This window comes from Emydura macquarii, unplaced genomic scaffold (genome assembly GCF_026122565.2).
Source record: "Emydura macquarii macquarii isolate MOO-44397 ecotype Brisbane River unplaced genomic scaffold, CSIRO-AGI_Emac_v2 contig_3220, whole genome shotgun sequence".
NCBI classification, from domain to species: domain Eukaryota; kingdom Metazoa; phylum Chordata; order Testudines; family Chelidae; genus Emydura; species Emydura macquarii.
In genome coordinates this window covers 5125983-5196471 of record NW_027133357.1, presented here as the reverse complement: position 1 = coordinate 5196471, position 70489 = coordinate 5125983, and the positions used below count along the sequence as shown (strand labels likewise).

Here is a 70489-nt window from a genome sequence, read left to right as displayed (position 1 = left end):
ACTGGTGTTGGCACACCACACATAGGTGAATTTCAGCCATGAGGACTAACCCCTTGGTCTGATGTGTCCGTTTCCTGAGCTGGCATGAAGTTGTCTCTGCTTCTCTTACTCCTAAGGCTCATTGTAGCTCTGGTCTGGCCTTGCAACCGGAGTGCTCTTGAGAAAGAATAACTAACTGCTCTGCAGCTTGTGACAAGAACCTGCTTTTTATCTGCTCACCTGACAGATGAAATCTCACCTGTTGCTAGCTTGTGGGAGATTCAATATGGGCTTTTGCAGCCTGATTCTCATCTCATTTCCAGCAGTGCAGATGAGGAGCGATTCCACTCTTGACCATGGATTTATGTTTGGCATAGAGCTGTTGCAAATGAGAGGAGAATTAAGCCCTTATTTTCCTGTCTCCTGAAATGCCAGGCAGTGAGTAATCTGACCTGTGGACAGATGGAGACATGAACAAAGAACACATGCCATCAGTCCACTCCAATGGGAAATAAGAGGCACCAGCCACACAGACCTCGTCTTTCCTCTCCCACAGCAGGTGGAAGTTTTCTGTCCAGCTCAGCGAGGGTTTTAGTTCTTTTTTCATTTGATTCTTCTGCACGTTCTTTCCTGATCCTTTTAAGATCCGCGCCTTGCTTGCTGTCCAGCCCAGTTGGGCTTTTGCCTCATATTCCCTTTTATATTCCGAACCCATGTTTAAGATCTGAGCCCGCAGACTTATTGAAGGGATTCACAGCCAATCCGGGATGCTCCGCACCACAGCAATGTGAGATAGAGCCTTCTGCTCCAGAAACACCCCAGATGCTACTGTGGTCCACTCAAACATTGCTGCTAAGATTATCTTGGTTTCTCACTCTGACTCTGTGTCGTTTGGAACTGCTGGGGGGCTCAGTGGCTCTAGCTCCCCCAGCCAGTTCACATTGGAGAAGCTCAGGCTGCCTCTGTTTTTAAATAATTATTTTTTCAATCGGTGTATTTGGTGCTTGAGCCTGGTAGTAAAGCTCCTGAGAGTTTAGTGACGGGCACTAGATAATGAAGGCCTGATTCTCAGTTTCTCCTCGTCCTGGGGCAGGCATGGGAGGGTGCAGAGTAGGGGGTAGTAAAGGTGGTTCAAAGCTACCTTTACACTTGCCTTACTGTGAGGCCATTTAGTATGTCTACACTGCCACAAAAAAACCCCACAGCCCTGAGTCTCAGAGCCAGCGTCAGCTGCCATGCTGGGGGTCTTTTCTTACAGGAGACGTACCATTACGGTGCATCTACACAGCAAGCAGAAACGCGCAGCAGCGAGTCTCAGAGACCGAGTTTACAGACTGGGGCTCACGGGGCTCAGACTCCACCGCTAAAAATAGACGTGTAGACATTTGGGCTTGGGATCTGACACCCACCCTCCTTCCTAGGCTTCAGAGCCCGAGCTCCACACAGCTGGATGTCTACACAATGCAGACATACCCACAGAGGCCTAGCCACCCTGCTGGGTAAGTCAGAGCAGCCTGAGGGGAGAATTCAGGTGCTCTGCCTCACGGCTGGCTCTTATTTAAGCCTTCTCCAGCCTCCGTCTTGTCTTCAGCCTCCCCAGCTCGGCATCCCGCAACGCCCTGGGTCTCTCTTCTGCTCTGGTCCGCAGAGCTGCTTCTGTCAAAGAAGCACGCAAACGATTACACTTCCTGCTGGTAGCAGCCAGTCCAGAACTGCCTTAGGCCAGAGTTTTACCCTGCAAACGTAGGTGCTGAGTGACGTCAGGCACCTACTGGGTTCAGCAGAAGTTTGGTATAGCCTTCTCTTGAAGCCTTAGGGTAGGGGAAGATGTTGCATTGGCTAAGTGGATGGACAGGCTTGAAAACTGACTCTCGCCCATGTGGGATCTCTGTCCTGGTCCTCTGTTCTTAGTGCCCAGGCATTACAGTAGACGAGGACTTCTGCAGTACCTGCCTGGCACGGGGCACAGCCTCGCTGGATTTTTCCTCTGATTTCCTTCCACTTCCCTCTAGGTGGCAACCATGCAGTTTGGGAGAATCTTCTCCTCCCCCTCTTTCATGCTTCTCTCCCCTGGTGGGAGAAGACCCCACTGTCTTGTTACTCCCCCAGAGAGGGGGCTGTCTGGGAGTGAGCTGAAGGGGGTGGCATAGAAAACGCCCACCTTAGGAAGATAGTTGAGCCACAGCATCATCATGTCTCTAGCTGGGGACAGGGAGGGAGTCCTGCATGATCCCAGATGCTGCTTCGGCTTTGCATTGCATTGCTTCCCCCAGGTTGCCGGCTCAGACTGGGAGTACCCCAGACGTGTTACCCTCAGGTGGCTGCGTGGGTGCCTGAGACGAAACAAGTTGATGCTCCTTATAACAGGGCAATTTGCCCTTTGTGGGCCAGGAGGCCTGTCGCACACGAGCCCTGTTCAATCAGTTCCGCCGATGCCATAATTCGCTGCCTCCCAGCCTAGGGGACCCGGCTAACTGGGGTGAGGGACAGCCTGATACACACCTGGGCCTCAGCAAAGCAGCAAGCTCATTTTGAAGGAGGAAGCAGAGGGAACAAGCTTGGTTCCTGGGAAGGCCCTGAAGTCGGATCGAGAAGGACTCCAGGGTTAACGGCCGGGGAGCTGGGGCTCCAGCCCAGAGCAGAGAGACTTGAAGGTATCATAGAAGGGCTGTGAACTGCGGGGAGGCTGAGCTAAGCTGAGGAGGGGCTCAAGCCGGGAGGAAGAACCTTTTTGTGTGTTTGGACCGTGGTTAGCGTGGAAAGGGTCAGAACTCTGAGAGTGACCCAGGCAGAGGGCTGGGCTGCGTGAATCGCTGGCGGAAGCGGAAAAATGTGGGTGAAGGGAAACTGAGGCAAGGAGCACCTCCAGGAGTGAGTTTGGCCAGCGGGGGGGGGGGGGGGGGGGTGCGCTACAGCAAGGAGTGGAATCGCTTACACTCCCAGTCCAGTTTCTAGTGGATGCGTTGCAAAGCCACCCAGTCCTGAGCTGGGCTGTCATAGCAGAGAGGCCAAGGGCTGAATGAGCCCCGGAGACTGAGCTGCTCTCACGTTTCTGGAGGTGGGTCGCTCCAGGCACAGATGGAGGAAGCTGCATCAGCTCTGCCTGTACTGTTGATAGAGAACTTCAGCGTCCAGGTCTACAGTCTTTCCCCTCATGCCATCCCTAGGCTAGAATGAGTGACCCGTCTCTGTCCTCTAGTGATGGCTGGGCCACAGTTGCACACAATGTGCACCATACATGGGGGTGGGAGAGTCGTTAAAGTCCCTCCCAGACCTGATTATTCCCCCTGAACTCCTAGTCCCAGCTCTTAGCCACCGGGCAAGGAGAGTCCTGATCGGATCGGCTGGTGCACAGAGGAGTCGTGCCGGCTGAGAAGCCTGCCGGGTTTCCTTATGCACTGTGAGCAGAGGGCCCGTGTGCGGCCTCTTCTGTGGATGGATTTAGGTCTTGTTCCAAAAACCCCACTAGACTCAAGCGGCGTCTTTCTGCTGATCACGATGGGCTTGGCATCTGCCCCTTACGCCCCAGCTCTGTCAGTCCAGCACTAAATACACTTAAAATGTGCTCGCCTCCAGCTGACTTAAAGGGTATATACAAGGAATGCAGAAAGGCCTAGGAAAAAAGCCTGCCCCAGCCTTCTGGCTCCCCAGCTTGCACTCGGGAGAGACCTAGAATTTGCACTCCTTGCTTTGAAGCATTGTCCTCGGTCCCTGCTTTCTCCCCTGTTCTCCGTACCTTCCTTACTGCATTATTCCTGGCCTCTTCGGCTCAGGTGACTTGCCAGCCTGATGACCAGAAAGCTGGGCTTATCACTGATCTCCCTTTCCCGGCGGCCCCTCTGCTATCATGTTCTCTGACCCTCGTCGCAAGCTGCTTGTAAAATACCCCATCATTAAAATCCTGTTTCCACCTAATAGCTTTGTCCTTTTGGCTGCCGCCGCCTGTAATTCACAGCTGAGCTGTAGGTTTCACGGCGGAACTCCCTGCTGGAGGGATCAATTCTGCTTTCATTTGTCAGAATCAAAAAAACCACATGGATCCCTTGCTCCTTCGTTTCACCTTTAGCAAGGCAGGAGCGCGAGCCTGTGTTGCTGGGACTTAGTGTGGAGGCTGATTAAGGCCAAGGCCGGAGCATCTGTTCAGTGTCTGGCATGGAAATCATCTCTCTCTGAGCACGGTCCTCACAGCTGCTGTATCGCCAGAATAATAACACAGGTCAACATGCCAGCGCTTTAATAATTCACTTTCCCTACCACCCCCGGCTTGTGACAGGGCATCACGGGCAGACAACGAGGGCGTGCGGGGAGAGGGCCTTGAGCCTTGTTCCTGTTAACTGCTCTGCCCCTGGGAGGCCTCTTCATTTTCAATGGTGTCTCCCGCTGGGCAGGATGCCCACGGGCCCATCTGCTCTGTTGGGGTTAGCGTGATGCCCTTTGGAGAGGCCGGGGAGAGAGCCCAGCAGGAGGATTCAGTCTGGAGATTCATACGGTGGCCCCAGCAGAGTGGTAGCCTCCAAAAAGGCACCACAAGCAAGATGGGCTGGAGAACGGTTTGAGCACCTCTGCCGTACATCCATGGGGACAGTCTGGGTCTGGAAGACGGCCCTGGGCAATGAACGGGCTCACGACACACAGCCACTGAGCAGGAACAGTGCGTGCTGGAGGGACTGCCACCAGGCTCTGGGGGCAATGGCGGGCTGTTACATAGGGCTGGGCAGATCCCCAGTTTCACAGGGGATGGGCAGGTGGGATGGGGTGGTGTAGACCCTTTTGGGAGAGGAGAATAGCTGGAAAAGTGGTGGATTTCCTGCTGGGGGTTGTGTCTTCTGGAAGGTGGAGGTTGCTGGAGGGGACGCCTGTCTCGGGAAATCAGAGTATGGGCAGGGTCATTCTTCCAGTCACAGTCCAACACTGAGGCAGACTTGTCCCAGTCTCCCTTCAATCCAAGACATCTGTGTTAGCAATGAAAGCAGAGGTGTCCCTGCCAGGCGGGCATCCTTCCACACATGGTATCCCCCCTTCAGCGCACAGCAGGTGAGAGGAGATTCCTTGGCTTTGAATTAAGATCCAGGCAAGCTGTCTCGTAATAATGATCTATTTTGTTTTTGTTTCCTTTTGTAAAATGGTCAGTTTAAGAGCTGGCCTGGCTGCCTGTATAAACGCGACAAAACCGGATGGCTCGGCAACTCTCCTTGTTTCTGTTTGAAATTAAGTCTTCATGGTAGAATTAACAGTGAGAGAAATGATCGTGAAAACTGCACCCTATTCACACTGGGCAAATAGGGAAGAGAAGTCCCAACCAGAGACGCTGAAATCTTAGCATAGGCTTTGGATTTAGGTTTTGTTTAAAAAAATGGAAGGCAGGGAAAGGGTGTTGTACTAAAATTCCGGTAGCACTGACTCACCATCAGACCTTGGGCAAATCATTTAACTTCTTTATACCTCTGCTCACACAACACTAGATGGAAGAACATAGCTACTTTTGTGAGGTGCATTGATCTCTTCTGATGGTAGATACTATGGAAGCATAACTGCTATTAAGGAATCACTCCCTTCTCACGCTCCCACAATTTCCTTCAGCTGAATTTCCAGTATATTGCAAGAGCCAACTAATTGTGTCAAAACTTGGATGAGCAGACACCCAAGCATACGAGCAACTAAATGTCCTGAGCTACTTTACTGCCAAGGTACTGGCAATGTGGTTAGATAGCGCCTGTTTAAGCCAATTGTCAATCGTTAGACATCCATGTTCTCTGTAGCAATCTATTTCCCTCTGCTGATTATTAGACCCTTGCTGGATGCTAATAAATGCAATAGCCTTTTGGGACACAACCACCTTCTCTCTTGCCCTTGGGTAAAAATCTCTTCCTAATAGGAAACAGATTCTTTTGATCCTGATGGCAAACTGCCATTCAGGAGGGATTTTCTTTCAGGGATGAAGTACAGGCTTTAAACAGGACTTGTTTCAGTTGCACTCAGAAAGGGGGCCTGAAACTCTCCCGAACAACTAAGCTGCCTTCCTGAGGCACCGAATTGTTGATTGCAGATGTTGAAAATGGTACCTAGACAGTCAGTCCATAATTCTGCCCCAGATCCAAGGGGGTTGACCCTCAACTTTGGGCGTTATCTGCAAATCTGACTGTCCAATAGCCCACGCTGAGACACTCAGGTCAGAAGGGACCACTGCGGTCCTCGAGTCTGTGTTGTTGTATAACGCAGGCCATAGAGAACCTCAGCCAGCAGCCTCTCGCAGTACAGACCTCGATGCCTCTTGCTTTAGGAGACCACTTAAAAGGCCTCCTTAGTCTTTTGATGCCCTGCACGTGTCTTTAAAAAGTCATCCCACTGCATGCACACCACAGCAAGAACAAAATTCACCCCTCTGCAGAGGGCCACCACATGGATATTTAAGGCTTTTTTGTTTGTTTGTTTGTTTGTTTGTTTTTATTTTGGGGGGGGTTGTTAATTTCATATTGGGGGGTTGTTATTAGTCATTTTTTAATTCTATGTAGAGGTCCAAAAATGGGTGTTTTCCAGGGCTTTCTCTTTGGATACACACATAGCACTGTTTCAAAAAGCACTAAGTTAAAGGACACCAGGGAACATATAATGCACACAAGCAAAGTCTGCACAGACCAATTAATGCACAAGACAGTGCACTTTAGATATATCACTCCCCTAGTGCGCATAACTGCTCTGGGTAGACAAGCCCTTAGATACAAGTCAGGAAGCAGGGATGCACCGGTATAAACATTGGGAAAGGGTGCCGTCAACATGAATTTAGTACCTTTTCGGGTGTTGATTGGATACACCCCCCCGCAAAAATGAAGCCGGTGTTTATCAGGCATGTTTTATTGGTGTTGATCAGTTAAAACCTAATCAGAAGCCCTAACTATATGCCACGTCAGTCCTGCTTAAGTGGGACTGTGTTTGCTGTTCCACAGAAGCAATGCAACTGTCAGGAGGCTCACTAGCGCAGGAGACAGAGCTCTCTCAGGAGCCAGACCTAGGGCCGGGAACTCACTCCTGTAAGAGAGAAAAGACCATGAGACTTGCCATGCTCAAAACTAACTGCAAATCTCAGCTCCTTTGCTTTCCCTCCTTGCACACCCGGTTGCCAACGAGCTCTGTAGCAATCAGGGTGAAAGATGGGTGCCACTGGCAAACGCTGACAACCTGGCGTGAGTCACTGACTATGGTAGACGAAACTACAGAATCTCGCTAAAATGACGTTGTAGGCACTAGCAAAGCGGGTTTTTTGTTTTGCTTGGAACCCATTCATCTCTCTCCCCCTCTTGCTTGAAGTCACTTAACATTATATTCTTTGTTAATGAACTGATTCTTTGTTTTCCTACAAACCGTCCCTGTGGTGTGTCGGAAGGTGGGTTACAGAACCCCAGGGGAGCTAACGCTGTGGTCTGCCCTGGTTCTTTGGAGGCAGTGAATGTGGTGTTTCAGTGAGTGTCCAGTGCCAGGGACTGGCCACTGCACGGGAGACAGTTTTGGGGAGACTCTGGACTGGAAGTGTTGTTGGGATCACCCTGCAAGGAGGAACTCAGCTGGTGGAAAACGGGGTGAGACAACAGCGCTGTGAGCCGGCTGCTGGTGTCGGGGTTCTGAACCAAAGCTGCGCAGCGCAGGCACCCGGGGTTACAGAGCAGGCTGTGATGGTCTAGAGCATAGACTGGTCAAAAGCATGGACTCCTAGAGCCACAGGGTTAGAAGGGACCACAAGCATCATCTAGTCTAACCCCCTGCCAAGATGCAGGAGTTGTTATGTCTGAAGCATCCAAGACAGACAGCTATCCTGCTGAAAACCTTCAGTGAAGGAGCTTCCACAACTTCCCTAGTCAAGTTTTTTTCTCCTGCAGGCTGGGCAGGAAGAGAAAGAGAGGAACACCATTGGGAAATGCTCAGTTACCAAACAGGGGTGTGTGTGTGTGTGTGTGTGTGTGTGTGAAGGGGACGCACAGCCTTGATCCATCAAAGCACTTCGACAGGTGCTCAAGTCTTACTGACTTTCATGGGATTACTCATGTGCTTTAAGTCAAGTATGTTCTAAGGGCTTTGCTGGATCAGGCCCGAATTGCTCAGCTGCTTGCAGTTTTGAGTGTCCTTGCAATGCCTGGAGAGCTGGGTAGGTAGCCGCCCCATCGCCTGTCAGTGAGAGCATCTTTGCCTGAGAGCAATAATTAATTTGCAGCCTCATAAGCAAAACTTTCCAAAGGAGAAGTTTAATTTCCCAATAATTACTTGTTACGTCTTGCTCTGTGTTGTCAAGTGTTTCAGATACAATCACCAGGCTTTCCACCCTGGTTTCTCCAGGCTTCCTTTTGGATTTAAAAAAAAAAATGACAGGCAGAGGAAATGGCTCTTTAATTAATGCCAGGAAAATGCTGAAGTGCTAGCAATTTTTAATGAGGTAGGGGAGTGGTTGGTGGCAGAAATCCAACTCCAGATTTTCTGGATTCATTTTCTTTGCCGCCATCTCATCAGATTTTACCAGCTAAGCAGGGTTGGGCTTGCTCAGTACTCGAACAGGAGACCATCACAGAAACCTAAGGTGCTGTGAATAATAATAATAATACCTAGCTCTTATATAGCACTTCTCATCAGTAGATCTCAAAGTGATTTAGAAAGGAGGTCAGTAGCATTATCCCTGTTTTACAGATGGGGAAAATGAGGTAAAGGTGGGGGAAGTGATTTACCCAAGATTACTCAGCATGCTAGTGGCGAACCAAGCCTAGAATCCAGATCTTGAGTCCTAATCCAGTGCTCTATCCACTAGGTCACACTGCCTCTGGTGGTTTACTACTGCTGTTGTTCTGTGTTACTCCAGGACTTTTTGTCTCCATGTAGTGCAACAGGGTTCTATGATGTTGTAGGTACCGGCTTGGTTTTCCATAGGCCTGCATCTCATGATGCCATTTACATCTCTGCAAAGTGGGTATAGACCATCACTGTTTGGAACTGGTAGCAGTTTACATGCCGTTTGCGCTGGTGCCAATGACTGAACAAAGAGCAAGGCTGGGGAGTGGAGAATCTGGCTCAATGGGAGTTGAAGGAGATCAGCACCTTTTATCAGGTGTTCAGCACATTGCAGGATTTATCCCAGACTGAGTCATTGACAGGGGCAGGACTAGATCCCAGTTCTCCTGCTGCAACCACTAGACTCTGCTGCTTGACCTGCTTCTCATGTGCATACATAGAAGCAAAAAAGCCTTTTCTTTGTAAAGCTGGACAAGAGGATTTAGGGTTGTTTGTGGGCTTTTTTTCTTCTTCTCCCCCTTCCCTGACTCAGAACAGCTGGATGGGATTTCCTTCCAACTTCCCAAAATGATAATTACTAGCAATGATTCCTAACCGTTCCCATCTCGACTCAGACTGATCTCCCAAAGGAGAAGCTTTGAGTGGATGAAAATTGTGGGGTGAGAAGAGGTGCTGCATGCAGCACTAGCCATGGTGTTTATCACGGTGACTGCTGGTTACATGCATGCCCATGCATACGCACGCTGACAGAAACATACGCTGGGCCAGATCTTGCTACAGTGAATGCTAACTATGGAGACGCACAAACACACACCAAGCCAGATCATGCGACAGTGAATGCTGATTATAGACACACACACACCACATATCTTGCGACAGTGAATGCTAATTACACACACACACATGGTGACACAGTGAATGCTTCTTATACATACACACCTGTTTGTATATGCATGTGTGAGTACAACTGGTAAATTATATATTTTATATTAAGTGCTAACTTCCCTGTGGGGGCGGCAGAGCTGCTTCTAGCACAGGGGGGGCCGTAAGCAGGAATGCTCTCCTTCCTCCCCCATCGTCCCAATACTAAAGCTCTTCTAATAAAAGGTGAATAGGGAACCCCTTCAGCTGCGTGAGGCTCTAAGCAATTGCTCAGTCAGCTTATGCCTAGCGCCGGCTCTGCCTCACCTGGTGTAAATTAACTTCAATGGGAATATGCCAATTTATACCCGCCAAGGATGCGTCCTATATCTTCGACCAGCTGAACCAACAGAGGAACGATGCCCCGGCCCATGGCTTTATTAGAACAGCCGGGTGAACGGGCAATCTGTGAAGAGGGAACTCCAGGTGATTGCCTCTGATGTTCTAGCAACTGCCATGTCTGCACGTCAGTCACCGGGATTTCTGCGGTGCCCGGGTGGCGCGAGTGCCTCTTACCCTTTGAAGCGCTGCATTCGTTTAATGGACAGAAAATCCATCCGGGCTTTTTCCCTCGTAGGCATTTGCTGCCCATCAGCCAGGGTGGGAAATCTGAAGAAGGGACCCCGGCCATGGTCTCTTGGGAGGATTGATCTCCACTTCGTCTGCATGCCAAAAAAGAGCAAGAGGTGTGGAGTAGGCTCCTTAAAGGCAGATGGCTCGCAGGTGACAAAACCGAACGGTGCTGCCGGGATAAGGATTGATTGTCTCCTACTCAAGACTCCAAACATAGCCCCATTCCCAGGACATGCAATAAACGCTGCCTTGGGACATTCCATCCGCCTGCCCGCGTATTCCAGGCCGGGATGCGGGAGCTGTTGGCTGCTCATGTATGCCAGGGCCCGACCACTTAGCAGGAGAAAAAGGCAGGTAAGTTAGAACCTACAATTGCCAGGGGCCAGGAGCTAGCTTGAGCTGTTTTGACAGAGCAGTGTGTGTGGTGGAGGAAGATCAGAGCTACGCCCTTTTGCTCCCTTTTGCATCTGATGGTTGATTCCAGTGCCCCGCGCATCGTGCTATGTAAGGCCCTAATCAGCAAAGCACGAAATGTGCATAATTTTAACCATGTGAGCTGGCCCATTGACAGCAACAAGGTGACACATGCTTAAGTAAAACATGCTTAAGTATCTTACTGGGTTAGGGCCAAAACTATAAACACAAATTGCCTCGGGGGTTCCACGCTTTTTCTCTTTCCTCCTTTCTTCTCTCTCTCATGCTTTTTTTTTTTTTTGGTCCACATTATTTCTTCTTGCTCCTTTCCAGCCTCACTTCTGGAAAGAGACGCTGCCGTTCTGGGATGCCCATAGTGTGTCACAGCTGGGTAATATCTCTTGAAAGTGCTTGTGAGCCTTCTATGTGCTGTGTTGCAGAAGTGTGTCTGTGTAGTTAGGCTTCGTACGTTTGTGTAAGGCTATTTGAAACCCAGCCGCATATGTGTGGTTTCCTCACACTCTTAACACATGGCCGTCCACCATCTCCGACGACGATGTCACAGCATCTTGCGTGTTCTTTTGTGGTCATATAATCCGGTCTGAGAGGAATGAGGTCACAAACAGATGTCCTGTCGGAATGCCACTAACACTTAGCCTGATGTTTGGTCCTTTTTCCGATCCGTTTTTTGCATCTGTCTTTCTCGAAGTATTTACAACCACTATTGATCGTTGCTCTCCATTCAGGTCTGCCCTTGGCTGTGTCTTTGACGTTATCAATATTTATGCCGCATGAATTGAGACTCTGGTTACGGGTGTCTTTTTGAAGCGTTTATGTTGACCACTCTTCCTACGCTTCCATAAAGGACTTTTATCAGGACTCTAGCATCATCTTAATGTAGTGGGGAGAGTAAAGAGACAATGCGTCGTAAAAGGCCGAGCCTTTTATTTTAAATGCGCCTGGGAGGGGGGAGCCCCCATGGGGTAGACGCAACACGGAGAGGTCGCACAGCCAGCCGGCTGCAGAGCTGGAGATAGAACCTTCCCCACTGGGCCACACCACCTCACACAGTTAGTCTGTGCGGGGGCTTTCCTTGAGATGAGACTCCAGGTCAGTTTCTTTCTTGGGTGAGGAATCCCACACCTAGGAAGGCTGGTGTCATTGGCGTCCAAGGCCCTTCATTTTTGGCTTTGACCTGAAGATTTCCAGGTTTTACAAAAACTATTCATGTTTTACCGATATTTGTTTTTCTCCCCTATGCCCCCCAGAAGTGCCAGAACTCCCCAGACCAGGCTCCTCTCTCCAGAAGGAGACCTGGCACTTTGGTAACCTAGGTAGACACCAATATTAACCCTGATATTTACCCATGAAACTAGGACATTAATTTTTATTTTATTTTTATTTTATTTTTATTTTTTGCACCAATATTTTTTTCACCTGTTTTTTAACTTGTGGAGTCAACATGATGACTTCCCGGGAAATTCTCAACAAAATAAAAACCAAAACCAAAGGGCCTTGCTGAATTCCTTGGGTGAGAAACAGCACGAAACCCCCTGCGTCCTTCCCTCCCCACAGCCAGGCCTCTGCTGTGGTGTTGGCGGGCTCCGAATAAATAGTTATTTTATAATCTTATGTTTCTATCAGTCAGCTAATGGGCTCACTCAAATATCAGGGCTGCAGGAGTTCTGCGCCATTAACCTGGATAATGCCATATTTCTCAGCTGACAGTCCCGCGTTTTCGTCGGCACTGCTTACAGTGGCGCAGTGGCAGTCGGAGCAGGCGGGGGGCGCGTGAGAGTGACTACTCCTCAGCTGAGCAGTGGGATGTGAAGGACGGGCTGGGAGGGTTTCAAAGGTGCTCGCTGGAGCGCCAGGGCTGTGAGGGGAATTAAAGCCATGCCAGATGCGCTGTAAGGGCAACTCCATGCAATGTGTGTGTGTGGGAGGGTGTGTGTGTGCTGTGGGGAGAGAGCCAGGGAACAGCTGCTCAATGCAGCATGTTCCCAGACTCCGGACAGGCTGCAGAGTGGGATCCATTAATGCTGCTTTAACTACCTTGCTGTGGTTGGTGGTCAATGGTAACAGGGCAGCCAAGCTGGCCTTGCAGCCCCTTCAGATGGAGGAGCGACGCTTAGATGCTGTGGTGATGGACCCGATAGAGAGCCCCAAGACAGGGAGCCCTGAGGGCGGCCAGCCCAGGATCCGCTGCGTTGGAGTCCGAATTCCCTGCGCTGAAAAGGAGATGGGGTGGAGCAGACGTGCATCCCCAAACGTCCCCGAAGGTTCCCCCTCCCGAGAGATGGGAAAAACCCCCCAGGAGTGGGCTGCATGGGCCAGAGGAGAGCCAGGCTTGTACGTTGGCTAGCGTTTAGCCCACATCAGATTGAAACGTGCGCATGACGGGGCTTCCACCCTCCCCTCTCTAGACCATTCCACAGCCCGGTAACTCACGGCCGAGGAGGTTCTCCCCACACCATCCTGTGCTCCCTTTCACCCCCTTACTCCCTCCCTGGATCACCCGGAAACTAGCCCTGTCTCTGCTTGGGGGGTTGCTCCCCGGTGCCGCGCCGCCTGCGCGGTGCCAAGCCAAGCGTGTTCCCAGCGCCTTGTTTACAGGAGGCGGGGATGCCGTACATGCTGTTAGCAACATCCCGCTGTGCATGCGGAGTAGGCCGCCTGCGCGGTGCCAAGGTGTTGACATCTGCAAATTAGAGATGGGCGTGTTCCCAGCGCCTTGTTTACAGGAGGCGGGGATGTGAATTTGCATCGTACATGAAGGTGCTGTTAGCAACATCCCGCTGTGCATGAGGGGGTGTGGGGGCTGGCCATGCAGCCATGGGGCAGAGGGAGGGCCGTGGGTGGTTCTTGAAAGTCAAGCGAGACTCAGTCTGCCCTGCAAAGACTCCGGGACACAGTGGTGCAAATGGAACCCGCAGCGAATGTATGTCAGGGGTCCCGCTCTGTGCCAGGGAGATCAGTGGTATAAATCCCGCAAGGGAGCCTTGGCTTTTAGCTCCAGGCGGTAGCCACTCTGGAGACAGCTGGTTCCCTCTCTGCTGCATTGTGGCCAGTTCTGAGCATGCTGACTTCAGCATCATTGAGACCAGGGCTCAGCCTCCTGGGTCCCCCCCTTCGTGGTGACGTCCCGTCCCCACTGCCTCAGGGGATCCGCAGAGCCCTGCTTTCCCAGGTTAGGGGCTGCCATCTGTCTCTCTCCATCTGGCTTTCCCTTCCGCCCTCCCCCTCTCTCTCTGCCATCCTCGTCTTTACCTCTCTCCACACTCCTCCTTTCTCCATCTCTCTCATTGCCTTCATCTCCCTACTTCTGATTTTCCACCTTCTCCGCTCCCTCCATCTCTGGCCCCGTCCCTGTCTCCTCCTCTCCTACGGAGGCAGGACGCCCCATCCTGGGTGGGATGTTCCCAGGTCCCCGTCTCTCTCCATGAAGGGAAGCAGAAGGACTCGGAAAGCCGCGGGGCGGGCAGGGAGAGAGAGGATTCCCTGCGTCCCCTTGTTAGCTCTCTATGCTAGATAGGTTCATTACTGCTCTCTCAGCCGCATGCCTGCAGCGCTGTCCCACTGACCATAAGGGGGGTGATGCATGTGCCTCTGTATTTCATGCCTTTGAACAGAAGCTGCTGAGTTATTTCCCTGCTAAGCACCTGTCCCAGAGCTCGGGGCAGATGGCATGCCTTCACTCTGCCAAGAGGGGAGGAGAAACCAGTAAAATGAACATAACGGCCAGACAGGGTCAGACCAAGGGTCCATCTAGCCCAGTATCCTGCCTTCCGACAGTGGCCAATGCCAGGTGCTTCAGAGGGAATGAACACAACAGGGGCGATGTATGGAGCGATCCATCCCCCGTCGTCCAGTCCCAGCATCTGGTTCAAATTGCGTCGCTGTGACTGAGACTCCCCAGTGCTGAGCCCTGCAAGGCGTAGAGGGAAGTGCCGGCCTTAGGTTGGATCAGGGAGGCAGGGTAAAGCAGATCCCCGGACGGGAAGGGCTGGTGGGTTTCTTAGCTGCTCCTTATCCCTTCTTGCTGCGCTCACGGCTTTCCAGAATCCAGCCCATCCATCAGGCAGCACCGACAGGCAGGGTGTGACAAATTTACCCACCGCTCGCTTTAATCAATCATCCGCAAAGCACTGGCTCGGGCTCACATGAAAAATTACTTAATTTTAATTAAGACTGCACAATTAATTTGCAGGCCTCCTGCCAGGGGGAGGGGTCAGCTTGCTTCAGTGACGGCGCCATTGGCTCGCGGCTCAGACTGCAGCGAGGGGAGGTGTGTGCCCAGCTGTGTGTGTGTGAGAGAGAGAGAGAGAGAGACGGGGGAAAGCAGGACGAGAGAGGAAAGGAGTAAGGGATGTGAGCAAATGGAGGGATTGGGGGGAGAAGGAAGAGAGTGAGTAGGACACAGGACACAAAGCTTTATGGGGAGAGGAACTGGAAAGAGGGGAAGGAAGACTGAGCAATCTAGACAGGACAGGGGAGACACACAGGTGGGAAGGCAGGATGCTAATCCTCAGCCTCTCGCCAGCCCATCCCCTCAAAGCACTACACTGATGGGGAAACTGAGGCCCTGGCTGGCGCGAGGTCAGCCAGCCAGTCAGACAGGAATGGAACCCAGGAGTCCTGCATCTCCCCACCACCAGCACTGGCCTGTGCTCACCATTCAGCCAGGCTGCTAATCTAAGTGGAAGTGAGAGGAGGGGCAATGAGGCAGGGCGGGAGGAAATGGAGGGCGGCCTGGTGGGGGCAGGGCCCAGGCCTGTGTGCTGGCTGCAGGGTGCCTGGTGTGCTGTAGACGGCAGAGAGGCTGGGGAAGGGACGAGGAGGGGCAGTGGATAGGGAGAAGAGGCAGCGCGTGAGGAGAGTGGTGTTCCCTTTGGGCATGCAGGGGCCTACATGAAGCTGGCTGGGCCTGGTAGCATGCCAGGCACGATTGATGGGAGTGCAGAACCCCTCCGGAAACCCTGGTGGGCGAGGGCAGAGGCGTGTGCGTCTCCCCTGCCAGCCACTTCCTTTGCTTTCCATCCTCCCCACCTCGGCCAGACGTGGGCTGCGGCTTGTACCTTCTGGCCTCCTTGGAGCCTGAACCGCCAAGTGAAAATTGGGGTGTGGGGGGATGTGAATCTGCAAGGAGCCAGGAAATGAATCCCCCAGCAACCCAAACCCATCCTGTCTCACGTGATGGCTGGAGACAGGAGGGAAGGATGGACAGACAGACAGACCAACTATGCCTGGGAGACGTGTTTCCACCCACCCCATCACTCCTCCCCAGCTGACATAGCTTTTATTAGTTTCGCTCTCCCTACATGCTGTCCTGGGGGAAGTCGCACAGAAGGATCCAGAATGTAACCACAGAGGCAGCTGTTGTACACATCCGGTGAGTTATTGTACCTCCTCTCCCTCCCGCTTCCCCTTCAGTCCGTCCGTCTGTCTGTCTCACCCAGCTGTGCTACCTCGGCGACTTTGCTTGTAAGCTCTTGGGGGCAGAGACTGTCCCTTTGTTTGTACAGAGCCTAGCGCAGTGGGCCCCCACCTGGTTTGCCTCTGGGCGCTACCAGGGTATAATCATGATGAGGACAGAAAAAAGAAGAGGCTGTAACTGGAATCACTTTGTAGCTGTGGGGCAGAACAGGGGCTTCACTGCCAGCAGAACCAAATCCTGTTAGTGAAGTAAATGGAGAAAACCTCCCATGGACTACACTGACTTCCGGCTGGGGCGAATGCACCGTGGAATTGGCCGATTTTATGACACCGACAGGTGGTGCACGGGGCTGATCTCAGGCGCAGCATCAGGTGAACAGTTGCTGTGTTCTCTCCTAGAGGGCCTGAAGGCGGACGGGTTACTTGGTCTAACAGGCCTTTTCTGTCTCTGCCCCTCCAATCCTCGTTGTCACCTGTAACGTGAGGCTCTCCCCAGAGACGGGCCATTTGCTCTCAGATCACCCTTGCCACCACTTGGGGCTTGATTATGCTCCCACTGAAATCCATGGCAGGGTTGTCACTGACCTCGAAGATCTAATGTCACGGTGGAGCTGATTCATCTCCTCATTTTGCTTTCCACTCCCCGGCTGGGGTGCTCAGAGCGCTGTGCGAAGGAGGGCATTCCTTTCAATCCACCCCCCCAGGCACAGACACAGCCGTCTCCTGTCCATAGCAGCCTATATTCCTAGCATGTCCAGCAACTGGACTCTGATTGCCAGGAATGGCTCACGGGTCTCAATTCAGGCTCCCAAAACCGGGGCTTGGTTTCTGTTCTCACCCACAACAGTGATCAGCAGGGGTAACTCCATTGAAGCCACTGGGCCTGCTTCTCCATTGCCCTGCCCCCTTGGCGTCATTTACCCCTGGGCAGAGTGGGCATAAGAGGCTGCTCTTCAGAGCTGGTAGCGTTTCCTGCCCTCTTGGTGCCCTTCGGGCGGGTATCAATGGCTGCACCAGCTGCAGGGAAGAGGGGAGTCGGGGCCCGTGGAGTTACAAACCACTTCGGTTGTAAAAAGGGCGTTAAGTGAGATCAGAACCAGGCTGGCATTCTTGCGCTTGCTCTCTCTTGTGTGTTACAAAGCACATTGTGAAGGACTAAAGCGTTGCAGCGTGAGTGACCGGGGCGTGCACAGAATGTAGGCCGTGATGCCGTCCCTCCCATCTGGAGCAGGGTGGTGGGTACATGAGAGAGTGGGGGGCTGGCCCAATAAGGCCGCTGCCACCCTCTCTCCATCTGCTCGCAGTCCCGTTCTCCACGCTGCGCTCTGCCCGGTCCAGCCGCCTCCTCTTCCATAAATAAGCAACCACAGTGCAAGCTCTGGAGTGATTTATTTGCCTAGCTTCGCCCTTAGCCTTCCTTCCCACTGCGTCTTCCAGGGAGCCAGCTGTCTGCTGCTTAGACAATGAGCATCAAGTGCCTGCTGCCACTCGTTCAAAGGAGCAGAGGCCCCGAGCCTCAGGCAAGGGGCATGGGGACTGAGAAGACAGGTACCAGAAGACGTGCCTGGTTTGGCATGTATGAGCTGCCTGCTCGGCAAAGGCAGAGTGGGAATTGTTGGGGGCTGGGAGGTTAGCAGTAAGAAGAACTGACTCTACGCTCGGGCCTGCCCTAATACTGTGACACAAGCAAATTACCTGGAGCCTGAGGTTAATTGTTTAAATGGAAAATCAATGTGCACGGCCATCATCTCTGTTCCAGTGTGCGTCTTCCCTGCGAGAGGAACAGAAACTGCTCGTTGCTTCATTTCACCAGCAATAAAAAACCTGCAGCTCATCAGCTTTGTCCTTGGCCTGCCGTGAAAAGGGGGAGCAGGCTGGGAGCAAGGTTTCAGGACTTCCTGGGCTGCATTTGTCGGCTAGGGCTCACTGCTTCCCACGGTCCATAGAAACTTTCCCCTGTCTCTGGGGGGAATAGGAAAGAGCCCAGCCACAGCCTGTCTGCTGGATTTGAACCTAGGATCTTCAGATTTGATCTCTGCCACTTGAGGTGAAGGAGCAGCTCTATTAGCTGGTACCGGTAGCAGACTGTTCTCTGTTTGGGCCAGCCAGTAGCGGGAAAGGTGACACACACTTTACACGTGTGCTACAGAGTCACTCAGGGCTCTGCTCTGGCTTCCTCTCCTTGACTCTGTCACACGGAAGGCTCTGCTGGCCACACAGACTCAATCGCCTTAACATTTCTCTAGTCCCTGGCACCTAATCCCACTCCACCTGAAACCCTGAACTCCTCTCTAGCCACTAAAGGCCGTGACCTTAGAGGGAAATCTTGGGTTCTGCTCCTAGCTCTGCCTGCAACACTGGGCAAGTTCTTTCACCCCGTGCCTCAGTTTCCCCTTCTGCACAATGTGGGCAATACAGCAATATGTACATGGCTGTCTCTCCGAGGTGCCGTGACGACTAATGTGTTCACATTCATCCCAAAGTGCTAGTGTTATTCACACCGTGAACTTCCAGCTAGCCGTTGTCTACTCAAGGTAATAAACTCCTTGCTTGATGTTGGGTGTCATGGAGAGGACGGCTGAACGAATCTCTGATATTTCTTAGCAGTAAATGTCTTCAGACATGAGCCATTTGAGGGCAGGCCGGGACAATGTTATGGGATCCTTCCTGGAAGGAAATGATGTACCTCATTATTTGTTACTTCAAGGAGTAATCTCACAGCATCAACCAATCAATGCTGCCCAACACTATGATGTCACATACCATCATCCAATCAGTGTCGTCCTCTGCTCTGATGTCATCAAACAACCCCATCTCAGAGGCACCTGCCGGGCTACTGTATCTTTGTCAAGGGATGTTGGTTTAGACAATAACTTGTCCAGTCCTGAATTCAAATTCATCCACTGGGCATTTCTGAGCATGTGGCTTGTGATGCCCCCAGCCTGTTGTGAGCTCTGACCATGTGATCACCACTGAATTCACACCCCATCAGAGTGGCCCTGGATTCAAAGACACCCCTAGAAGGAGTCGAAAATGTGGTCCAGGACGATGCTTCTGGCAGCGAGGAGGAGGAGAGGTGGTGAGCGTGTGAGGAGGGTGGGAGAGGAGACAGAGGTCTTTTTTTGGACGCATGATTAGTTTTTCTTTAGCGTTGCTCAGCCTTTGATAGATGGTTTTACACTGCGAAATGTCCTGTAATTACTCAGCGGGACAGCAGGGATTCATGAGGCACTGATCAATATTCACAGCGAACAATCAAATGAAATCCCGTGTCCCTTGTCTGCTCAGCTCCAGGCACACGGGCAAGAGAGGCAGTAAGGAGAGGGTCTATGCGCTGCTCTGCTGGCAAACCACTGCTCACTGATACTCCACACACACACACACCACATCTAGCTCCACCACTGCACGCACACACTCACCGCCACAGCACACACCGACACTTCACTGCCCACCCCGCTCTCTAGCCTTCAGAGCCCAAGCTCCAACCCCGGGCCGCAACTTCAAAGCGTTGGCCACACCGCTGCTTTTAGAGCCCTGGTGCGAGCTCTTCTAGCCCAAGTTTATTGACCCGAGCCGGGAGGCTGGCTGCTGCAGGTGTGTAGATGTACTGAAAGAGTCAGCACTCAGCCCAGGGGCCAGGCAGCCGCACCGCCGGTGTCAGGATGAGTTGCTAGACAAAGCGTGCTTAGCGACCCCAAGGCCGGGGCAGTGGCTGGGCTCCGTTCTCGCTCTAGGAGGTTTAAAACACCTGGGATTCAGAGGCTGGCTTCTCACAGCGATCGGGCGGGTGGCTGGCAGGGGCACCCGGCTGGATCTGCAGCAGGACTCTTCCACAAGCTTTCCTGCTGTCCTAGGAGCTGTGGAGGAGGCCACTGCTGTGATGAGCCAGAACTGGAGGCGCTTCTGCTCTTTGCCTGCTGCAGGGAGGAGCGCCCGGTGTGGCCACAGCGCCTTTGCTGGGGCAGCACTTTCCCTGCCATCGAGGAGGAGGGCCCAAGCCAGGGAAGAAACATTCGAGAGGCACCACGCTGGCTTCTGGCCAGGCCAGGCAAGAACACCTGGACTGCCCAAAGTCTGCCAAGCACAAGTCCAAGATGAAGATGAGTGGGGAGGAGAAGGGAAGTGCGAGCCGCCTCTCTCGCTGTCAGGGGGAGGTGCAGGAGAGGAGTGCCAGCCCTCTGGTCAGACCATGGACCCCTCTTTGTCCAGCCTCAATCCTGTTCTTTCCAAGCACTAGAAAGTCACTCGGGATTTTCCCTCTGGATTTTGGTCCAGCAGAGGTGACAGGATGGGCCCCAGTCCTGGAAAGTCCTGGCATTACTCCTGGGGGGAACGACATTGCCACAGCTACAAAGCCATCTCCTGCAAGACAATGCCCCTGTGGGAGTGGGTACAAGGAGCACCCTCTTCCATGCAGTATCGTAGCTGCTTGTCCTGGAGTGCTTGTTCTGAACCGGGTTTCATTGGCTGAAGGACGCATTGATTAAATGCTGATGTTCAGCCGACGCTGTCAAGTAGGTAAGGCTCAGCATTTATAGCAGCTGTATTTGAAAAGGAAAAGAGGGTTTAAAAACCCTAATGTGAAGAAAGACCCCTCACCCCCCTTCTGCACTTTCAGTAACAAAGTGGGATGTGTAAATTCCTAGCCTGCACTGAGAAAAATCAGGGCTTGGGGAGCCCGGAGAGGAACAGTTGCCAGCAGCCTCTGGGCTCCCTCCTGCTGTGAGCCTGTGCTAACAATTCAACCCGGACATCTAGCGTGACCCCCAAAAGTGTCAAGGTCAGGTGTGTGCACCCGGGGCAGAGCGTGTCGTGTGTGCGACTCTTGTGTGTTGCATGTGGCGAGGAAGAGGCTGGACATTAGGAGCTAGTTTCCTCTGCCATCTCCCTGACAGGCTGCGGCCAGAAAAGCCGGGTGGATAAATGGGGCGATGGTGGGAGACGCATGCATATGATAAATGACCTGTGTTTACCCCGTCCCCCTCCCAGGCTCACGCGACGTTATGAATTGTTTCCCAGGCGCTGCCGTCTGGGTGTCTGCAGGGGGCTTGTGCCAGGAGATTTATTTGGGGCTGGTGTTTAAAAGGTATTTATGGAAGCTTTCGCTGTCTGACTGGCAGGAGGTTTGCACCTGCTGCTTTATAACATTCCTCTTCTCTCAGGGAGATGGGGAGGGGGGCGGACAGCAAAGAGCTGGAGGGAAAGGAAAATCACAGCAGTGGGGAGGGGAGAGGGAGAACTTCTGAAAGGAGGGAAGGGTGAGCAGCCAAGGGAGGGAGCAGCCATCAGCAGAGCAAGGATAAAACGGGGCTTACAAGGAGCTGTCTCTTCGGGCCTGTTCTCCCTCTCTCTCTCTCACACCCTTTCTTTCTCTGCTCCCCTCCCCCCCCCGCCTCCCCGCTCAGTGCTTGCACACTCACACTGTGTCTCCCCCCTGCTGTCTCGCCCCCTGTCTGCCTCTCACACACACGCACAGACACACTCACACGGCACGTGCACGCACACACTGCATGCGCACAGTCCCACATGCATTCAGACACACACGCCGAGACTCACTGCGCATTCGCCCTCTCTCGCCCACGCCCAGCACATTCACCCGCACACAGTACACGTACGCTCAGCCCCACACACTGAACGTGTGCGTGCGCGCGCGCACACCGGCACACACTGCGCATTCACCCTCTCTCGCCCACGCCCAGCACTTTCACACGCTCGCCCTCCCTGGAAGGGCTGTGAAGCTGGGGCTGGCCCTAGACTCTCTGCCCTGCTGCAGTGGTCACCCACGCCTGCCAGCGGCAGCAGCTGGAGTGTCACCCAGGTGTCCTCCAAGGCCGGGGCAAGACGCTGATTCTCGTTTCACGCAGTCATTGACTGACTTGGCAGCTTGCCAAGGAAACCTGCTCACGGGAGGAAGGGCCCCTTCAGGCTGGGCCTGCGGCTAAGCCTCCTGCACTGGGTGAACCCAGCCTAGCTGCTCCCAGGGACTTACGCATCCTCTAGGCAAACATCAGAGCCCACGGGCACTTCCATTTATGTTTGCCTTCCTTCACACTGAGCCACGTTCCTGGCAGGGTCGTTCTACATGGCAGCCAGCCCCAGTCCCACCGAACTCCCTTCCTGGCTCCATTTCCCTCTCTCCCTATGTCTCCTTCTCTTTTCCTCTTTCCTTCTACCCAGCATGTCTCTGTTCCCCTTTCTCTTTGTCTCCTTCCCTCTCTCTGTATCTCCTACCCCATCTCCTCTGGCAATAACTAAGCCCAGATTTTCCATGTAGGCACCCACTGGGCCGAGCTCTTCTGCAGATCTGACCCTGAGCTCTTAGAAATCTCGCCTAGCACTACGGCCCGTATTGAAATTACTGGGCGCCTGCCCCTCAGCTGGCCAGGATCATAACGTCTGAGACTTCCACGGGGACTCTCCCCCTCCCTGGCCATCACTTAGCTACAGTGCCCCACCCAGCCCCACTGATGCTTGGCCCAGCGTGAGTGTCCTAGATGGAGGTGACTCTGCAGTCTGTCCTTTGACTGTGTAGCTCGGGGCTGGCTGGGAGCCGGTTCTCCCACTGCCATCTCCCTGCCAAAGCCAGGCCGAGGAGATTATGCAGAATGTGCTTCAAGGTTAGTTTGGGTCTCAAGTCTGGCCCCTGAAATGAGAAACCTGCTGAAAGTTTGAGAGATCTGAAATAAGTTTCCAGGGCATTACAGTCCTTATTACTGCTGTTTGTTTCTGAGACCAGGGGGATTATCTGCACCACTGAACTGAGAAATTCTCTCATTCTTGCAAAAATAGGTTGAAACACAGGCCTGCTGAGGTACCGGGGAACAATCAGGGTGACCTTGAAGGTCCAGGGAGCTCTTCTCATCGAGCGGGATGGCCACCTCCATCAGGGCTGCCTTGTCTGACTGCTGACTGGAGAAAGAGCGAGGGAAGGAAGTCTGAGGGGAGTGCGGGGGGAACTGAGAGCTGGCTAGGAAAAGGGGAGGGCAAGGTGGGAGAGAAAAGGAGGTAAAAACTAGTGGGTTAATGAGAGCCCCATTGAAGGCACCGGTAACACTGAGTAGGAGAGAAATTGCAGGGGGTGTCGTCCAAATGGAAAGAGAGAAAATGGCAATCCTATTAAAGGCAAATTGAAGAGTGAGAGCGATCAGCAGCATGAATGGCATTTGCACATCATAAAGCAAGCGTCTGATGCTGCAAAGTCTCCACAATGGGAATGAGCACCGACTTCACGGCGAGCCACGTGCAGGGGGACCCGCCCCCCCCAGGTATCCTGGAGTCATGGCCCCCTGTAGTACCCACCTTGTCAGTCGCGCTGACACTGGGTTGTACCTGGAGGATATGCGCGTGCAGCTCAGTCTCTTCCCCTCTCTTGGCGCCTGCTCCACACTAGAACTGAGCGAAGAACTGATTGTTCGAGTCAGCAGCTGAACTGGAAAATCGGCAGGAAAAGAGAAATCGGTTTGTTTTGTGTCCAAACGGAACTTGGGGGGGTTTTCTGGCTGCAAACCAGAAGAAATGTTGTGGGGGGTGAACAAAATGACCCTTTGGAATGAGTGAACTGTTCCGACTTTTAAAAAAAATTCCTCTTTTTATTCGGCTGAAACTATCAACAACTCGGGCCTGACTTCATGCATAGCTGCAGTTGCCCGAAACTGCATTTTTCAGCAATTTATGATTTGCCAAAATGTTTTCTCCCAGTTCTGCTCCCAGCCACTCGCTTGGTCTCTCTCCTGGAGTAGATCTGAACTGCAGACACACTAAGACTCTGCAAGGGGGGTGGGTCTCAGGGCCCGGGCTCCAGCCCACACCCAAACGTCTACACTGCTACTATTAGCCCTGCGGCCCGGACTCAGCACCACAGTTTTTTTTATTGTAGTGTAGACAAACCCAGTGTTTCCAAGCCCATGCTTGAGTGTCTACATTGCATTGTAAACCTGGGTTTACAATTGCTGCATCCAGCATTACACAGACCGTCTGACTGGGGGCTACAGCTTGAGCTGTGTCCACACTGCTAAACGGCAGGGATTGGACCTGAGTCACAGCAGGACTCAGACTCTGACCCACCCCCCTAGCGAGGTCCTAGGAGCTGGGTCCTGAGTGCTTGCTGACCTGAGTCAGACTGATGGGAGTGTGGATGGAAGCAGGCCTTGGGCTTAAACCTGAGTTGGAGCCTGGGCGTAATGCAGACATACACATTGTCTGCCATGGAGTCTCTCCAAGGTGGGCTCTTGCACTGTCCTCCCAGCCCAGCCCTTCCCACACACATCACCAGCCTCCTGCCCATGATGCTCTCCCAACCCAATATCCCTCCTGACTCAGCACCACTACTCCTGCCCCCCATGTACTTCCCTTCCCGCGGCGCTCTGTCTGTTTCCCATTCCTTCCTAAAGCAGCACCATGAGTCGATTCAGAGGCCTTTGCTGGCTTTCCTGGGGCCTGCAGCTCCTCGCCTTGTAGTCAGTCTTCGTGCTATTCAGGATCTCGATCCCAGGGCAACAGAGACTTGCACGACACCCAGGGCCGGCAACTCTCCAACTCGTTCGAGAGTCGGGAGATGTTCTCTCCTGTTGGCTGCCCTCCAGCATGTGCTGCATGCCAGAGAAGTGAGAGCAAGTGTCTCGGGGGCTGTTCACTCCGCGGGTACAAAGTGGATAACCAGGCAATCAGTCGGCAAAGGGAGATCTTTTCACTGCACTTGCACTTGTAGCATCTCCAGGCTGTAGAAAGACAGGCACCAAGGGGAACTGGGGGGTGTGTGTTGGATGGGGGCCATGGGTGAGGGGGGAACCTCTCTCTTGCTTTCACATGTTAGAAGGGGGCAGGGACGGGTGTTAATGGAGCAAGACACTGAGCCTCCCAGAGCAGCCTCAGAGAGATGCAGCCGCGTTTCATAAGGGTTCTAAGCCAGTGATCAGACACGCAGAGGAGTCTAGAAATCCCTCCGTTTGCCCGGCAGAGCTCAGTTTCTACAATGAACCTGGGCTCAGCCCCACAGCTCCTCCAGAGCGATACTGATCAGAGGCTAAGAGGTTGATCACTGGGATGATGGCAAAAGGGTGATGATTATGGCTAAAGGCGATTGTGAGGATCACTGGGGGTGTGACGCTAGGCCAGGCAATACAGGCTGGGAAGCACAGCGGGGGTTCACAGGGAAAGGACCGTGGGGACTCCTGGGTTCTGTTTTTGCTCTGTCACTGACCTGCTGGGTGATCGAAGCAGGATTTATGGTGTTTACCAGAGCTCGTGTCCAGCTGGGAATTCCTGCTCTTATAAGCGTGCCGCTGTTTCTTTAATGGCTACAAGTGGGCAGGAGCTCAGCTGTACATCTCGTCTGAATGATGGTGTCTCTAGCAGCATAATAGGGTGCGGGGAGCTGAGCTCAGAGGAAAGGACCCCAAGGCTTGAGTCACTAACGCGTGGGAGGATCTAGGGGCCTAGAACCTGGGCCAGCAGACAGCGAGGTTACCCAGCATCCACACCGCCACTCATAGCAGAGTTCTTCTCAGCCCATCATCGATCCTGGGAGACTAAGCACCACAGGAAGTGCTGCCCATCGAAGACCATATTGGTAGCATCCCCTGATTCCCCTGTGACCTCTGATTGGTCCAGGGGCACTATTTAAACTGGGAGGGTGTTCCAGGGAGCTGTCTGCTGCTGGCCTGGACGGCTCCTACAACAGACCCTACTCTGAACTCTGGCACTCTTCTTCAGCTCAGAGCCCAGGCTTTACTCCTGACTTCTGCATCTCGCCCTTGGTTTGACTCCTGGCTCTGCTCCAATCGCCTGACCCTACTGCTGCTCTAACCACTAGGCCTAACTCCTGGTCCTACCCACTAGTTATGACAAACACCCACTGTAGGACCTTGGGTTTTTCTCATGAGGTCTCCAATCCAAGTACTGACCCAGCAAAGAGAAGGTACTGATCTTGTGCAACCCCTATGTCAGGGTTCACAGAGTTGTGTAAGGTATTCATATATAGATAGCTAGCCTGCTCTCATTCTGCCTTTTGCATATGGGTTGCTCTTTTCATTCTAAGCACAATCTGAATCACCCAATCCATTTTATACCAATGGATTTTTTTTTTCAAAGAATTCATCTAGCGAGAACCAGCTTCCTCTTAAAAGCACAATATATAATTTTTTTTCAATCCTAATTTTATGGATAATCAGGTCCCTGCCTGGCTGAAGCAAACAATAAGTCTGTTCTAAAGGACAATCAAAAAGCGGCGCCTTAATAATAGTGCAGTGAGCACCTTTCATTCTCCTGTACCAACATCTATCAGGCAAAATGATTATCTACCATTTGGTGTAGAAGAAATAAAGGAATTGTAATAGAATGTTGTCACTGGATCAATAAAACTGAAAATGTGGCCGCTTTGCCTGGGAATTTATGTAGCAGCAAGGGACCATGGTCCTGAGACATAGTTCCAGTCCAGTGGCATTACCTCTTAATACATCCTGAGCACCTGTTGGACTGTAAACCCCTCTTCTCCATCGCTCTTCCCACCCAGCCAGAAACTTCAAACAGCTTTTACCATGTATTGATCAGGCTTTGTTCTACCAGAATTAATATCATCCGCGTGACAAACTGCCACAGAAGAGGGGTGTCCATCTGTTGTGTAAGCAGGCGTCCAGGTCTGGGGTGGAACACAAGCACCTGTTTAACCGCAAATGGCGATGCTGTGCAACAGCCTGGGGTCAGGGAGGCTGTGCCAAGCTGAAACGAAGTGAAGGGAACATGCGTTGCCCTATCTATATTCCTCTGTGCATACATAGTACAAGCACTGGCTCCGGCTCAGCAAAGCGCTTAAGCAGATGCTTGAAGTTACGTGCTTTGCTGAATTGGGACTGCTCAACTGGGGCCACTGAGACATTTGCTCCTGTCCAGAGGCCCAGCACACGACTGATACGCACCATTTAATTCTCAGTTAAACCCTGAAAATAGAGCTTAAGTGGTGTAGCGCATTTGTGCTGGACAGCTGGGAAAACCCACAATACTCAGGCTGTAAGCTCTTTGGGGCAGGGACCATCTTCTGCTGCGTGTATGTACAATACCTTGCGCGTAGCAGCACAGCCTAGATCTGGGCCTCTAGATGCTATGGTAGGATCGATAAATAATGTCTGTGCCAGGGTGACTGGCCACTTTAAGAGGTGATGGGATTCAGCTCCACGGGGGACAGTGGTGATGATCTGCAACGGACATGCCGAGTTCTTTTTCCTGCCTGAAGACACAAGGGATTTCCTGTGCATGAAGGGCTAGTTGGTGCTGTGCTGGAGGAGTGGGTTCTTGGATTGGAGGGACAAGTTGAGAAGCTACTAAGAATCAGAGAAGCTGAGGAGTTTCTAGACAGGCAGGTTCAGGAAACACCAGGTTCAAGGAAGAATGGAGCTGGCCACAAAGGCATCATTTGGATGGCCTCCACCCGGGTAGAAAGGGGAACAATCTCCATGGGGACAGGCTGACTAGAGTCGGCAGGAGGGAGGTTAAGCCAATAGCAAAAGAGGAAGGTAAAAAGAGGGAAGATATGAGCACCTCAGTTAGCACAGAATCAATTGCTGGGAATAAAATTAATCAAGAAACCAAAGGACATGAAGAGAAGAAATTCTAGCAATGTGAGGAGCCTGGGTAACAAACAAGAGGAATTAGAAAACATCAAATCATTATTGATAAAGTCTGCAGATGATACAGAAATGGGGGGAGTGGTTAATAAGGAAGAGGACAGGTCACTGATTCAGCACGATCTGGATCGCTTGGTAAATTGGGCTCTAGCAAACAAGCAAGGTTTTAATCTGGCGAAGTGTAAATGTATATATACGTCTGGGAACTAAGGATGTCGGGCCTGTGTTATGCAGGAGGTCAGACTGGGCGATCACAGTGGTTCCTTTTGGGCTTGGAATCCATGGATCCATGAACCTGTGACAAGATACCTCCCCAGGTGGGGAAAAGTGATTTTGGTCATGTGACAGGGAAGTCACGTGACTAACTCAGGCCAGCCCTGGGTCTATAGAGAGAGGCCTGAGAGCTTTCTGCAGGAGTTTGAGCCAGTAATTCTAGCCAGGTAGGGCTGGGAGTGCCCGAAGCCTGGGAAGCTGCTGCTGGCTTGAGGAACAGCTGGAGGTGAGTGCAGCAGGGGACAAGACTGGCTCCTGAAGGGGTAAAGGGAGTGACTGGATTATAACCCTGCTCTGGGAAGGAGGGGGGGGGGCTCCTGATTTAGGGAGAGGGAGCTGTGGAACTGGTGGCTGCAGACAGCAGCTGGTATGTATTACTGCACAGCTCTGGGCTCCCTGCATTTAGGAGGAAGGGTTGGAGCCTGGAGGACTAGTGTCTGGATGGGCTAAATAAATTGGATTCCCCTCCAGAAAGGGAATGTTTTAAAATGATATGGACTGAGTGGAGTTATTGAGGAGTTCTGTGAGGGGGGAAACTGAGGCAGGGTGCTGCACAGCCACCCCAGGTTGCAAGGGGGGGGGGGAGGCTTAGGAGGCAGTAACCTGTTCCTAGGCCACTATATTCAGAGGCCTAAGTGAGTTAGGTGCCCAATTCCCATTGAAAGCCAATGTGAGTTGGGCACCTAGGGGGTGGGGCTTTCAAAAGTGCCTGAGGCCCAGATCTGCAAAGGTATTTAGTCTCCTGAGTTCCATTTTTGTGCATCTGGGCCATAAGTGACTTAAGGGCCATGAGTCTTTCAGTGGGACTTGTGCTTCTAAGTCACTTTTCAAAATCCTACCCCTAACTCCCAGCAGAGATCAGGCAAATCTGGAGTCTTTAGAAAACGCTGCGAAGCCTTCCTCTCTGAAAGAGCCTTTCCTACCATCAAAATGACACACACCCCCATTGCTGACACCCCCTCCTACCCTAAAATCGCTACCAAAAAAAGGACAAGTTGATAAAATCTTGAAAACTAAAACCCTACCCGAAGTGGAGTTTTGACCCCCCCCAGGATCCCCAGTGCCAGCATCTCCATGAAGTGCATGTGTGTGTGGTTTCACTATTGCTATTGGTTTTACATGGAAGATGGCAGGATAAAACAGCTAGCTAGCTGGGTGTTTATGTGGCTCGATAGATGGGTAAACTCCTTTAGGCACCTTTGAAATCCCAGCCAGTAATGTTACAGATTGTTCTTGTAACAGTTTGGCTAGAGTCACCAATACTGTAACTGGGCCCTTCTCAGAAGGGAAAGAGAGTGATGGAAAGTTATCAAGTGATAGGAGACTGATAAGCCACTTCACAGCTGAAAGATACTTTGTGGGGTGTAGGAGAGTTTGCTTCATGACTTGTGTATTTAACTCTGTCTGTTTACTTTGTAACTGATCAGAAAAGAAATGAAATTGTCATGCTAATATATTTTAATTGGTCCATTAGAATTGCTAAATAAAATAAATTTTCCCAGGAAGATGCACCCGCTGAAGCGTGAACTTTCATCTCTCATTCTTGGTTTGAGCAATACAGAATTATTTCTGCTGCCTTCCAAGAAGATTTAAATTAAAATTCAGTGTCTGATGCTGTATCCATCCACATACACTGTCTTTTGCTGTGTATGATGGTTCAGAGATTGCTGTGTGCCAGCTGAAGCTGAGATATTTTGTTGTGAATGGGAACATGGCATGAGAGAAAAACTACTTGGGCATTGGAAGCTGATAGTTGCCTTTTCGATAAAGGAAAGTTAATTGTGGTTAGATTATACTGTGGAAGGTGGGTGGCTTATGCATGGAGTGGAAGTGGTTTGTGGAATGGCTCGTGCTAGAAGAGGGTATTTATATTTTGCAAAAACGTGGTTGGAATCAGATCATTTAAAAGAAAAAACTTTCCTGAATCTAAGTGATTTTAAGTTAGATGGAGAAACATTAAGCTTCTGAATTCGGTACCTAGGGCCTGCCATATCAGATCAGACATAAAGTCCAATATACTTTAGCAGCAGACAAACATAGTATCTGTGTTTAGATTTTGCTTCAGTGGTGGTTTCACCTGGGGGCTTCTTTCAGGCTCATCGTGAATAATTGCAAACTCTATTAGTTTATCCTTATTCCTGTTTAATCCAGTATGACAACCTACCTGCCCACCCCCCAAGTATCTGAACCGAGAATGCAGAACTTAGTCTGAGAATGGGGCTGACCTCTGCTCTGTAGGATAAACATGCGCACAGTTAAACTTTGGACGCGCAGTAACTAATTCTTGTCTGTGTGTGAGGGAGCTTTGTCGCTGTATTACTGCTTGTTCTGCATGGTGAGGATGATTTGCCATTCGTGTCTGTCTTACCACCTAACCTCAAGGCCTCTGCGTCCCAGTGTCTCACTCACGGCATCGCTTGCGTGGCATCCACACCATTGGTAGTCGGTCGCCCCCCAACCCCTTCAGGCTGCCCATAGCTGGGAGATGCTGCGTGCTGACATCAGGCCATGTTAAGCAAGTTGCCAGTGAACAGCTGGCACGAACATTTTAGCAGAGCTTGTTCCCCATCAGCTGCTGGCTGGAAACTTGGCAGCTCTGGGGAGGAGCCAGCACATGACGAGGAGGAAAGCCAGAAGTCTGGGGGGTGGGTGACAGCCAACAAGCTGAGAGAACTTGCATTGCCAAAGCAAGAGGGATAAGGGTGCCAAAGCAATGCCAAGATAAGAGAGTCAGCGGTGCCAAAGCAGTAAAGATGGCAGTGCCGTGACAGGAGATGTAGCAGTGCCAAGAGAGGTAAGCTGGCATAGCCAGGAGGCAGTATAATGCACAGGCACTGTTTTTTATTCCATAAAGAGCATCTTGTAAAGTCCCCATCAATCTTGCTACAGTTGTTGCACTGCAATTTTTCCACCTCAATGAGTCAAAGCAAAATAGGTTTTGTGTTCTATCTTGCATTCCTCTCTGGGGAGTACAATAGTTGGCCTTACTTCTGAATGTAAGGCAGAGTTTGGCATCAGGGCTGTTCAGTGGGCATGGCAAAGCAGGGACTTAATTTTTGTGCCCACCAAAATAAGTCAGCTGTACCTGACAATCTGGGTGACTATCTTTATTCAGAGATGAGTGACCAAGCAAGCTTACACCGCACAGCCCCTGACTCTGGTCTGGAGAGACCACCTCAAGGGTAGTGTTCAATCGCCACAGCCTTTTAACTCCTAGGTCCCTGTCGTACATTATGGAATCACAGTCCATCTTAAAGAAGAGGATCCCAAAGTATATATTTATACTTTATTTATTGAAGAAATCACAAATCAGTGACATAGTATTGAAACAAATAGGATTCTACCTAGCTTGAGTCCCAGTTTTGTCTGCTTTGTTTACCAGGGGCTGCACTCTGGCTGGAACTCAGTACAGCATGCAGACACCTATTGGCTGAGTAACATACTGCAAGTAACTCTATATTAGGCATCATCTCCCAATACTACCCACTTGTGCCAATTGTGGGTGGGCACACCTGCCCAGTAAGAACAAGCCTGAGATATCTCTAGCTCATTTCACAGTGGTTAGAAAGTAAGGACTTTCAGCACTGCCTACCTGGGCAACAGATAACCAGGTAAACTGCAAGAACCCTGTACCCTGTTACCAATCTCTTGAATCCTCCATCCTGTTGCCCCAGTTCATTCTGACTCGCAATGTTGCTTAAGCTGATTTGTTTTAGGGTAACTGGCATTGCGATCTATGGGTGGGGAGTGGAAGAAGAAAAGGTAGAAGGATCTGTAGTAAATTATTTCAATCCTCTACATTTTAATCTGGAGCACTAACGGAATATATAATTAGGTGGTTTTTATGGCACATAATATTCACTGGTTCAGGGAAATACATAACTGTGGTGATATTAAAATATGGGTTCTTGGCTTTCTTTATGATTCCCGGCTGGTGCAGGAAGTGGTATTGGTGATGTGATAGCAGGGGTGCAAGCAGACCTCTGACTTGGTACTGGATTGATGCCCCTTGCATGATGTAAGGGGACTCTGTGCTGCAGGAGGTGGCCTTTTTTGGATGTTATGCATTATAAGAGCACTACTGGTCATTAATAATTCCAGGAGGGGGGCATCAATTCCTGTGTCTTGACCAAACGACCTTCACCTGGGGTAAGTACAGTCTGCCTTCCTAAAACATCCCCCTGCTATTTTCAGTTGGGTGGAACAATCTTCACTTCCTGTCCCGTGTAAAAGTGCTGTACGGTATTGTCAAACAGCTCCGTCCCAGAGGTGGCAGCAATTCAGTGGTGGATGATTTCCCATCTGATTCTCCATTTATTAAAATACTTTGGGATATTCCTGAACACAAGGCATTATTGCCAGCCTGTGGAGTGCTTTGTGATTAGTTGGCTCAGGACCTAGTTGGGAAATATTTGGTTCACAGATGTTAAATAAATAAATGTGAAAGTCTTGCAAAGTGATCACAGAGCATGGAGATAAGCATGATTTAAGTCTTAGACAGATTAGATAGGTAATTGTGGATTAAATTCCCTGATGACATTTTTGCATGAAATGATTAAATTTAAAAAAAAAAAACAAGCCTTTTTTTTTTTTTTTTTTTTTAACGAAGTAATGAAATTACAGTTTATCGAGTTACTCCACGGCTAAAAGGTATCCATAACCATAACAGCTCCTCAGTGAGAAGGGCAAGATGGGAGACTGGGTAGCCTTGTGCGTAGGGCACTCACCTAGTTCTCAAGAGACCTGGCTTCTCTCCTTGGTTCTGGTGTGTAGGCTCAACAAGCTAGTTACCACTCTGTGCCTTAGCTTTCCCATGAGTGAAAAGATACTCTTCAAAATGCTTTCCAAAGGAGAGAAGTATCACTAAATTAAGAACATCCTTGTAACTTAAATAGCCCATTGGGGAGGACCAGTTGGCAATCAAATAGAGCTGCCGTACGGTGAAAATGAGGGGTGTCGGTCCAGTTCCTAGCGCACAAATGTGTATCTTATACAAACCAACCCTGTGCTAGCACTCACTGGGGTAGCAATTACCATAGTGGTGCTGTCTGTGCAATACCGTGGCCACGGTATCTGAACCCTCTTAGACTGTAAACTCCTTGGGGGCAGGGACCATATTTTTGTTCTGTGTAAAACACCTGGCACAACGGGGGTGCTATGGTAATACAAATAATTGCCTGGCAGGCTCAGCAGAGAAGCTGAGGATAGAGGGGCCTGATCCAAAGCTCATTGAAGTCAAAGGGAAGAGTTCCCCTTTCTTTAGGCTTTGAATCAGGCCTGGCATGGACCCTGAGACCACTAGGTGGGAGATGTTGCTGTCCTGCCATCCTGTGTTTTATGGGTCATTAAAGGCTCCTTGGCTGGACTGCTCTATGCCTGGGTTGCAAATAGCCTCTCTTGGTTTGAAGTGGATTCTCTAGCAGACCCTCACGTAGAACATCTCCGAATGGTGCTGCGATAACGACAGACAGTTGTACGTAGAAATCCAATCAATGGTAATTAGGTGGAGACATGAATGAGTGCCTTGGAGACTGATTCTCTGAACACTGATTGCAGCCGGGGGGAGGAGGAAGATGAAGCCCTGTGGAACGGGGCAGGTATTTAAAGACTGCTGGCTAGCTTCCCACCCAACCCCCTTGGTGGCTTGCCCAGTCGGAGGAGAGTTCATTGTACGCCTGACGCATATCACAAAGGGGGGGAGGCGGTTTCCTTGTAACTCTGCTGCTGGCTGGTCCCTCGGAGCCGTTGAAGGACCATGTTTGCAGCTACTCATCCCCAGCTGAATTGCTCATTCACAGGCAGCTGCTTAGCACGGCAGGAAGAGGAAAGGCTTTGTAACGGGACTCGAGGCTTTACTCCCAGGCCTGTCAGTCTCGATGGGTGACCTTGGACGAGTTTTTCAAGGGCTCAGCACCCACAGTTGATACTGGATTGAGCTCAACTCCCACAGTGAGGTTTATGGCCAGATTTTCAGCACAGCTGTGAGCCCGGCATGCTGGGATCCTCTGTAAACCGGGCCCTTCGTCTCCCTGGGCCTGTCTTCCCCGCTCTCTAAATGGGGAGCGTAACTTCCTATCGATCTTGTGGGGATATTAGAGAGAGAAACTGATTCATGGGGGGCATGCTCAGATACTCCAGTGAAAAGCCTGTCCCGCTCCCACAAGCTCACCCTCTAGGAAACACGGCGCTCTACCTAGTGAGGTTAAGGGGAGAGAAGACAGCAGGTGGCTTTTGAAGCCCAGAGCAGCTGCCGCAGTGCCGTATGTTCAGGTTGGTGCATTCTGCCCCCCCCAAGTCTGGAAAACTAGAGCATGCAACTGAAATGGGAGAGGGTGGCTGCGGTGTATTGGAGGGACATGAAGCCTGAAGCAGGAGATTCCCTCTAGGGCTTCCCAGTCACCCCACCTATTAGTGGAGGGATTGCAGGATTAGGTCCAGGAATCCCTCGTCAATGAGTCCTTTTTAGATGTGCCTGTTCCATAGGGGCCTGCCAAGCCATGGGCTCCCCAGAGTTAAACCACTCTCCCCGCTCCTGCCTGCCCTCGGTGCTGCGGTGGGGATGGGCACAAACCATCACCAGAGAAACGAGTGTCTGCCCGGAAGGGGCCTCTTTGATTAATAAAGTTAGAATTTTATTTCCTTCCATTGTCGACATCACAAGTTTTTTCTGGAAGCTTATTACAGTGGCAAAGGTCCTTGGATCAGAGTCCCACGCACAGTGAGATGGGGGGGAGAAGGACCCCCGTTAATACTTACAAGATGATGGAGTGGAGCTTGCCAGGGACAAGGGATCTTCCCCTAGCTGCGGCCAGCTCTTTTCGCAGCCGGAGAGAGGTCTGGGCCAGGTCACCCCAGCATGTTGGTGGGCCACAGGGAAGGGAAAGTGGAACCCAGCACACGGCCCACCCTGCAAACCCAAACCTCAAAGCCGCTCTGGGAACTGGGGTAGGAAAAGGCTGTCAATCATCTTGTTTGCTCTCTGTAGTGGTGACACAGTTAGAGCCCTCCTGGACATTGCTGCCTCATTATCTACCATTCGAGGAAGGCCCGGCAGCAGAACCGCAGGGATCAAACTGAATTTTTTTTTTTTTTTGTCCTTGGGCCTCTCCTTGGTTAAACCAGTGTCTCATGGACTCCTGCAAACTTTGATCCATATTGGTCTTGCCCTGTTGCCCCTTGGCCTGCTCTGTGCCTTCTGCCATGCTGTCCTCTGGAACGGCAAGTGACATTTGCTGCTAGTGTCCAGATGCAACTGTCCCCCCGTCCCCCGCTCTCCATGTGTGTTAATGGCTCTGCACCCGTTGGTACCTTGGGAGAAGGGCATGCAAGCCCTGAGATCCAAACTGCCCCCCAGCTCAGGGATGTTGGCACCCACGGTTTTGGCTCAGGCCTCTCTCTGAGGATAAGCTCTTCGGGGCCTGGCCTGTGTAGATCTGACCCCCATAAAGCACTGTCTAGAGAGCAGCCAGAGGGGACAGAAAGGGCCTGATCCTGAGAGGTGCTGAGCCACTTTCAGCTCCCAGTGGCTTCAGAGTGGGTTGTAGGCGCTCGGCACCTCTCAGCCCTTGTCAAGATGAGGACCTGAAAGGCGTTCACAGCCTCGTGTGGCCAAGGCGGTCTGCTCTGAATACGTGTTACGCTGGTGCCTTGATCTAGGCCTTAACTTGAACCGTGCAACACGTGTTAAAGGCACACTGCCCTGTCTGCACCAGGCTGTTAACACAAGTTAGCCAACACCTTCCAAATCCTGGTTTAGACAAGGCTCCAACCCCAAGCTCAGAATGCCTCCCCAGCACCCCGACCCACTCCCCTGACCTTCCTCTTACTTCCACACTGAGATCAGACCTGCGTGAGGCAAACAAGCCCTTCCAACCCACCAGCGCGAGGTCTCAGCACGTCCCCACTCCACCCTCTCAGGCATTCTTCCCTCCCGCCTGCCCAAGCAGACTTGAGCTAGGCGAATACCTACCAGACTGTCCTCCACCTGCGTGAATGCTGAATTGACTGCGAGTGGATGACAGGCTGAGAATTTATTCCTAGCGTTGTTTGTTCTAAGCCACTGAATAGACCTGGGGAAATGAGGAGCTGCAGATGGAAAGGGAAGAGAAACTGATCCCCCTATGGACCAGCTCACACCTGCCTGTGGAGAACCTGTGCAGCAGGGTGTGGGATGGGGAGCCGGGCTCAGACAGCCCCACCCACTCTCAGGGTCTCTCCACAAACGGCTGAAGAAGAGCCAGTGGGGTAGAGACTAGGCGGCCGTAGCACCTTTACTCCAGAGCTGTCCCCTCTGCATCCTCTCGCTCTCTGGAGCCTTGCTGGAGGGGGAGAAGACATGAGTTTTCTTCAAGGTGATTGATAGACATCCCAGGTGCTCAGCTCCGCTGTGGTTCAGCGTCAGTCAGAGCCCGTCTCCTCCTTGGCTCTCGCCACCTGGCTGGCTCCTTAGTGAGCCTGACCCAGCCGCAGCAAAGATGCCTGCTCTTTAACCCTCTGGGTGCCACCGGGCTGCTCCTTCTGCCCACCATTAAAAGGGTTTTTGCAGCAAGAGGCAAAAACCCTCAAAAGCACAGAAATACGTTGGATGAATAAAAACCCGGCCCGTCTTTTGAGCTGTTGGTATCATCCTGGCCAGCGACGGAGCGAGACCCCTGATCCAGGCAGTTCTGTGTCCAGCTGCAGAGCAGAGACTTGCCAGGCCCGGCTGCCAGGAGATACGGACAGATGGGCTGGCCCTGCTGCCCCAGGGAGGTGGTGTTCATACTGCCGCGGCAGCCAGGTGTGGAGGCGCCAGGCTCGGTCTGTGAGCTGCTGCTGCGGCTGTCAGGAGACCTGGGGAAACAAAGCACACCGTCAGCCTGTGAATTCCCGCATCCTTCTCTGCCCCCTCCAACAGCCCTGGGGGTTTTGGGACAGGTTGGGGCTCTGCTCAGGGGGTTTGTGCACACCGAGGCCGTTCTGCTGCCTCCTGCCCGGGGTGTCCCCACTCTTCAATCCATTAGCCCAGCCCCTGCTACACCCCACCAGCCTATCACCTCCCTGCTGGACGCTTGGCCCAGTTAGGGGCCTTGTGGAAGGGGCCAGCCTGTTGCAGTAGTGGGGATAGCCCCGTGCACAACAGCTCTTCCCCTCCAAGAAGGAAGGGGCCCCAGAATCCGGATATCCGTAGACTACGGAGGGGGAGGGGGGCAGCCAACGGAGCTGGGGGTGCCGGTTGCAGGGTCCAAACAGGGGATCCAGAGGGGGACTCTGAGCAAAGAGCCCTGGACAATGCGCGTGTGGAGTCTGAATGCCTGTGTCTAGCCATGGGGCAGGTGCAATGGGGCAAGCTTGCCCTGTCCCTTGGCCAATGTGTCTCCACCCAGCCTGGAGCAGTGGGCCTCCATGGCCTAGTCAGTCCTTGGCCTCACTGCTCCTGTGTCACACACGCCCATCCCCTCAGCCCTGGCCTCAGAGCAGCAGGGCTGCTGCAACAGCCCTTCGCTGGCCACCGCTTTGGGGCGGGGATTGTCGCCGGAGCCGCTGCCTCAGGGTGTTAGGTGTGCCAAGCCCAGCCTCCCTCGCCAATGCCCCTGGCTGGGTGCGGATGGGAAGCTGCGAGATAAAAGACTCGGTCTCTCATCCCCGGACCCACGGGGCTGACCAGCCCTGTCCTTTGTGCTGATTTTCTGAGGTGCCTTATGACTTGTTCTGCTTGGATGGAGCACTGGGGTCTCCGTGGAGCTAGGTGGTTCTGGGAGGCGTATCCCCATCACTGCATGGGCACCTGGGGCACAGACGGGTGCTAGCAGGTATCCTGTGGTTCCCTGGGCAGGGTGAGAACGGAGGGTAATGGGACGGCGCTGTCTTAGTGTCAAAGCCACAGTAGGGGCTCTAGGGCTTGTTCTGACCTGCCATTTAAGCCAACAGCAGCTGCTTGCATATTTTTGGGGTGACGCTGGCTCAGGACTGAGTTTGGCCCTGGCTCTCAGTCCCATAGGGCTGAATAAGAAATGATCACTTTTCTATGGGCTTTCCTGACCCATCCTAGAGAATCTAATACAAGGTTCTATCCCTTCAATGGGGGGATGCCAAAAGCGATAGAAGTTACCATTCTGCACCCATTTCAGTGGGGTTCTAGAGCAATTTCGACAGAATCTTGTTACATCAAGAACCCCACTGGTTTCCTCCCTATTAACATCTATAGGGTGTGGTCAGACACCTCTGGAGAGCAAAGTCCTACATCCATGGAATAGGTACAAGCAGGGCAAGCTTACCCCATGCTGCCCTAAACCCTGGTCTGGTGACCCCACCTCCAAAGATGGGAGTTCAGTCTCCATGGTCCAGTCAGTCCCTGGCATCTCTGCTGAGACTGCCATTTGGTGCCAGTTATGACAATGTGTGTGTCCACTAGGCACAAGAGTGACAACCATTAGCTTATTGCACATGGCCCTCTGATGACAACAGCTTTTGGTCCCTCATTCTCTGGACTGGAAGTGAATACCAGACCTCTGAGTCCTCATCTTAGCTCCCCAGGTCTTAAACGGTCGCAGATAATGTCCTGTCAAGGGTAACAATGTGGATGGGGGGAAGCAGTAGATGTGGTATATCTTGACTTTAGTAAGGCTTTTGATATTGTCTCGCATGACATCATAAACAAACTAGGGAAATGCAACCTAGATGGAGCTACTATAAGGTGGGTGCGTAACTGGTTGGGAAACCGTTCCCAGAGAGTAATGAGTGGTTCACAGTCAAGCTGGAAGGACTTATCGAGTGGGACCCTGCAGGGATCAGTTCTGGGTCTGGTTCAATATCTTCATCAGTGATTTAGATAATGGCATAGAGAGCACATTTTTCAATTTTGGTGATGATACCAAGCTGGGAGCAGTTGCAAGTGCTTTGGAGGATAAGATTACAATTCAAAATCAGCAGGACAAACTGGGGAAATGGTCTGAAGGAAACAGGATGAAATCCAATAAGGACAAATGCAACGTACTCCACTTAGGAAGGAACAGTCAGTTACACACACATAAAATGACTGCCTAGGCAGGAGTACTGAGGAAAGGGATCTAGGGGTCATAGTGGATCACAAGCTAAATATGACTCAACAGTGTCATACGGTTGCAAAAAAAGCAAACATCATTCTGGGATGTATTAGCAGGAATGTTGTAAGTAAGACACAGGAAGAAATTCTTCCACTTTGCTCCATGCTGATAAGGCCTCAGCTGGAGTATTGCATCCAGTTCTGGGCACCACATTTCAGGAAAGATATGGACAAACTGGAGAAAGTCCAGAGAAGAGCAACAGAAATAATTAAAGGTCTAGAAAACGTGACCTCTGAGGGAAGATGGAAAAAATGGGGTTTGTTTAGTCTGGAGAAGACTGAGGGTGACATTATGACAGCTTTAAAGTACATAAAATTTGTTACAAAGAGGAGGGAAAATTGTTCTCATTAACTTCTGAGGATAGGACAAGAGGAAATGGGCTAAAATTGCAGCAAGGGTGGTTTAGGTTGGACAGTAGGAAAAACTTCCTGTCAGGGTGGTAAAGCACTGGAATAAATTGCCCAGGGAGGTGCTGGACCTCCGTTGGAGGTTTTTAAGAGCAGGTTGAACAGACACCTGTCAGGGATGGTTTAGATAATGCTTGGTCCTGCCTTGAGTGCAGGGGAGTGGACTAGAAGACCTCTTGAGGTCCCATCCAGGCCTATGATTCTATGAATGCTCTGGGAAGCAAAGGCCTGGTGAGGAGTCTGTATAATGCAGTCAGTCAGCTCTATGCAGTTGCCCAGACAGACCTGCCAACGTATTTTTCTCATGACCTGCAGTCTCGCTTGCTATCTAGGTCATGGCTTCCCCTGAGCCGGGACTGCCAGCTGGCCCTCCCTGCATGGTGGTGTTGTACGCAAATGTCTCCCACAGATGAAGCCGGGACCAGCAAATCAGTTTCACATGGGAACAAAGAGGCGATTTATCTCAGGTCCCCAAAAGCCACTGGCTGCTGCATTACCCTGGTTGTACTCTGAGAAATGTGTCTCTCAATGCCCTTATGTTCTTGCTGAACTGAGATTCAGCCAGCCCATCACACAGTCCACAAGTCTGAGCCACAAGGCTTTGAGGCACCTTTTCCATATTGCAAACCCCTTTTCCATAATCTAGTGCTGACATTTATCAATAGGGGGAGGGCCAGGTGGTCATGACCCCCCTGACACCTGCTCATGATTCCTAAGTCAAGAACCTCTTCACGAAGCTGGTTGATTAGTGCCTTGTATAGCCAGTATCTTCCCTATACTGATCCACATCCTTCAGCTCCTGTATGGTACAGGAAAGCCACTCGGGCTCATTGACAGAATTAGGTGCTCTTCCATAGGAATGAACTCTGCAGCTCAAGGGGTTCAGTAAGGAAGCCCCTCCCGACAGCCCCGAGACAAGAGGCGTAGCGTTTGGGGCCAGAGAGGTGGGGTGTGTCGTCCCTCCCCCCCCCCCCGACCTCTCAGAGAGAGGCTGCACGTGTTTCAGTAGCCAAAAGGCTCACAGCAAACAGCGGGGAGGCTTCCCGGCTCCAGAACACAAGTAGGGTTCTGCCTTTCCCTCGGTTGCACATAAACGATTCGTGGGGAGAACTGTGCAGATTCCACACTGTCGCCCGGTGCATCTGAATATTTAATTTTGCAAAACAGGGCTGTGCAAATGGGGCAGGACGGCAGCTCTTAGATGGCGTTTGATAAATAGGAATGCGCTGCTCCTCTCCCCTGGCTCCGTCTCCCAACATCCCAGCGTGGATTTATCTTTCCTTAACTGCCTGGAAATGGCACGCTGTTGGCTGTTGTTCTCAGGAGCAGCAGGGACCTTTCTTCTATGCTGCTCACCAGGCTTTCACACCGGAGAGAAAGAGACACACAGGGAAAGTCAGAGGGATGGAAGGGTGGGATCCCAGCGCAGCAGAACCCCAGTCTTTTAGACAAGGCCTTGACTCAGCCTACCTTTTGAACAGAGTCCTGACATTACAGACAGGGCCCCGTCTATACATTCACCACGTCAGACTTCTCCACAGGTCCCCGCTCTCTCAGAACCAGCTTCAATCCTAAAACTAAATCCAGTTACAAATGGAGAAAAGACCCTGATCCAAACACAGAGCTCAGCTTTCTACAGAGACTCAGTCCCAATCATACAAATCATGTCCTGACAATACAAAGGGCCTCATCCTTTTTAGAAAGGACTCCATGATCACAGGACATAGGCTTGGAAGGCATCTCCTGGGTCACTGGGTCCAGTCCTCTGCTAACATCAGGGCTGGCTCTGGTGACCCAACCACACAAGGCAAAGCCCTGACAGCGCACACACAGACCCAGATGGGACACCAGCCCTGGATACAGAGTTCTGAGGCTGCAGATCAGGTCCTGACCGCTCATAGTTAAGACACAAAATTAGATTTGTAATTTTGCACATTGTGACTGTGGAACTCCCTACCACATGATGTCACTGAGGCTAAGAATGTGGCAAGATTAACAAAGGGATTGGACATTTACATGGATAACATGAATATCCAGATTTACAGCAGTTACTACTAACAAACATTTTGGAAGGGCTAGTAAACCTCATGCTTCATGGCTTAAACTGATCTCTGTAAGGAGTCAGGAGGAGACGTTATGCAGGTTTTCCCATAGCTGCCCTTACAGGGTGCTTACATCTTCCTCCAAAGCAGCAGGTGCTGGTCACTGGTGGCAACAGGATACCAGGCTAGATGAGCCCTGGTCTGACCCAATCTGGCGGTTCCTATGACACTAAACTGATAAGACTCTTTCCATTGCACTTCAGAGAGCAGCGGTCAGCCCTTTGCAGGGGCACCTCATTCTAAACCTGTCAGAGAGCCACATTTCTGCAAAGGCTCCGTCCAGCCCTAGCTCCTCCCTATGCAACAGAGGATCCCTCCCACCAGGCCTTGAGACAAACCCAATAGCATGGAGATGGCTAACGGCCAGGACAGCCGTGCTCACGCGGCTGCCTGCCAGCGAGACAAATGGCCGTGGCCTGACGATGCCTGTCTCCCCTGTGCTGTGCGGAGCGTAATTCACTCTTCTCTAAGTCTTAATGTCTCTGACATTAATAAAATATCCCGCTGCACTTCTGAGGCTCCTGCCAGCAGCAGCCAGCTCCCCCCGTTCATTGTTATTCATTTGCTGAGCTGACTGCAGAGCAGACTCCCGGGCCGCACGCAGAGGGAAGCCGTGCAGCTGCGTCTGGATCGCAGAGCTCGCTTAGGGGATGCTGCTACTAAAGCGGTGTTGCGTTGACAGCCTTCTAATGAAAGCTAAATAGACCCTCCTTCTCCTGCGTCGCCTCCCCATATCAGAGACCAGGGCTCCAGTCTCTCTCTCTCTCGGCTGTCAGCGAAGGGAAAGGCCGGGCAGCCTGACGGAGATGAGCCCCAGCTCAAATCCTGGATCCAGATGTCCCCAGATTTCGGGAGGCGTCCGGAATCTGAACCCGGATCCTGATTTGAACCTCATGGCTGGCCCCTGTTTCAGGCCACACTAGAACCACTGATCTGAACACCCCCAATGCATTGGGGCAGAACAGGGTCCAAATTTGGATCCAGATTTTGCAGCTCGAGCTTGTCTGCTCCCCACCAGCCTATATAATATCCCCAAAGCTCCTGTAGGAGTTGGGAAAAGCATGGGGCTGGTGGAAGCTGCCCCTGCCGCCCGTCCCCCACATGGCACTGCTGCTGGACCATGCCCTACAGCAGCCCCTGTTGGGAATGGCAGGGACTGGAGTAGTCGGGAGCTCCCTCATCCTTCTTTACAGTTCCCCGTGCTGGGAGAGGCTGGCACTAAACCAGCCGTGAAACAGTCTGTGCTGGTTTGCGATGTTGCAAATGACAGCATGTGTTGGCTGCGTACAGATCTATTCTAGGCTGCAGCCTCTGGCATATCGGGAAAGCCTGGCGGTCCCAATGGAGAAGAGGGAGTCTCTTTAGGGAAGACAGAAGGAAGCAGGTGCCGGAGCCCTATATTTCACCCGCGGCCGTTATTCCCTGCACTGCAAACAAAACAACGATGCATTTTTACTTGGACAAGGCAGAACTGGCCTGGATCCTCCACTCTACGACAATGCAGGGCCAGGGCTGTGCCAGAGGGGACACCCCTCCCCCATTTATCTTGTCGCTGTGGCCCAGAGATGGAGTTTAGTGGAGTCCGTGAGTGGGGGCTGGTGGCTGGACACTAGCCTTTCTCCTCTCCCCGGCGGACGGAGCTGGGTCTGGGCGCAGGCCCTGCAGGATCCACTATTCTCAACTTGTGTTCCAAACCTTCCTAGACTCCCCCTATCTGTCTTCATGGCAGTTGCTTCAAGAGGAGCATGGAGAGGGCGATTTCTGGCCCCAACGTCCCTGTGGTGAACTTCACAAGGCAAACTGCCTGGGCTTGGCTCCTGTCAGAGACTTGTATTAATAGCTGGCAGAGCCCTTGTGCCTGGCCTGTGTGCACACTCAGTTAGCAAGGCTGATTCCCTTAGGTGGCAGGCCCAGCAGCTGTCTCCCTGTGGCAGGCCTCCGGGCAAGTGAAAGGAAGGAGCCCCGTGCTGGGATTTCATTGCCATTTCCAGCAAGGCTCAATTTAGCTAATGGTCTGTATTTTCTTTGGGAGGTTTCTCCGATTGTGGTCTGTTCACATTGCATGGAGCAACCATCGTGCTCTGCAGGGCAGGTGCTGTCTGGACTCAGAGGCAACAAACTCCCTTCCCTGCCATGTAAATAGTTCCCCTTCCCTCCCTATACCTACAGACAATGACCTCCCCCAATCAGACCTGCATACTAGGAGAGGGATGGCCTTGTGGTTAATATCCAGGCCCAGAAGGCTGGAGATCTAGGCTTTCATTCTGATGCTGATGTTGAATCTGTGTGACCTTGGGCAAGTCACTTCCGCTCTCTGTGCCTCGGTTTCCCCACCTCTTTAAGATTGCATAACAATTATGCAGACGTGTCTTATCCCACACAGGCGCAGCTGCGAGGCGCCTAGGCCCAGATCCTTCAAGCTATTTAGGAGCCTAACTGCCAGTGATTTCAATGGGAGTTAGGCTCCAAAATACTTTGGAGGATCTAAGCCCTAGATAATACAGTGCTTTTTAAGCCAGTTTCATGATCTGTGGGTGCCTGCCTCATGATCTTTGAATACATGGGGTTGACCATGCGGTGAGAGGCCTGGAAATGCCCATCAGCCCTGAACCAAAGCTCAGGCAATGGGAGTGAAGGGAGGTGTAAAGCGATCGCAGTGAAACAAGCTTCTCCAGCAAAGGAGTGCCCCGCCCTTTGGAGACATGTTTATAGCCTTTCCGTATTGCCTGTCCTGACAGATTCCTGGCATCTCTCTCTAGGCAGAGCAGCTCAGGTTTTACTGGCAGTGCTTGCAAATGCACGGGCTGATGGGGGGCTTCCTCAGTCACCCATGGAGACGGACACACACCCCAGTGATTCGCCTTTCCCAACTAACACCAACCGCCCTCTCCAAATACCTTCAGACTAGGCCACCCCCAGCCCACCACTGGCTGGTTCCTTCTCCCACCTCGGTCTGGTTGGTTGCCAGGAGGCAGAGTTACTTACTGTGACTGTTTTCATTCGGCCCAACCGTCTAGTGCAGCTCCAGCCCGAACGGTTTATTAACAAAGTGCACTGCTCCCCTTCATCACAGGGCTCCATCCCACACCACTGCTTACTGCCAATGAGCTGAGCTGCCAGATACAGCACGGCAAGTACCGGAGCATGGGCAGGGGAGAAATTTGAAGGGTTATAAAAAGAGGCGGGGGGGGGGGGGGTACGCAGGGAAAAAAAGAATGATGGGGTATACAGGGACGGATGGATGGATATAGATATGGATGGATAGAAAGGTGGGTATGTATAGGATGGAGAGACGGATGCATGTGGGGATGATGGATGGATAGATGGGTTTGTATAGGGATAGATGTGAATGGGAAAGAAATATGGGTGTATAGAAGGATGGATGGATATGTACGGGGAAAGATGGGGCACAAGATTAAACAAGAACAGAACAATTAAGGAAAGCAAAATCAGAGAGTGGAAAGAAGCATTGAGTTATATAAACCAAGGAAATCAGGAGATAGAATAAGAGCAAAATAAAAGGTGTAAAAGGGGTAGAGGATGAGGAGAAAGGGAGAGAGAATTGAGGCCATTAGGAACAGTTTTACGCAGAAAGTTACAATCTCTCTAACTGTAGCACCTACCATCACAAGATAAGAGGTGTCTGCGGGCCAGAAGCTTGGAACAGCTTCTCATACTCCCCACATGGAGGGACATGTGTCACCGGCGAGGGAAACATTCCCTACGCATAACAACATGAGCTAACATGTCCCTCCCTCACCAGGTCTCCACGTGGCCCACAGCCAGCCGTGGGGCATAGCAGGCTTTAATGAGAGAACTCTGTCCAGCGGGGCCCCAGCAGGGCTCATTCCTCTCTGCAACTGCTCGGTGCCTAGGAATGGAGAGGAGCTGGGCTTCCCAAAGAGTTCAGAGCCAGATTTTCACAGGCTCGGAACCCACGGTCGGGGCCAGATTTTCCAAAGAGCTCAGCACTCGGCAGCTCCCAGTGCGGTACTGTGCAGAGATTTTTCCAAAGTACTCACACCCAGCTCCTCCAAGGTCTCTTGGCACCCGCCCCTGCTGTCATCAATGGGAGTTAGGGGCCTAAATACCTTCCGAGGACTGGGCCTCAGTGTCCAACCCGCTGAGTCCTTCTGAAAGTGGTGGCCTGGGGACCAAATTCTGCTCCCAGTTACACCAGTGTAACCCAGCTGAAATCAGCCGGGCCCATGTAACTGGAAACAGAATTTGGCTCTTAATATTCAAGTCCTAGTTGCTTCACCGCTGGGAGCCTCTGCAGCGCCTGTCTTCTCCAGGCACAGTTTTATTTGTCTCCAGGGCCAGGGGAGCTCTGGAGGGCTGAGGCTGGATCAGTCAGGGTGCGGGAGCCCACCGATGAATGAACTTGGAGAATAAATTCCCCTCGCTCCTGATGAACCTTATTCTTCCTCCACCCGTGAAGCTGGAGAGACAAGCAATGCAATTCTGGGGAGTGTCAAGAATTCTCCCCCCCCCATGCTTGGAGGATTTTTCCCACCTGCCTCGCTACCAACAGACATGCACCTGGATACAGCTGGAGGTTGCTGGACCACGTGTGTTCTCCATGAGCACGTCTCTCTCTCTCACCAGGACTGTTGGAACGTAACCTATATGTAGCAGCTCCCAGTGATAGGGGCTCGTGCTTCTGGAGCAGGAAGATCTGAGTTCTGAGGCTGCTGTCACCATAAAGTCCTTGGTGACCACGGCGTGCATAAGAACGAGAACCAAGAAGCCACAGGCGGCCCCATAGCCCTATCACGATGCTCTCTTACCATCCACGCAGGCAGGCTTTGCCCTCGTCGTGCCAGCGACTTGGCCTCTCCGGCAGGCACAGCGTGCTGTCTGCTGGGCGATCATCCTCCTGGGGTGGCTGATGTCTCTGTTCAACGCTGTGATCTCACACATCCCCACCTCCAGCTCCTTCCCTGCAACAAGACAAGGGGACATGGAGCTACCGGGCACAGGCAGATCAGCAGGGCAGGGCACCTGTGGTCCGGGTGCAGCCCTAGCAGTAAGAAGAGGAGATGGGAGTCGGGACTGCTGGGTCCTATGTCCAGATGTGTCACTGATTTGCTAGATGTTCTAGACCAGGAGAGTCCAAAGAAGCCACACGTTTTGGATGCTTCTATATCTTGCAAGCTCACCCAGGGCACCTAGGGCCTGGTTCAGAAGGGCTAACAGCCTGAGGCTCCCATGAACTTTAGGTGGTTAAAGGAAACCTAAACCCCACGGAGGTCCAAATCCAACAGTGCCTACTGAGGAACCACTCCCACTGAACTCCATGGGACATCCGGCTGAGTCAGGACAACTCTGGAGACGGCCCAATCTAGAGCAAAGGCTTTTCAGCTTCCCCCCTGGCCAGGCACTGAGCACCTTCCCTCAGCTCCTTTCCTGTCCCATGGGGGCCTGGGAGTGGCTTGCAAGGTCCCTCTCCCGTGATTAAGGAGAGGTGGGGTGTCCTTCGAACAGCTCTGCTGTGATCCCTTGGGGAGGGCTGCTCACAGGGGGGTGGGAAGGCAAAGCTGGCAGGCTGGGTACACGCTGAGCCAGACTGCAGCAGCAGGCGAGGATCAGAAGGTCTCCAGTCCAGCACAGCGTAGGGCAAGGCCCAGTTTGCCTGGCCTGGGGGGGGGGGGGGGGCCACTCCATGCCTAGAGCAGCCCTGCCTCCGCTCTTTTGTCCGTAAAGGGAGCACAAGCGACTAAGTGAATCCCACAGACAGGAAGGCCCGGCTGCATTCAGGAGCTTCCTTGCTGTACCGGGAAGGCTGCATCCAGACGGAGCTCAGCCCGGAGCGTTTCCCTGCAGCTGAGCACAGGGTTTGCTCCCGCCCTTGTTAAAATGTTGGTCCTAGGGAAAGAGACATCAGCACGTGAATGCCAGGCAGGTGGGTGAGTGGCAGCTGCTGCTGCATCAACTCCAAGCCTTTTAAATGCTGTTTCTCAGCTGGTTGGCTTTCCTCCCGCACTGCCTTTGCCAGCCTCTGCGGCTCGTGACAGAGAGCGGGCGCAGGCAGGCCAACCTGAGCCACCGCAGGGGGCTGAAGGGGTTTGGGAGTTCTGCAGCTCCCGCTGGGAGATGAAACGCTCGACTCTTGCTCTTTAGCCCAGCCCAACCCTGCAATTTTTACCGTTAAGTTCATGCTTTTGGGGGGGGGCTGTTGCTGGAGGTTGAGGGGGATAGGAAATTCACTGTATGAAGCCTTCAAGGAACACAAGGCACCTTGGGTCTGTTTTCCTCTCCCTTTGCACTGGTGTAACTCTATGACTTCAATGGGGTTACTCCTGATTTACACTGGCGTAAGCAAGAAGAGAATCAAGTTCACTGTAACGGCAAATCTGGGGCCAGATTCTGCTCTCACTTAGGGCTCAGTTCAAAGCCCAGTGACCTAGATGCCCATGGATTTCAGTGAGCTTTGGATCAGGGCTCCTAGATCTGGTGTACATACACTGGGCCCGATCCTTCTCTCACACCGCTTTTACACTGAAGGAAGCCCCCACACTGCAGTGGAGTCCCTCCAGATTTCCCGCGGTGGATGTGAGAGGTGCATCAGGCCCACTGACTTCAGTGGATTTACACTGCTGTATCTGAGATCAGATTCTGGCCCCGGCTATCCAACAGGCATGAGAGAGTCCCCAAAATGCTTTCTGTTCCGGTGATCTAAGCCGTTCCCACTAAACTAGGGTTAGGAAACCCATTCCCTTTAAACATATGGATGGTTATGAACATGTGAGAATGTGGCACGACCTCTTACATGACAACATGAATGATTCCACGGAGACCCCTTTAACTCCTAGCAAGGACAGTCTGCGGTTGTTGCATCTCTCTATTTCTGACAGTCCTGCTCCTTCGAATGAGTGGGAAAAAACCCCCCACCTGTTTGCCATTTACCCCATTAGCTGGATAAAAATACTTGCCGCTTCCTCTCATATTTTTCCAAATTGCACAGATGAAAACATATGAGATCACTGGGATTTATATGGAAGCTTTTGGCAGCCTTTTCATATTTATTTGGCCTGTAATATATAAATTCAATCTGGGTCTGTCTCCTAGAGTAAGCAATTTGTTATCTGAGTAAGCAGATGTGGGTGGGTAAGTTGTTTCTATTAGAATGGCATATGCTAGGTATGATTTGCCTTGGAATATGTTGGGGTTTTTTGGGGGGGGGGTTGATTAATTAGGGCCTAGCCCTTCATTCCTCGTGACAGTCATTGCACTGAAGGGAATGCTCTGAGGAGGAAGGATTCCAGGATCAGGCGCTTCATCTGGGTACACAGCAAAAAAACCCCACCCTGATGCAGCGAGTCCCAAAGCATGGATTAAATGACTCTGGCTTCTGGGGCTCGCACTGCGGGACTAAAAATAGCCGTGTAAACTTTGGGCTCCGGCTGGAGCCTGGGCGGTGAAACCCAGCGAGCGGGGAGGGTCTCGGAGCCAGTGCTCCAGCCCCAGCAGCTACGTGGCTATTTTTAGTCCCGTCTGTTGACTTGGGCTCCGAGCCTGGCTGGGTTATTTCTGGCCGTGTAGATGTTTTTGGGCGGGGGTCCTGAGGGCTGTTGTGAGATTTTCTGGTTGACTTTTTAAACTTTGGGAAGCTGGCTATTGAGGTGCAATGGGCTAGCTATTGAGGAGGAGGCTCAGTGGTCAGGTTCCAGGGACTCAGGACACCTGGGTTCAAATTCCTGTTCTGCCACACATTCTGTGGGAGTTTGGGCACATCCCTTAGGTGCCTAAATATCTTTGAGGATCTGGACCTAATTCACACTGATTTCAATGGGAATTAGACACATGAAGGTGTCTAACCTTTGAGGATCAGCGCCTCAGTGCTTCAGTTCCCCATCTGTACAATGGGGATAGTGGCACAGCCCTGTCTCCCTGTTTATCCTGTGAGGATAAACACATGAAAAAAGGGTGACACGCTTTGAGACCTGCTGATGAAAAGAGCTACAGAAGAGCAAGGTCTGATTAGTCGGAGTGTGAGGGAGTCAGATATGATGGTGACGTGGGCAGTATAAGTCCCTAAGCTAGCTAGAGAGGGGCCTCCATGCCCAAGTGTTAGGTGTGAGTGTGTAGAAAGCACGAGCTAAACTCTGATCCAAATGGGCTGTCCGTGGCATGGACCGAACCAGTGAGTCCCAGCAAATCTTAACACTTCCAAATGCTGGATCTGAAGTCTAGCTCCATGAGCAGCTCTGGATTTGGTGGTTTGGGCTCATCAGGAAATATATAAATAAATATTTTTAATTCTAAATATGTTTACACTTCAGTAATAACCCTCAGCCATTTGGGGCCCGATCCTACAGGAGCTGGTGGGCGCTTGCCACTTCAGAGTCAGGGCCTTCATTCACAGGAAACGGAGAGCGGAACAGTACAAAGCTTTCAGAACTTCTTTGATCCTTAAATCTATGGTCCTCACCTGGCCTCGCATTACAATAGCGGATCAGCACCTCACAGCCTTTCAAAGTACTGATCCTGAGTCATTCTATGCTATTTTTGTGTTGATCTGAAAACACAGCCACTTCTTTGGCATGCAGTCATGCTGAGTAACCGGGTGGTGGCTGCTTTGGTTTCCTTGTGTAGCCTGCTGCTGGCTGGAGCTTCCCTGCAGCCCTGATAAATACTGAGCTGGTTCCTGCTCCCACTTGCAGGGGAGTGAAACAGGAGTGACTCCACTGAAGACAAGTGAGGAAGGCACACACAGCCAGCAGAAGGCCTACACCGCTTAGGCCCGTACAGTGACCTCATGCTGGGTTCTCTGCACCGAGGTGAGTTTCAGCCAGGGATTCCTATGCAGCTTGTCTCACCAGCGCAGCCACATTTCCACAGAGCGAGTGCCCTGCCCCTCAGGGCAGACTATGGAGTGATGTGATCAGGCTTGACTCTCTTCAGTCCTCCAGCTGCCTCTCTAAGTAGCTGTTTGCTGTTGCCAGAAACCCACGTGGGTCCATGTGCGGCTTCACCTACCTCTCCCCCGAACTGCAGGATGCTTGCTTTCAATGCTGGGCCCAGTTTGAAATGTGCTGGGGCCGGGTGCTGTGGAATTCACTCTGGTCGGAGCTCCGGAGGAGCCCTGAAGATGTGAAGTCGCCCTGCCCTTCTGCTCCAAGGAAGCCATCCAGCTCAGACTGTGTCTCTCCCCCCTCATGGATGCTCAAGGGAGGTTGCTCTCTCTCTCTCTCTCTCTCTCTCTCTCTCTAAGGGGTGGTGAACATCCTGATCCTGGTTAGGAAAAGTGTTTAGATCCACTGCCATGGATGGCTAGCTAGCTAGCATGGTTTTCAAACACAATTTGACTCCATCCACTGTCCTCAGCTTAGAAACCAGTTTAGCAGGAGCCATTATTCAAGCCAAGTTTACTCCCAGTTCCTCATGCTTGGTTCCCAGTCCAGCCTCGATGAGGCCAAAGTGGGCTCCCAGCTTGCAACCTGACTCCAAGAGCCTTTAAGAGAGAGACTGTCTCATGGACGCCTCCCCTGCCACCTGTGCTTCTGTGGGCTGGATGGCAGTGCTGTGAACGTGGGGTGGAATGTGGCTCCATGGGAAAGTCAATGGCGAAACACACACTGAGTTCAAGGGGCCCAGGCTATTAAACTTGGCATTTAAAGAGGAAGAGTGGGGGAATTCGTCCCTTGGAAGGGTCTGGATAACCCTGTCAACATAGGTTTTAAATGCACGTAAGGCAGCACTCCCAATGCTATCTGAATGCCAAGGGCCAGCTCCCGTTCGTACTTGGTTATGAATCCAAATCCTTAGTTCCTAGCGGCAATTATTTAACACGCTGCCATCCCCTTCATTACATTGAAATTAATTGTGTGTCTGGCATCCAAAGTGTTCCTAGATTTAACAGTGTATCTCGATCTCTGTTTGCTCATATTTTTAGCTCCTCCCTTAAGCAGCCCTTGGCAAGAGGCACTGAAAAGCCGTGGTGTCGTCTCCTCCGCCGCTGACCCCGGGTGACACGAGTGAGAGATCGTCAAGAGCATCCGTCTATATTAGACAGAGAAGAGCACCACAGGGGGAGAGACGGTGGAGAGAGACAGGGCTAGGGCAAATTCACTGGGCTGAGATGTGCACCCAGTGGCCATTCTGCAACGATGGATCGCTGACACTGAGAGTCCCTCGTCATTGCCAAATTTTTTAAAACACCTGCACCAGTCACGGGAGAATCTGCTAGAAAGTGAGTCTGTGGATGAGTATTCGAGGCTTTGACGATCATTCCCCGCCTCTGCTGAGTGCAGGCAGGGGCTCTGCTGAAGATGCGACCGTACAGTCTGATACAGGCAGTCACAAGGGTTTTGTATGAAACTCCAGTGCAAACCATATGTTTTGCCTAGTGCTTGGTAGCCTTTTAGCCGAGTGCTGTTTGCTGGCCACAGGCAGAGCCTTTGCACTAAGGGAATGCAACAGCCAGGTATCCCCTGGGCCTAATACTAGTTCCAATGAAGCCAATGGGAGATTTGCCACTGGGATTATGGTTTGGGATACACCTTGGGAGTCCACGACACAAGCACAGCTCCTTTGGGAGTCTCTGGGATCTGCATCAAGGTAACCATTTGCCGTTCCCCCTGCCCACACATACAGTACCAGTTTGCTGTGGCCATTCGGATGATGGGAGATTTCAAGGAAAAGATTTTATATGTCACATGTTGCAAAAGTCCCCAGCACAAGAGTGATGGCAGTTTGGAAAACATTGATCCAAACTAAATTCTCCTTCTAAAGGAGCGGGCGCTGACAGCTCTGTACTCACACCCAACAAGGAATGCAAGAGAACTGCTCCTAGTTGTTTTGTTCCATCATAAGCAGAGTGAGAAGAAGATCTCAAGCATGGGAAGGGGACTGAGAATCCCGGCTCTGAAAATGTTAGGGTCTTTCTGAAATTGCTCTGCTCATTTGCCTTGAGGGGGATGTTAATTTCAAAACTTGCTCAGAGCCATTCAAATTTTGTGCTCTCAGGCTAGCCAGCCAGAGAGAGGGGGGCGCTCATTTTGCGCCACTGATTTTTAAATCAGAACTCCCCTTTGAAATCACTGGAAACTACTTCCCTTCCCCCAGGACACACGCATGCACACATCCACCCTGTCATACAATACTTAGCACTAGTCAAACATTCATTGATTAATCCTCCCAATTCTCCTCTGATGTAGGTAAGTATGATTATCCCCATTGAACAGACTGGAGAAACTAAAACACAAGAGTGTCTGGTATAAATCCAGAGTAACTCCACTGACTTCTTTGGAGTCACTGCTGATTCACAGTGGAGTAAGTGAGAATTTGGCCCAGAGAGGTCACATGATTTGCTCAAACCCACTCAGCGAGTTAATGGCCCGGCTGAAGTTCGAATTTAGGATTTCCTGGTTCAATCCACTAGACTGTGCTGCTTCTCTGACTAGGTCTTCTCTCTACCCATTCATTAAGCAGGGCTTTCTAGTTTAATACCTTAAAGCTGAAAGACACTGGGGTTTCCTGGGGCGGCACCTTACCTCTAGCATGGATGAATGACAAGTCGTTCCCATCTGCTTTACACATTGCCCAGCAGGAGGTGCTGTGGAGGGAGGAGCACTGCACCCTGCAGCAGTCCTATGCTATAGCGCTGCTAATCCAGCTGATACTTTCCCCGGTTCCAGCCTCTTCCATGCCTGAGGCCAGCCTTGAACTTGTGTCTCTTGCTTGGCTGAGTAATGCTGCATCATTTGAATTACTGCATAAATGTTTAGTTACAGTTGGTAACTGTGGCATTATTTATGGATCCACAGCAATGCTCCTCTCACATCCTCAGCCTCCAGAGGCGAGGGAGGAGCGGCCTGCTGGCCGAGGCACTCAGCGTAACGTTCGCTCTGGCACAGCGGTGCCGAGTCGGGGGGCAAGCAAGCTTCTTGGCAAGATTTGTTCGGGTTGCTGCCAGCCCCAGCAGTCACGCGGTAAATTAGGAGCAAGAAAGCGGAGGAGAAGATTGAATGGCAAATCGTTACTTAGCACGGGCCCGTCCTTTGAGGTGCCAAGCCATCTCAATTCACACGGGAGTCGAGGGTGCTCCGCCCCCCCTGCGCAGGATTGGGCCCCACAAAACAGGGGTGTGTTCAGCAATTTTTCATCCCAAATCCATGTAGTTTTCAGCAGCTTCTCTTCCAAATTCCCACTGTCTTTCCTTGGGTCGTGTGTGACACCCTCCTCCCCCATTTTGGCAGCAAGTGTGGGGCAGACCAAGCACTCAGCGGTACTGGAAGTGAATTTCATTTCAGTAATAAAAAGGATCAGTTCTGCATGAGATACCATCAAAAGACAACAGCGAGAGAGATTCCAGCTCTCATACAATATAGATGTCTGGCCATCCCCAGGTCACCTTCTGGAAACCAGATGGGACAACACTGGAAAGTGGGACACTCTGAACTAGATGAAGTTCAGCCAGGGTGAAGCATACAGCATCCCCCAGTTTTACGAAAGGAGGAAAATGCCATTGCTCTTCAGGTTTTTTTTAACCTGGCATTTTTCCTTTCCTTGCCCAACTTTCGCTTCTCTTTCTCTACCCCCTTTCCTTGGGAGAAGCATCAACCTGGGAACCCAAGCTGCGATCTGCACTTTGTGGGGTTCGGTACAATTAAAGAGAGTTAATTCCCAAGGTAGCTTATTTTAATTTATCCCATGTAAATATAACAGCACCAGCCTCTGTGCAATAATATTTTGCACTGTGTAGTACCTTTCACATAAGCACATTACGCCTGTTAATAATCAGGGGGTTGTCAACCGTCCATAAATTTACAGACAGTCAGTAAAAAAAGTACAATTTTAACATTGTCCGTAAACCTGTATATAAATGAAAATGTCCGTGAAATTGGGTAGAAATAAAACATATTTTGACATTGTCATAGTTCAGAATCACGTCTTGTATCATAAAACTACAGTGGCCATGACTTTATCAATGTCTTGTTTTCTATTATTGCACACGCTCAAAGAACCCAATTGATCAATTAACTGCAGCTAAAACAATTGCGTAATTCCGAATTCCTGTGTACACAATACAGACGTTTTGACATTATGGTATCGTTGATGGTATCTTTAGTGATGTCAGTAAAAAGTTTACCCTGTCGATTAAAAAAAAATCAACTTCAGATCTTCATGTCATGAACCCAGACTTCCTAACTCCCACTCCCGTACTTCAGGCCCTAGAGCAGACTTTTTCACGGGGTGTCACCACATCTTAACGGAGAGATTGTCCGATGGATGCATCCCCCTCATGATGACACAGACCACGTCCCTGGCCACTGGATGACACCACTCTGTGGCAACTACAGCAACTGCCTTACACGGAGAGGAAATATTAGGGAAGTACTGACTGTATCTTATGCGCCTTCTAATGTGATTTAGCAGCTGGTAACAGGGAGGCGAGGCAGCCCCATCTCTTGGACCAGCTCTGACCTAGCCCCATTTCACCCAGTGCACCCCGCAGGCGTAGCATCCATGGAAAAGAAGGGCTGACCCAGTTTAGCAAGGGCTCTCCTGCTGAACTACCCAGCTTGCAGGGCCCATCAGTCCCCCAGATTGCCGGATCACAAAGAGGTGAATCCTCCCCCTAGCCCCAGGCCAGCACCTCTCACATTGAAAAACCAGTCCCGAGTCTTGGCCAGGCACCTGGCAGCCAAAGACCGAGCCCATTAGCAGAATGAACCTCTCTCCTCGGGGGAGCCTTTGCTGGAAAGTTTGCCCCTGCCAGAAGATGCTAACTCTGCTCTGCGAAATCCCAGGTAAAGGGGGGAGGGGGGGATCTGTGCAGGTTTCATGGCATCAGATGGGTCTGCTGCCGTCTCCCTGAGGTGGGAGGTGGAGAGAGGGGACACAAGACCTTTAAAACTCCCCCTCCCCTGGCAGGCACAAGCCAGCAGCATTGGCAGGAGGGGTACGAGACAGCAGAGACTTTACCTTCCTTAGGCGGCTGAGAGTACAAGAGCCAGAAGAAGAGGAGGCAGCAAAGCGTGGCACCGATCCCTGCAGAGAGCTCTCTCCAGCCGGCCAGCATCCTGAGCATCTCCTGGGAGGGCTAAGAGGGGAGAGAGGGAGGGCTGGGGCAGCCCCCCCTCGCGCTGCACGAAGTCCTGATCTCTAAATCCAACTACCAGGGCTGATGTCTCCACCTGGCCCAGGGCAGCCCAGCACGGCTGGGGAGCTGCTGCATTCCCGTCAGCAGAGGAGCAGGAGGAAGGCTGCAGCCAGCATCAGTCTTGGGGGGGCAGGGAGCCCCCAGTTGCAGCCAAGGCCCAGGGCTGCAGCTCCAAGGGCCCAGGCTGGTTCCTTTAGTAGCTGGGTCGCCCCATCTCAGTCTTGCAGGGGGGAGGGGGGGGGAGACACACGTGCGGGGCAAGGGGGCGGGGGACTCTGGCTCTCTGGAGAGTGGCTCCTTGTCACCTCTGCCCGCCCCGTCCTGTGCTCCTGGTCCGGGCAGGCTCAGACTCAGACCCGCGCAGGTTGGATGTTGGTTCGGTTCGGTTTGGTTTTAAAGCCCGGTTTGTTCCAGCCGCTCCAAAGCGAAAGTATGGACCAGGCGCCGCAGCCCAGCCCTCCGGCCGGCTCCTCTCGGGGGCCGGGGCTCCTGCTACAGTCCCTGTGCCCGGCGGGGGCTGGATCCCTCCGGCGGTTCCTTTGCATTCAGCACGCAGAGCGGCGGCTAATATTTCGGGCCCCCCCGCCCCCGTTGGATGCGGTTTGCCAGGCAAAACCCAAGCGGGGATTATCGCTCCGGCAGCACCGAGCACGGCAACTCCGCTTCCCTCCTGCAGCCGGGCAAGCCAGGCGGGGAGAGGCGAAGGCAGGACAGGAGGACTCATTGGGGGGAGGGGTAACAGACCCCCCCCCCCAGCCCCTTACAACAAAAAGAAATCCATCCCCGGCTGCACCTTTGCACCCAGACTCGCTCCGCCGTGTGGACGAGCGAGGGCGTGTCGTGTGTGGCCCCTCCCGGCGGGGGGAGGGGATGCCAACCCGGCTCCCGGCCGCGCTACCTGTGGCCGCTTCCCTAGGCCGCCAGCAGAGCCCCGCACCCCCCGCGGACAGCGCAGCCCGGGGGGCCGAGCGGCGGCCGGCGGAGCAATTCCCCCGCCGCGCAGCCCGGGGGCGGGGGGCGATCAGCCCCTGGAATTCACCCCCCCCTTTGCAAACTGAGACTTCCCACAACACAACCCTCCCCGCCCTCTGCTCGGGGCTGGCAGCTCGCTGCAGCCTGCGGGTTGTTGTTGCAACAACCCCCCCCCCCCCGGCTAGGAGCTGCAGCGTCTCCCCTGGCCGCTACAGCCAGCTGGGGGCGGAGGAGCAGCTCGCAGGCCCGAGCATCCCAGGGAGAACCGCTCCGCTCCGCCCCGGCGGTGCAACCGGCGCCCCCCCCGCTTCCCGCCGCCCCTGCGAGCCGCTGCCCCGGGGGTGGGGGGTCCCGGCTGCTCCCTGTCGCAGGGGAAAGTTTCTCCGCGAGCGGCGGTTCCCTCGAGCCCCCCCCGCAGCCAGGCCCCGCGCTTCACCCCTCCCGGCGCCGCCGCTGGGTCCGGCTGGGAGCGGGGAGGCGCCCCCGCAGGTGCAAGGCGCGGGACATGGCTGGGCCGAGCCGCCGTTCTCTGCCCCAGCCCGGCCACGGAGGTAGCCCGCTGCTGGGACGCAGCCTTGCAGGTTTGAGCCGGTTGCTCTGGGATGACCAGCGCGGGGCGGGGTTGGGATGCTCAGTTCTGGGAGGGGCAAGTGCTGGGGTGCCTGGGGGGTGAGGGGATGCCCAGCGGGGGCGGGGGGAAGGTGCTGGTGCTGCTGGGGTGCTCAGCTCACCCACTGGGGTGGCCGTGGCACTTGACCAGCTGCCCTGCTACACCTGTGGTGGGTGGCTGCTGGGATTGCCCGACCCTATGGACCAGGCGGGGGCTGCTGCTCTGGTGCCCAGGCCTCGTGCAGGTGGAGACGCTGCCAGCCTGCTTGGATGCCCGTCTAGTCCAGCTCCATGGCTGTGTAGGGACCATTGCTATGTGACCACCCCTGGGGCACCTGTGCTTCCTTTTGTGTCTGAGAGCCACAGACTGCTTGGGCCTCCTGCCCCGTGCAAGGGGAGGAGGGGTATTCTGGGTCTTGGCAGAGAGCCCACACGCTCACCACAGCCTCCTGACTTTCGTCTCGATGGGACATGAGGCCCAAGATCCCAGAAAACAAGAGAGAGAAAGGAACATAGCTGGAGATGGGCTTGAACTAAACACCTGCCCCAGACCCTAACCCCCAAACCCTGGATCCAGGTCTGAATTGACCAAGTGGCTCCTATGTTTGTAATGGGCTGGACCAAACCTCCAGCTTCGAACACCCCCAAACTTTTGACCTGGATCTGGACTTTGCAGCCATCTCTACCCAGTACTGAAATGGCCCTGTCTGAGCAGACAGCCAATGTGCCGTGGAGGGAAAGGGGGGAAGGTGATGAGGCGTCCATCTCATCCCTGGCACCAATGGAGAACATCCACCAATCTCACATCCCTCCGTCTAGGGCAACGGGTTCAGTGTTCTCCATTCTAACGTAGTGACAGGAGCTAGTTCATTACCTCTGGCAGCTTCAGCTTTAACCGCCATCGCCCCCCCCCCTTCCCGCCCCCTCACACACACCTTCTCAGCCCTCTCCTTTGATTTGGGGGAAATCGATACATGTTTTCCACCAGCAGCGCCTGTGACTAGTGTGTTAACTATGAGGACTCCTGAATGAATAGCACTCAGGCAGGTAATTTACCGTCAGATCGGAGAGGGGATAAAGGGAAACCAATATAAATAGTCAGTAATAAAACTGTTTACTGACACTGGGCGTTCTTTTAATGAGATTTGCATGCAGGGGAGTGTGCCTCTGATAAGCTCTCCAGCTTACAATTATTGACTCTTGTCCAGTATAGCCAGGACTATTATTAGAGCCACAAAGCAGGGAGAGACTCTCTTCATAAAGCCCCTGATAACATTAATAGGGAAGGGAGCTGTATCAGAATTGAAAAGGAGCCGGGGCACAAGTCAGCGTTATTAGTGCTGCTTAGAGAGCTGTCGTTAGCGCTGTCAGCAGGACAGGAATTCTTTTCGAGGGACCGATGCTACAACCCAGTGACAAGACCACTGAACTCCCAGGAGCCGAGAGCACCTGGCACCTCGCAGGAGCGGGCCCAAGATGCAGACACGCTTGCGTTGAAACCACTGAAGGCTCCGTCGGGGCTAGTGATTTTGCAAGAGGCAGGGCTAGTGATTTTCCTGCATGCCTCAGACTGCAGTGATAATCCTTGGCCTTCCCATTGCACCTTCCATCTGAAGGAAGCAGGCAGGACTTGCCTTATTTTGCTAATGGGGAAACTGAGGTACAGAGAGGTTATTGGCCTGATTCTTAGAGACAAAGAGTCAGCTCCTGCTGACTTCAGCTGGTCTTTTCGGAGCTCAGCACCTCTGAAAATATGGCTTGAGGTGTCTTGAGTTGTTCCCAGTAACTGAGGTAGTCAAATTCACTGACAGCTTTTGATCGGAGTGAGTTGCCCAACACTGCCGACCAGGCCAGTGGCAGAGCTGGGATTAGACCCAACTCCTGCTCCCTTTTTGCTCTAACCACTAAACCACACTCCCACCAGAGATGAGAATAGATTCTCAGTTCTGTAACCATCAGATGTACCCTGTGCTGTCGGGAACTGTCCTGCACCAGTTAGGGAATGGATCATGGCCTCACAAGCCTTTCCCACTCTTGTGATGCTGTGTCCACCTCCGCATCCTCCCCCATCTTCCTCCCTCCTTCAGTTCTCATCTAACCCAATTCCAACAGGGCTTCAGCCTGGTTAATGCCAACCCTGGTGGGAGGCCAGCAGCAGCACTGAACTGACTCACTCCACCTGGTCCTTGCTCAGATAAATGCTTCCTGCATATGTAACCTACAGCGCTGATCATCACACTCCGTGCATCTCTCAGTTTGGAAAAGAAATGCAGCGGCCCCTCCCCAAATGGCAGTGCCGAGAGGGCTGGGCAGATGAGCACGGGGAGGACATGGACTGGCGGACTTACAGCTTTGTAAGCTGATAGAATCTGGACAGCTGTCCCCAGAAGAGATGCTCTGTTATTGGTTGGGCTAAGCCTTATAGAAATGGGAAGGGGTGTGTTTGTAGTCGCTGCCCTTCATTTACAATAGTTGGAGCTTAATTGTTTCTTACTTTACGGAACCAGGTAGTTGAAACAACAGCAGCTTCCACCCCAGACACAGGCACATGTCATCGTCCAAAACAAAGGCACATGGAGGGCTTTCGGTGGTTATTGTTTTGTGAAGGTTTGTGTGTACTGTCTGTGCAAGAGAGACAGAGAAGCAAAGAAAGCAGCAGGTGATAACATGAGAGCAAGGGGGAAAAAAGCTCCAGAACAAGCACTGGGAGTGTGTCCTGAGAAAAGCTTTTGGGCTAGGTGCTGGCTGGAAAAGGGCTTGGAACTGCACGCAAAGAAACTGTCTCCTGTTGTTCGATTCCTCCTGCATTCAGGACTTCATACATTCTCTGTGAATAAGCAGAATTGGATCAAAGAAAGCTGACTCCCGTCATCAGTTTTTCCTCCTAATGGAAACAACCCTCAGCACCCCAAATTGAGCTAACCGCTCGGGTCAGAGAGGGGTAACGCTTTCATTTGCACTGAGGCCCAACATGACGCTTATTCTTAGGCGAAGCATTGACTTCAAGAAGCTCAGAACGTGGCCACCAGTGAGCAAAGAATAGGCTTTCCAGTGGGTTGCTGCATCACCAGGGGCAAACCTTCTTCCCTTCTTAGCCCCATCACGAAGGGCTTGTCCGCGTAGCTGCTGCTGGTGCTAGCTGCAGCAAAGATCTGTGCCTTGCTCGCCGAAGCACTTGGAACTGGGGCAGCTTGTGGGGGGGGGGTGAGGGGAACCTTGGGAAACAAAGTCAGTGGGCGGAAGGAGAGGGTTTCTTTTATAAAGTGCTTGCCAGGTTGGAGAGAGGACTAATGAGGCCCTAATTAAAGTCAATGGGGAGAAATTAAGAGCGGGAAGAATTAGAGCAGCAGAAACACAATGGGGAAAACACCCTCCTCCAAAATCCAGAGGAGAGGAGATCAAAGGAGAGCCAGGGAACGGAAGGAAAACATGTTTCCTAATTGAGCTTTGAGCTTCTTCTCTCTGAGATGTGTCCCTTTCAATCCCACCATCCCCTCCCTGCATAGCATGGAGGCAGATTCTGCCAAGGCAGGCATGCAGCCGGGTGTCTCTGGCACGGATGCATTTCCTTTTGTAGATACTAGTTACCCATGGGAGCACCCACAATCGATATTGACAGGGGTTCCCTTGAGCTCATCCTTTCCCAGGGCCAGATTAGGGCTTGAGCCACGCTCAGTCCTTTACCCCGCCTCACTCGTGGAGTCTGCAGTCTTACCAGCTCGGTGGTACTTTGCAGCACAGTGAAATAAGGGGTCACGCCGCTCCCATCACAGCTGATGGGAGGTTGGCTCCTGTGGGAGCAAAGTTAAGCCAGTACTGAGCACTTTTGAAAATCCTCCCCTACAGGTGGAGCAGAGACAGCCCCATCAAAGCTCATGTTGCTGCCTAGATTTAAAGGGTGGTTCTGCTCTGAGACGTGACTATAAAAATAGCACCATGGGATTCTGTGACTGTCATCTCTTGATGGATTTCTGATCAAGTTTGCTCAGCTTACTAGTAAAGAAACGTGGTTTTTCCCCCTCTCTCCCCCCCAACTGCCAGCTCTGCAAACTCATGTGAGCTAGGATGCAGCATAAACTGAACTCCCCTTTCTGTTCTGAAACCCATTGTAATGTAGGACATCTCTGCTTTCACTGTGGGAAATTCACCCCGGGCAGAGAGCCAGCCCAAGCCCACCACTCACCCCTTAAAACCTAGACTGCTTCGGTGCATAAACCAATCTGTACCTATTAAGGGGCCAGGAGGAGATTTCCCTGTTGGGCTGATTAACCCACATCTGCCAACTGTGTGGTTTCTTGCACCTTCCTTGGAAGCATCTAGTGATGGCCGCTGGATCCTGGGCTAAACGGAGCATCCAATCTGGCAGTCCATGTGTTTCTAGGCTGTGTGTTGGCTCTATGCATGGGGGGATGTCATCCGCACCGGGGTTAAATCCGGTCACTTAGCGTATGTCTACACTGCAGTTAAACATCTGCATCTGGCGGGCAGACAGGGCTCAGGCTATGGTGCTGTTCAAATGTGGTGTGGACGTTTGTGCGTAGGCTGGACCCTGGGCTCCGGGACCCAGGGAGGTGGGAGGGTCCCAGAGCTTGGGGCTTCAGCCTGAGTCTGAACAGCTACACTGCCATTAAACAGCCCCCTAGCCCAAGCCCCGTGACCCGCGTCCGCTGACACAGGCCAGCCGCGAGTGTTTAACTGCAGTGTAGCCGTTATTTCATCATTTGTGTTTACTGGGATTTTTTCTTACGTGCAGTTTGAAAATGCCACCTCCCGACGGTGGTTATTTATTGCTGCTGTTATTGTGTCAAAGCACAGAGGGGCAGGAGGCCTGGTGATCCGATCTCTGTGAGAAGTTGTGTGGGTCTTTGAGGACAACGCTTTAGCATTCCAGGAGAGCCACACATCCCAAGGCCCTGTAAAACACACCTGCAGGGAAGGAAGCCACGGCCAGGCAGTGACATGTGAAATAAGGGCTGTAAAAGCCAATCCCCAAGTAACTAGCTGCAGGTCCCTTCCAGAGGCACATTCAGGGTAGGTCTGCACTGCAAAGTGAAGGTGTGATTGTAGCACGGACAGGCATGCCAGAGCTAGCTTTCATCTAGCTAGCATGGGTCACGATAGTAGTGGAGATGTGATAGCACACCAGGGATGCTGGGTTGCTGGCCTGCGCTGAAGCCCGTGCTGCCATGTCTTCATCACCGTGGTTAGCTACGCTAGCTAGACTGAAGCTAGCTACAGTCACACCTTCACTCTGCGATGGCAATTGTGGGCACACCCTTTCTTGAGCAACTCCCTTCACATCTCTTTGAAACTGAACTCAAATCTCCAGTCAGCTCTCTGGCTGCACACCTTTTCTCCTCCAGGCCAGGTCTTGGCTCTGCCATTGACTTGGGCCCTGGTCTAGCAAAGCCCTTGAGCACATGCATCATTTATACATGTGATTCATCCTCAGGACTTCAGTGGGATTACTCACGTGCTTACCAATACGCAGGCACTTCAGTGTTTGACCAGAGTGCACCGCGAACCTTAACCCGAAACACAGGATTGGATGCGCCTCTGACGTCAGCGGGATCCGAATCAGGATGTCAGCGCTGCAGCTGGTGCCTGTTTGTATTACGGGCTGAAGCAATGGAGCTCTGGACAACCCCAGAACCGTCGAGGCGTGTGTACGTGGTAACCTGGGTCCAAACGGAGCAGCTTGCGTCTGGGGAAACACGATCGTGAAACCAGCTAATATTAAATCTACGCAAAGGCCCAAGTGGGGAGGGGAGGAATCTGAGCTCCAAATTTTGTGGCTCGTTAAAAGCAGTCGCTCCATCTCCCAGAAATGTCTAAGACGGTATCAGCAAATGTATCGTACATTATTTTGTGACCCTCTTATTTCCTATCTGTTTATCAGAGGTACCTGTACGGCTCCCACCACCGTAGTGTCTGAGCACTTCACAGCCTGGGCAGCAGGGCAGGGCTATTATCCTCATTTTACAGATGGGGAACTGAGGCCCAGATCCTCAAAGGTATTTAGGATCTCAGCTTAAATACCTGTGAGGATCTGGACCAGAGAGATTAAATAATAATAGGTCACTCTTAGAAAGGACTTTACAAAGGAAGGAAGGATCATTTGTCCCTGTTTTACAGGTGGAGAAAATGAGGCACAGGGACTTACTGAAGTCACCCAGCAGCTAAGCTGAAAATAGAAGCCAGATCACCTGAGTCCCAGTCCAGTGCTCTGTCCACTAGGCCACACTGCCATCCTTGCCCAAGCTCACTCAAAAAGTCTTTAGCAGAGCAGGAACTTGAACAAGGGTCTCCTGAGTCATAGTCTAGTGCTCTCCCCCCTGGACAAGCCTTCCTCTATCAATGCCTCTTTTTTCCTAATTGGCACTAGGTAATTTGGGCTTTGATCCAGTGCCCACAGACATAGGTGGAAAGACTCTCACTGACTTTAGAGGGCATGGGTAAGGCCCTTTATGGCCATTCATAATAGCCTTTGTGATTCTAATAATATGTAATTAGATGTTTAATTCAGCCGCATGCTTCCAGGGTGCGTGAGCCGATCACCTGGCCGAGGAGACAGACCGGCAGCTGCACCTTTTAAATGGTCTCTAATCCTTACTTGCACGATAGATCATTGTTTGATTTCTGTAGCAGCTTCCGTAACACTAAGGGGCTTTGCTGTGTCACAGCCAATAACACAACAAACTGCCATGGCATCAAAGAAGAAAAGTAGCAACACCTGTATGGTACTTTTTAAACATTGCCTACCTGATCGTCACAGCTTTATGGAGGTGTGAAGACAAACCGACGTTCACGTCAAGGGATAACATGGACACCACCTGGAAAGAGGAAAAGGAGGGCAGCCTAGAGAAACAATACACAGAGAACAACAGAGAAAGAAGCCACCTCCATCAACATGACATGCAAAAGCCGGAACAGACCAGCACAAGACTGAAATAAATGGCGGAAATTGGTGGATGCCCGATGGTCGTGAGACTGCAGGAGGGGAAGAGAGAGAGAAGATGTAACGGTAGGGTTCAAGGGAGACTAATTAACCCAGTCATGTGACTGGCGACTTTTTATTGCCCATGTCAGGTGACGCGGGCTAGGAATTAACAGCCCAGTCTCTAGTAGCGTTCCTGTGTCCTGCCTTTATTATGTCCTTGGTAGCGTTCCTGCCTCTTGGCTCTGATCCAAAGCTCTTTTAAGTCAGTGGAAAGACTCCTATTGACTCCAGTGAGTTTTGGATCAGGCCCCCTAGCGTTATGCTTTATCAAGTAAAGATGATACAATGGAGCAAGATATGGACCAGAGCCAAACATCTGACCCAGGTCAGAACACTCCTGAGTGTAGCGGGAGCTGGGATCCAGGTCTCTTATTTTGCAGTCCGGATCCTTCTGTAAGTGGAAGCCATCTCTAGCGAGCTCTGAAATAGCAGACCTCTGCAAATGGGGAAGAGGAACGGAAGTCCCAGCCCTTCACAGTGCAGAATTCACCCCCGTGCAGAGCAACAGCATGAACCTGCGGCACCATATAAGATCTCCAAATGGGGTTAAGTGGGACTGAACAGATGCCTCGACATTGTGCTCTCCCTCGTTCCAGCCCACCCCGGGCAAGCTGTAGTCCCGGTTCTAGCGGCACCTCCGCTGAGGGCAAGGCTGTCCCATGAGATGAGAAATAACCTCATGAAGGCTCCCATTCAGCAAAGCACTTGAGGGGGAGGTTGTCATAGGCGGAGAGGGCAGTTGGATGCCCAGCTCCCACTGGAAGTCAATGAGAAATGGGCGCCTCCCTCCCAGGTGTGCCTTTAGCACTCTATCACTTCAGCACGTCCTCCACTCGAAGCATGCGAGTCCCACTGAGGCCCTAAATCAGGGCTTAAGGTCTCCGAGTCCAAAGTTCACTGACATCAATGCCAAGGCTCCCATTGACTCTAACCAGGCTTGGAGCAGGCCCCTTCTAGCTAAAGACATTCACTCAGAGACTTGCAGTGAGTCAGCATGAAGGCTGAAGGTTCAGTGGCCATGCGTGAAAACCAGCCTGGACGCCATGCGTTTCTTCTCCCTCGTGCCACCCGGACTGCAGCGCCTGGTTGCAATGGGGCACGTGAACTGAATTTCCCGGGTCGTGGTCCAGCCTTTCACATTAATTTAATGTATTTTTTTAGTCTTTATTACCTCAGCTATCACCTCAAGCGTGAATGTGTGACCTTCAATCAATGCTCTCCACTACCCGGCTGCCTTTCAGCCAGAGACTTTGGGCCATTACGCTGCTGTTTAACTGTGTGTTGCTGGTGGAGAGGGAAAGGAGACAGAAAACAGATAAACTGCGCAAAGTGCCTGAATATAGCTGGATACAATGTTCTGTTCTGTTCCCAACTAATGGATATTTTAATTTAGTGGCTCCTAACCTTCACAGAAAGCACGCCTCAGATGGGGTGAAGTGTTCTCCTTTGACGGAGCCTCAGACTTCGGAGTGGGAAGATTGATGTGTCTAGTGTGGGAGGGTGGAATACATGAGATCCCATCACCAGTCGCCGTTGGGAAGAGGGCTTTGGGGAATGGTCTCCATCTCAGGCCAGCTGCTGCTAGGACTATTAGCTGTGGAGTGCTCTGCTGTCAGTGGTTTGGGATGAAAAATGGCTTCTTGGACAAAGCCAAACAGTTTTGTGAAGCAGTTTCGGGTTTGAAATTTTCCCGTTATTTTTCGACCAAATGATTTGAAAGGAACATTTTTTTTATTCTAATTGAACCAGTCTGGGGGTGTTCCCCTCCTTTCTCTCCCCTCTGCCTTTTCCAGTGAAGAAACAATGGGCAGGGAAAGGCAGAGAATGGAGGGGAGAACCCTTAAATCAACTCTATCCCCATTTCAGTTCTGTTTGATTTGAATCAAAATAATACTACTAATAAAAAAATGAGTTCAAATCCTTCCGTTGAAAAATCTGGAAACATTTTCAAACAAAATGAACATTTTTCATTTTGCTTAAGATTTTTCATGGCCAAAAATGCCCAGTTTTGTTTTTTTGACCAGCCCTAACTGATCAGCCAGCAGTGCCTACAATGATCCCCAGCGGAACTGTCAACCACCATCATGGAACGCCTTCACTAGGGCCCTGATTCTGCCATCAGCAGACCCCTGTGCTGGGCTGGAGCCACAATAGGCCGGGGTCTGCTGTCTTAGAGCACATGGCAGGCTAGAAGGCTAATGCCAGCCCACCAAAGAGCAATTCTCACTGGACTAGTGCAGCTGGGGGATTCTGGCTGGGTGTGACCAGTACCATACTTTGTGGACTCCCACCATGCTCCCACTGGAGGCATTTTCTAGTAGACAGGAGATTTTTTGGTGTAATTGGGTTTTACAGCCTTCTTTTGTGCCAAAATGTGCCTTATCATCTAAACAAGGAACATACTCTGGTATCCTTTCAACAGCATCTCTTTCTTCCCCCCCTCTCCTCTTTTATTTTTTCCACAAAGATTTATCTCAGCCCATTTCCTTTTAATGGCAGGAATCATTTAGGTCTCCGTTATTGCAGCTCTTCAGGCGTAATGCTTTAATAAAGTCCTGATCTTATCCGCAGAAGAGGGTTGCAAATATGGTTGCATTTAGCGAGCTGTTTATTATAATGAATGCAGTACAGTACAGGAGTAATGCAATTTCCCATGTTAATTCCATAACTGCTTCCTTCAGGACCAAGGGCCAACCCTGAAATGGACTCTCTTATTATTCAATTTCACTAAGAGTCTCTTCGGGTATTTCTTGTAGAAAAAGAAGAGATGGGAAGGCAGGAAGATTTTAAAATTTATTATTATTTATTATAAGATAGCACCTGGAGGCCCCGACCAGAATTAGGGCCCCATTGCGCAGATGCTGCAAACACACACAGCGAGAGGCAGTCCCAGCCCCAAAGAGCTGCCACCAAAAGACAGACAAAGTGTGGGAAACTGAGGAATGGAGAGGTGAGGTGACTTGCCCAAAATCACGCAGAAAGCCAGTGGCAGAGCTGGGAATAGAAACCAGGGCCATGACTCCTGATCCATTAAAAGCTGATCAGATAATGGATTTGAACCAACATCTGATCTATAAACAGGCTCAGGAGCCCCAGGCCTGACTGGCAGAGATGTGGAGGACCCGCAGCTCCCCTCGATGTCAGCTGGAGTTGTGGGTGCTCAGCATCTGGGATGATTGGAGCTCCCCCATGGACTAAATTCTCCTCCTCTTACATTGCTGAAACTCCACTGAGGCTAGTGGGGCTGCACTAGTGTAACGGAGAGAATTTAGCTCTCTCTTCATTCTCTCTAGACCAGTGGTCCCCAGTCCTTTTCTGGTTGAGCCCCAGTTATAATGAATTGGGCACGTTGCCTATGATCCGTCAATCCATGCCTGGGGAGGTTGCCACCATCTTTTCTGTTTTCTCTCTCTCGTCTTCTCCTGCGTCTGGTCTATCTTGCGGACTGATGTCCAGATCCTCCAAGGTATTTAGATGCCTAACTCCTATTGATTTCAGTGGGATTTAGGCACCTAACTATCTTGGAAGGATCTGTGCCTGAGCCCCCCCGTCTGGTTTATACACACAATGTAAGCTTCTTTCCTCATGCACTGGGATTGGTACTGATGAACCCGCTCCACTGCAAGAAAAGGCTTGGAAATGCTTTTGTGATTACAGCCAAGGCTGGGGAGTTGGGGGTGCAGAGAGGTTTGTTCCTGGTGCGGAAATGTTTGGGATGTCCCACTGAAGCATTCACCCCCCTGGCTGCACCCCCTGCCTTGTCCGGTTATAGCTACAGCTGGAGCTGGGTGAGATTTCTGAGCTGAGAGGTTTTTTCCCACAACATTTCAACATTCGGGTCGACTGAAACATTTTGCAAATTCGTGCTGAGTCCAGCAAATTTCTCGAGTCAAGAGGGGGAAAAAATCAGAAATGTTGAAACGGTTCCGCATGGTTCGATTTTTTCGGGCTAGATTCGCAAGGGGAAGAGGGAGAGGTGGTGCTGCTCTTGCCATTCTGCCCAATAACCCAGTGCTTAGGGCACTCCCTTGGGACAGGAGAGAGGCCAGTTTGAATCCCTGCTCTGGAGCAGGGATTTGATTGCAAGGTTCCAGTCCCTGGGCTATAGTGTAGTCCGGGCTGGGACTCTCAATCTGTCCTGTTGAAGCAGTTCCACTGTGTATAAAATACTTGACTAGCCATTGGACCAGAGCGAGAGCACGCGAATGACTCTGTAGCATGGGTGCTAGAAATGCAAGCGTTAGATACGACAGGAGAACAGTGGTCATTACAGGAGCGGGTCAGTCAGCTCCTCTGCTTGGAAGCAGGTCCGTGTACCTTTGCTCAGAATAGTGTCATGCCCTGGCTAGCGGGCATGTGCATTCCTGCCCTCTACTGGACAGAATGAGATCTTCTCAGCTGTGTGTCACAGGCCCTATACTGCTATGAGCCTGCAGAGATTCTCGCTGCAGTGGCAGGGGCCTGTGCTTTGGCTACAGGAGGCTCAGAGTTCTCCTGCTGTTGGGATAAGTCCTGAATAGATGTCACATTAAATCGGATGTGGCCCTGGCTATTGCCAGAATACCGTATTAAACAACATCAGCTGTCACTCACTCACGAGTGGCCTCTTCAGTCCAAATCCACCTCTGTTTTGCCATGGTAAATGACTTCTCAGAAACAGTCAAGTCACAAAAGTGACGCCCTCAGCAACTCTGCTCCGGCTAAAGTCATTAATTCCATGTCATTCCATGCTCCCTCCTTTCCCTCTTGGGTCCCTCGTTCCAGGTCGTTCTACATCTGGCGCTCGGGAGGTTGATAGGTTAGAAGATATCAAACTGCCACGTCTCTGTCCCAGCCCTGTAAATTGTCTGGCTTCCTTCTGGGTAGGGAAAAAAAAAACAGAGACAATGAAGGCCTGCGCTGTGCAAAGGAAATTGGGGATGCCTGCCTAGGGGTGCTGTAAGCAGCCTTTTGTATGTCTGCTTGTGCTCTGAGCCTTTTTAAAAAATTTTTAACATAAGAAACTGAAGCAGCCCTTTTGCCAGAGAATTCAAATGTGACAAGCTCTCTAAGAACAATGATTCCCCTCCGCTCATCTCCAGAAGTCGTGTAATCTCATGCAGCTTCCTCCTGCTCTATTGTGCAGGCTGATGTAGTGATAACAGAAATAAAAACCCAAAGACCCTTTCTTTCTTTCTTTCTTTCTTTCAAATATGGCTCAGATGTTAATTGCATTCTTAAGTCTGGTGCTGGCCCAGTGTAATTAAAATTCTAATAGATCAACAATTACAGGCCTGTACTACGGGGAAGGATGCTACTGATCCCTGTTAACCCTGTGACTCTTACCAGCATGGAGTTGGGATGCCTTCGCTGCTGTTACCCGTAGCGATGTTTTGGCCATCTCAACAGGTGAGCTTGGGTCATCATATTTCGCTGTAAAATGCCAGCATGATTTATCGCTCATCATTGCGTGCCCCCTCCACACTTGACCCTGAGGAGGAGGAGGAGGGAGGACATGTCCTACAAGATCCAGCAAGCCAGTGCTGCATCAGACCATGAAAAAAGGGCCTGGAGGGCCAACGTGACTGAGACGTGGAGAAAGACAGAGAAGACAGGAGAAAGACCCGGGAGTCCCAGCAGGACAAGGAGAGGGAAATGCTGCAGGACATAATTGGTCTTCTCAGACAGCAAACCAAATGCTGCAGCCCCTGGCTGACTTGCAGGTCCAAAAATCCCAGGCCCGCCACCTTTTGTAGTCTTGAAGGACTCCATGGATCAGCAGCAGTGCTGTGTGAAAGCGAAAGAACTTTGCATGGGCTACGACAAGGCGAGGGAGGGTTGCTGCTCCTGGCACCCCCAGCATTCTATGGGGCACATCATTACTGCTACCACTTCATGGCCAGGGACAGCAAGGAGTGCTGCAGATTCACACAGAGTGACCTGTGGAAGCCCCACATTGGTGTAGGTGTAGTCACAAAAGTAGCTCTTTCTGTGGATGGACTCGGTGGCAAGGTGGTCTGGTGCCAAAATAGGAATATGTGTGCCGTCTATCGCCCCACAGCAGTTCGGGAACCCCCACTGTTGCAAATCCATCTACTGTTTCCTGCATGTTGCCTGGCGTCACAGTCCTGTGTAGGAGAAGACAGTTAATGACCCTGCACTCTTCCACGACCACGTTCCCCACTGTGGATTATCCAACTCCAAACTGATTTCCCACTGACTGCTAGTAAGCAGCTGGCCTTG

The 70489-nt window shown here is 51.9% G+C and overlaps 1 protein-coding gene and 1 long non-coding RNA gene across 3 annotated transcripts; one reads left to right on the top strand and one right to left on the bottom strand.

Annotated features, from left to right (window-relative positions):
• Positions 1 to 35647: 35647 nt before the first annotated feature.
• On the bottom strand, positions 35648 to 56301 carry LOC137142401 (chemokine-like protein TAFA-5). 2 transcript variants are annotated; one of them, XM_067531759.1, is made up of 4 exons: positions 55509 to 56301; positions 46367 to 46519; positions 44562 to 44689; positions 35648 to 36815 (listed from the first exon to the last, which is right to left on the bottom strand). In XM_067531759.1, exons 1-4 carry the CDS (start codon positions 55612 to 55614, stop codon positions 36807 to 36809), a joined length of 396 nt encoding a protein of 131 aa, XP_067387860.1. In that variant the 5' UTR covers positions 55615 to 56301; the 3' UTR covers positions 35648 to 36806. The 2 variants fall into 2 exon arrangements, with proteins under 2 accessions (XP_067387860.1, XP_067387859.1); XM_067531758.1 differs by lacking the exon at positions 35648 to 36815 and adding an exon at positions 42873 to 43003.
• LOC137142402 (uncharacterized) lies at positions 50241 to 53732 on the top strand. Its single transcript, XR_010916910.1, has 2 exons — positions 50241 to 50359; positions 51475 to 53732. It is a non-coding gene; the product is annotated as an uncharacterized lncRNA (long non-coding RNA).
• Positions 56302 to 70489: the final 14188 nt, after the last annotated feature.

Coding starts and splice junctions, on each gene's coding strand:
- LOC137142401 (XM_067531758.1), bottom strand. CDS start 55,614: ATGCTCAGGATGCTGGCCGGCTGGAGAGAGCTCTCTGCAGGGATCGGT. Junction 46,520..55,508: donor CTCTCAGCCGCCTAAGGAAG/GTAAAGTCTCTG, acceptor GTCTTGTTGCAG/GGAAGGAGCTGGAGGTGGGG. Junction 44,690..46,366: donor AAAGCCTGCCTGCGTGGATG/GTAAGAGAGCAT, acceptor TGTATCTGGCAG/CTCAGCTCATTGGCAGTAAG.